Source organism: Passer domesticus, chromosome 32 (assembly GCF_036417665.1).
Source record: "Passer domesticus isolate bPasDom1 chromosome 32, bPasDom1.hap1, whole genome shotgun sequence".
NCBI classification, from domain to species: Eukaryota; Metazoa; Chordata; class Aves; order Passeriformes; family Passeridae; genus Passer; species Passer domesticus.
This window is the reverse complement of record NC_087505.1, coordinates 2,309,800-2,376,330: the sequence shown is the minus strand read 5'-3', so window position 1 is coordinate 2,376,330 and position 66,531 is coordinate 2,309,800. Positions and strand designations below refer to the sequence as shown.

Below are 66,531 nucleotides of genomic sequence, written 5' to 3'. Positions count from 1 at the left end.
GCCACCCCCCGTGTCCCTGTGCCACCCCCCGGGCTGGCATGGCCGTGCCAGGGCAGGCCCGGGGCTCTCGGGGGGTCTGGGAGGGGCTGTTCCCTGTGCCCCCACTTTGGGGAGGTCACGGGGCAGGGGTGGGCTCAGGGCTGGGCTGGGCAGCAGGGCTGGGGGGGTCACCCCAGGGACGGGAAATTGTCACCCAAAGGATGGGAAATTGTCACCCAAAGGATGAGAAATCGTCACTCAAATGATGGGAAATTGTCACCCAAAGGCTGGGGAATTGTCACCTCAGGGATGGGAAATTGTCACCCCAGGGATGGGAAATTGTCAGCTCAGGGATGGGAAATTGTCACCCCAGGGACGGGAAATCATCACCTGAGGAATGGGAAATCATCTCCGCAGGGATGGGAAATTGTCACCCCAGGAACGGGAAATTGTCACCCCAGGGATGGGGTGGATTCCAGGAGGAATCCTCACCCCAGGAATGGGGGAACGTTGCCCCAGGGGGAATTTGTGCCCCCCGGAAAGGAAACACCACCCTGGGGGGGAGAATCAGCTGGGAACAGGAAAGCACCCCAGAATTGGGGTGCATCACCCCGGGAATTGGGGTGCACTGTCCTGGGAATTAGGGTGCATCACTCCTGGGAGCTGCATCACCCGGAATCGGGGTGCACTGTCCCAGAGATTGGGGTGCACTGTCCCAGGGATGGGGGTGCACTGCCCCAGAATCAGGGTGCACTGTCCCAGGAACTGGGGTGCATCACTCCGGGGGTGCACTGTCCCAGAAACGGGGTGTACTGTCCAAGGGATTGGGGTGCATCACTCCTGGGAGCTGCATCACCCCGGGAATTGGGGTGCACTGTCCTGGGAATTGGGGTGCATGGTCCCAGGGATCAGGGTGCATCACTCCGAGGGTGCACTGTCCCAGAGATGGGGGTGCAGATCCCAGAACCGGGGTGCAGAACCGGGGTGCACTGTCCCAGAACCGGGGTGCACTGTCCCAGAACCGGGGTGCAGAACCGGGGTGCACTGTCCCAGAGATGGGGATGCACTGTCCCAGAACCGGGGTGCACTGTCCCAGAACCGGGGTGCACTGTCCCAGAGATGGGGGTGCACTGTCCCAGGGATGGGGGTGCACTGTCCCAGAACCGGGGTGCAGAACCGGGGTGCACTGTCCCAGAGATGGGGGTGCACTGTCCCAGAACCGGGGTGCACTGTCCCAGAGATGGGGGTGCACTGTCCCAGAACCGGGGTGCAGACCCCAGAACGGGGGTGCACTGTCCCAGAACCGGGGTGCAGACCCCAGAACGGGGGTGCACTGTCCCAGAACCGGGGTGCAGACCCCAGAACCGGGGTGCACTGTCCCAGAACCGGGGTGCAGACCCCAGAACGGGGGTGCACTGCCCCAGAACCGGGGTGCAGATCCCAGAACCGGGGTGCACTGTCCCAGAACCGGGGTGCAGACCCCAGAAGCGGGGTGCACTGTCCCAGAAGCGGGGTGCACTGTCCCAGAAGCGGGGTGCACTGTGCCAGAAGCGGGGTGCAGACCCCAGAACGGGGGTGCACTGCCCCAGAAGCGGGGTGCACTGCCCCAGAACCGGGGTGCAGACCCCAGAAGCGGGGTGCACTGCCCCAGAACCGGGGTGCACTGTGCCAGAAGCGGGGTGCAGACCCCAGAAGCGGGGTGCAGACCCCAGAAGCGGGGTGCCCGGAGCAGGTCCCCCTCCCTGCTGACGGACGGCCCCAGGCGCGCATTCCCCGCGGGGCTGCCCCGGGCTCGGCCCCCGCAGCTGCCGCCCGGCCGGGGCACGGCCGCTCCGCGGGGTCACGGCCCGGCAGCTGCGCGGCCCCGAGCCGGCCCGGGGCTGATTTTATCCCTCGGCAGCTATTCCCGGCTCTGACCCGGGTGAAGGGCGGGCCAGGGGGTGCCCGAGCCGCCTCCCTGCCCTCGGCGTGTCCCTGGAGGTGCCACATGAAGGGACGGTGATGCCACCCTGGGGGTCGCCCACAGCCCTGCTCTGCTGTCCCGTGGGCATTTTGGGGTCCCTGTTTTGGTCCCCACCGTGCACCCCCCTCGACAGCAGCCCCGGCCCTCTGCATCCCCAAGGGCTCGTTTTGGGGAGGGGGAGCAGGGGCTGCCCTCGCCCCTCCCGCTGTATTTTTAGTCCTTTCCTTATAAGGTTCCCACGAATTTTGGGAGCTGAGAGAGGAATGAAGTCATCGCTGAGGTCACCCCGCCTCTCCCCCCCTCCCTCACCCCACAGGGAGCTTTTTGTGCGGCCTCCATTGAAAATCCCCTGCCCGGGCTGGGAGGAAACAAAACCCTTCCCTGGCTGGCGGGGGGCCAGGCTGCGGGGGGCTCCCAAAGCTCCAGCCCAGCAACAATCGGCAGCTGTACCCCCAGGACCCGCCCTGCACACTCCCGTGGTCCCTGGTGTGAGCAGGGTTGGAGTGCAGGGAGCTTGAACTGCTCTTTCCAGCCCCCCCAAAATCAGCGTGGTCCCCAAAATCTGCCTGGGGGTGGCACAGCCCCTGGAACGCCCGGCTTGGCTCTGATGGAGTTTGGGGCTGGGGGAGCTGCAGCCCCAGCCAGGGTGGCCGTGGGGTGACCCAGGCACCTGTGTCCCCCCCAGGGTCATGTTTGGTCCCCCCCAGGTCACGATTTGTCCCCCCAGGGTCACGTTAGGTCCCCCCAGGGTCGTGTTTGGTCCCCCCCAGGTCACAATTTGTCCCCCCAGGGTCATGTTTGGTTCCCCCAGGTCACATTTGGTCCCCCCCAGGTCATGCTTGGTCCCCCCAGAATCACATTTAGTTCCCCCAGGGTCATGTTTGGTCCCCCCAGGGTCACGTTTGGTCCTGCTGTGGTCACACAGTGCTGAGGGACAGCCCAGGTCCCACTGGGAACACTCCTGATCCCACTGAGGACACACTTCATCCCCTGAGGGACATCCTTCATCCCACTGGGAACAGGCTGGGTGACACCAGGGACACACTCTGTCCTGTTGGGGACACACTCAGTCCCTTTGGAGACACACTCTGTCCTGCTGGGGACACACTTTGTCCTGTTGGGGACACACTCAGACCCTTTGGGAACACATTTGACCCCAACAGTGACACCCTTGCTCCTGCTGGGACACATTCAATCCCTTTGGGGACATTCTGTATCCCATCAATGACACCTTTGATCTTGTTGGGACACACTCAATCCCTTTGGGGACACACTCTGTCCTGCTGGGGACACACTCTGTTCTGTTGGGGACACATTTGGTCTCACCAATGACACCCCTGGTCCTGCTGGGACGCACTCAATCCCTTTGGGGACACATTCAGCCCCTTTGGGGCACTCTATCCCATCAGTGACACCTTTCATCTTGTTGGGACGCACTGAGTCCCTTTGGGGACATTCTTGGTCCTGTTGGGGACACCCTCTGTCCTGTTGGGGACACCCTCTGTCCTGTTGGGGACACTCTCAGTCCTTTTGGGGACACTCAGTCCTGTTGGGGACACCCTCTGTCCTGTTGGGGACACTCAATCCTTTTGGGGACAGCCTCTCCTGTTGGGGACACTCAGTCCTGTTGGGGACACTCTCTCCTGTTGGGGACACTCTCAGTCCTGTTGGGGACACTCTCTGTCCTTTTGGGGACACTCTGTCCTGTTGGGGACACTCTCAGTCCTGTTGGGGACACTCAGTCCTGTTGGGGACACTCTCAATCCTGTTGGGGACACTCTCGCTGCTGTTGGGGACACTCAGTCCTGTTGGGGACACTCTCTCCTGTTGGGGACACTCTCTCCTATTGGGGACACCTTCTCTCCTGTTGGGGACAGTCTCAGTCCTGTTGGGGACACTCTCTCCTGTTGGGGACACTCAGTCCTGTTGGGGACACTCGCTGCTGCTCCCACCCCTCACAGCCCCCGGGCCCTCCCCACACCCGCAGTTTCTCCCTCCTCTGCAGCCCCCGCGCATCCCAAAATCCCCGGCGATTTCCCCCATCCCCCTCGGCTGACTCCGAGCTTTGGGCCCTTCCTCCCCTCCTCCTCCTCCTCCTGCTGGCGGAGGAAGGGGCTCCCCCTCCCCCGCCATCTGTCCCCCCCATCGCGCTGTCAGCAGCGGCTGGAATGCGCATTCATTGCGGGAGGAATGTCGCTGTCACCCCCCGCACGGCCCGGCCTGGCCCGAGCCATCTCCTCCTGCTCCTCAGCATCCTCCACCCCCTCCCCGGGACCCCCCCAGCTTTGGGGACCCCTCGGGGGGCTCGGGGGGCTCCGGGCGCTGCTGCCGGGCTGACGCTGCCCAGGCAGCCGAGGTGTGATGGAACGCAGGCTCGGCGCCTGATTAAACCCATCAGAAGGGGATTTTTTATTTATTTTTTTTTTTTTTTTCTTACGGGTGTTTGGATCTGTCGGAGTTTCACCTTAAAAGGAATCTGTCGCCTTCGGGCCGGGGGTTTCGGGAGGAAGGCACCTCAGTGTCGGGCTCTTATCGGTTCTGGCCCGGAGCATCCCCGGGCACGGGAAGCACCGAGCTAAATCTGGCACGGGACGAGCCGGGCGGGCAGCGATGCCGAGCACACCCGTGGGGGCGAGGCTGGCGGGTGCCAGCCGTGCCAGGGCCACCCGAGCCAGCGTGTGCCCTGTCCCGCTGTGCCCAGCCCTTTGCCCGGCATAAAGGAGCCCGTTCTTCGGCTGCGCGCTGATTTATGCGGCTCTCCCCACGCCCGGCTGCACAACGCGGCGATTGAACCCCCCCCAGCCCCCCGGAGCCCACCGCCCTCCGGCTCAGGGGGTCCCCAGGGGGTCCCGGAGGTTCTCAGGGCTGGGATGTGCGGGTTGAACCGCGGGCAGCCTGCCCGCAGCGGGCAGGAGCGGCGGCTGGCACTGGGTGGCACGGGCTGGCATCCTGGCCGCTCCTGCTGGCAAACCGGGAGGGAGCTGGGGGAGATCCTGGGCAGCAGCGAGCCTTGAGGGGCGTCTGTGGAGCCCCGGGGATGGGGGAGCATCGCCTCGGGGGGTGACGGCGGTCTGGGGGTGGGGGAGCATCGCACGGGGATGGGGTGTGTAACCCCCGGGGGCTGCATCGACCTGGGGATGGGGGAGGATCCTCCTGGGGGCATCGCCCTGGGATGGGGGAACATCTCTGAGGGCATTGTCCTGGGGGGCTTCATCACTTTGGGAGGCCGCCACACCACCCTGGGAATGAAGGAACATCTCCTGGGGGCATTGCCCTGGGGGGCTTCATCACCCTGGGAATGGGAAAACATCTCCTTGGGGGCTTCATCATCCTGGGAATGGGAGAACCTCCTCTTTGGGGCATTGCCCTGGGGGCTGCATCAGCCTGGGAATGGGAGAACACCCTCCTGGGGGGCATTGCCCTGGGAATGGGGAAACATCTCCTGGGGGCTTCATCATCCTGGGAATGGGGGAACACCACCCCTAAGGGCATTGCTCTGGGGGCCACGCCACCCTGGGAATGGAGGAACATCTCCTGGGGGCATTGCCCTGGGGGCTGCATCAGCCTCAGGGGTGCATCATCCTGGGAGTGGAGTAACACCCTCCCGGGGGCATCACCCTGGGAATGGAGAAGCATCTCCTGGGGGTTTCATGACCCTGGGAATGGAGTACCCTCCTCCTGGGGGTATTGCCCTGGGGGGCTTCATCACCCTGGGAATGGGGGAACATCTCCTGGGGGCATTGCCCTGGGATGGGGGAACATCTCCTGGGGGCTTCATCATCCTGGGAATGGAGGAGCATCTCCTGGGGGCCACAACACCCTGGGAATGGAGAAGAATCTCCTGGGGGCATCACCCTGGGAATGGGGGAACATCTCCTGGGGGTTTCACGACCCTGGGAATGGAGTAACCTCCTCCTGGGGGCATTGCCCTGGGGGCCACACCACCCTGGGAATGGGGGAGCATCTCCTGGGGGCTGCCTGGCCCTGGGGGCTGTATCACCCCAGGAGTGTGGCAGCCCCACCCCAGGGATTGTGCCCAGGTAGCTGCAGGGCTGTGCACTCAGAGCAGGGGCAGCACCATCCCACCCATCCTGCCCCAGCCCCCGCTGCTGGCTGGCCACGAGGGCACCTTCCACAGCCAAAAGCAGCCTGGAAGTGCAACCCCCCCCCCCCAGCCAGTGCACTCCCCTGCCCCCAGAGTGAGGAGAGGCAGCCTGAGTGGGAGGATGAGGCTTTATTAAATTAATGAGGCAGTGGGTACATCCAGCGTGGCTCAGCCCCCAGTGTCAGCCTGGGGCTGATGTCCCCCAAAATGCTGAGTCCCAGGGTGCACTTTGGGGGGGTCCCTCCCCTCCAGCTGGACGTCCTGGGGCAAAAAACTGGGGGAGTTGGAGGGGGAAGATTGCAGGGAATGGGGAAACACGGAGTTTAAATTAAATACACCCACCCAAGAGGAAGCTCAGAATGGACGGGGGTCCCAGAGCAAGCACGAGAGTTTGGGTGGGCTGTGGGGGTGCAACGGAACTTGGTGGTTCTTCACTCTGAAAAGGGGTGCAAAAAATCCACACAAACATGTTAAAAACCACAGGGAGATGAGGAATCATTAGAGGGGGGTGGGACAAGGGGAGGTACAGGGTTTTGGCAGGAAGGGGCTGCCCCTGGCTGCTGTCACTCGTCCCCTGAGGACCAGGGCTGCTGCTCAGCCCTCAGCCCACACGCTGCTGCCTGCTGGGCTGTGGGGCACAGGACATCCTCCCCCAGAGCAGGGGCCACGGGGCTCAGCTGCTTGCCCCTCAGGGTGCCATCCCCCAGCTTGGTGGCCGTGCCATCTCCAGGGGTTGGCATCACCCCCGAGGGCTCTGTGGGCTCTGTGAGCAGCTCCTGTGCCAGGGCTGTGCTGCTGGTGCCGTTCAGCATCTCCTCGGTGAATTCAGGCAGCTCTTCCAGGCTGGCCTCCCGGTGCAGCCCGTTCTCAGCCCGGAGCACTCCCTCCACCTCCTCCATCTCCATCTCCGGTACCTCCTGCACCGTTGGCTCCTCCTCGCTGGATGAGGTGAGGGAGGAGTCTTCCCCTGCATGCCCGGAGGGCTCAGCCCTGCCAGGACCCTGCCCACCCTCTGCCAGCCTCCCCCCCAGCAGCTCCTGGCTGAACTCCAGGGCCTGCTCAACTATTTCCAAAATCCCCGAGTCCTTCATGACATCCACTGGCACCTGTGCAGGGAGAGCAGCAGCGTCAGGGACGGCTGGAATCACCTCTGGAGAAGCTCCCTGCCCCGGGGCAGAGCCCAGCTGAGGTTCATTCCCGGCTGGAGGAAGGCTCCCACTGCCCAGAGCTTCCTCCTCCTCCTCCTCTGTGGGTGGCTGCTCTTGCAGAGGCTGCTCTGCCTCACCAGGCACTGCCTGGGCCTGGAGCTCTGCTGTGCCCTTGGTTGTGTCATGGAGAGCTGTGCTGGGCTCATCCTCATCTTCCTCTTCCTCCTCCTGCTGCCCTGCCAGCCCCAGCGAGCAGCCTGGGAGGGGTCCTGCTCCACTGGCACCCCTCTGCAGCTCGGTTGTGTTGTGAAGCTCCTCATCTGCCTCAGCAGCCAGACCTTCTGGGTGCTCTGCTCCCTGCCACGCTGCAGCGCCCGTGGCACCCTGGGCTGGCTCTTCAGAACCTCCTGATGATGGTCCCACCACCCTGGGACAGCTGGGATCCTCTGGGCCTTCCTCATCAGAACCTCCTGATGATGGTCCCACCACCCCTGGGCAGCTGGGATCTTCTGGGCCTTCCTCATCAGAACCTCCTGATGATGGTCCCACCACCCTGGGACAGCTGGGATCATCTGGGCCTTCCTCATCAGAACCTCCTGATGATGGTCCCACCACCCCTGGGCAGCTGGGATCTTCTGGGCCTTCCTCATCAGAACCTCCTGATGATGGTCCCATTACTCTGGGACAGCTGGGATCTTCTGGGCCTTCCTCATCAGAACCTCCTGATGATGGTCCTGTCATCCCAAGACAGCTGGGATCTTCTCCTGGCCCTTCCTCCAGCTCAGCCGTGCTCTCCTCATCCTTTGGCACCCCAGGTTCTTCAGTGGGCACCTCCATATCCTCATCTGCTTCTGCAGCAAGCACCTCGAGGTGCTCTTTGCCCTCTGGCACTGGAGACGCTTCTCCAGGAGCCCCCAGATCATCTTGGCTGTCTTCAGTTGCTTCCACTTGAATTTCTTCAAAGTCCTCAGGGATCTCAGCTTCCTCTGAGCTGGACACCTCTTGGCTGGGAGCAGAGACCATGAAATAACCTTCCTCCTCCTCAGCCCCCTCTGCCCCTGCCTCCTCTCCAGGGCTCTCTGGCACGCTGGGGGTTGGTGGCTTGTCCCTCCTTTCACCCTCCTGGGCTGTGTCACACCCAGGGGCTGGCTCCGTGCTCTCCTCGCTCTCTGGAGGGTTTGGGGTCCCTCCTTGGTAGAGGTGCAGGGGTGTGCTGTCAGGCAGTGTGTCCTCCAGCTCCACCCTCCTGCCCGTGCCCACCGTGGGCTCTGCGTCTCTGGGGGTTTCCTCCAGTGCCCACTCGCTGCTGTCATCTGGCACCTGCCCCAGTGCCAGCTCTGAGCTCTCCAGCTCTCCCAGCTCTGGGTTTTTGGGGGTTTCCTCCAGTGCCCACTCGCTGCTGTCACCTGGCTCCTGCCTCAGTGCCACCAGCTCTGAGCTCTCCAGCTCGCCCAGCTCTGGGTTTTTTGGGGTTTCCTCCAGTGCCCACTCATCCCTGTCACCTGGCACCTGCCCCAGTGCCAGCTCTGAGCTCTCCAGCTCTGTGGGCTCTGCATCTCTGGGGGTCTCTTCCAATGTCCACTCGCTGCTGTCACCTGGCTCCTGCTCCAGTGCCAACTCTGAGCTCTCCAGCTCTCCCAACTCTGGGTTTTTCGGGGTTTCCTCCAGTGCCCACTCATCCCTGTCACCTGGCACCTGCCCCAGTGCCAGCTCTGAGCTCTCCAGCTCTGTGGGCTCTGCATCTCTGGGGGTCTCTTCCAATGTCCACTCGCTGCTGTCACCTGGCACCTGCCCCAGTGCCAGCTCTGAGCCCTCCAGCTCCCCCAGCTCTGGGCTGAGCCCCTCAGCAGTGTCCTCATCCTGCCCCTCCCGTGGCTCCTCTGGACCCTGCTCCAGCTCCTGCCCGTCCCCTTGCCCAGGGGCACCTGGAGGGGCTGCCTGAGGCTGTGCCACGCTGCCCAGCTGCTCCTGCCGTGCCCACTCAGCTGCTGGCTCAGCCTCTGGCAGCGCCTGCTGCTGGCTCATCTCCTGGCTCTTGGCATCTTCTTCATCATCTTCCTGGGCCTCCTCCAGCTCTGCTGGCCCTGTGCCACCTCTCTCCTCGCTTTCCAGCCTTGCTGCACTGCTCGGGGTGTCGTCTGCCCAGGCTGCCTCTTCTGGCCCCAACGCTCCCTCAGTGTCCCCTGCTGTCACCTCCCAGTCCTCTGGACAGGGCTCTTGGCCACTGCCACCACCCTCCTGTGCCCAGGGCTCCTCTCCTGGCTGCAGCTCCTCCTGTTCCTCCCCCTGGCTTTCCTGCAGCTCCTCTGGGGTTCTGCTGTCCCCCTGCGGGGTGTCACCCGCCACAGCCTCTCCTGGCCCAGGGACCTCTCCTGCCTGGGAGCCTTCTCCTGTCTCATGATCTTCTCCTTCCTCATGGTCTTCTCCTGCCTCAGAGCCTTCTCCTACCCCATGGTCTTTTTCTACCCCATGGACTTCTCCTGTCCCATGGACTTCTCCTGCCCCGTGGTCTTCTCCTGTCTCATGATCTTCTCCTTCCTCATGATCCTCTCCTGCCTCATGGTCTTCTCCTGCCCCGTGGTCTTCTCCTGCCCCATGATCTTCTCCTGGCCCAGGGTCCTCTCCTGCCCCATGGACTTCTGACTCAGAGCCTTTTCCTACCCCATGGTCTTCTCCTGTCCCATGGTCTTCTCCTGTCCCATGGTCTTCTCCTACCCTGTGATCTTCCCCTGTCTCATGATCTTCTCCTGCCCCATGATGATCTTCTGCCCCATGATCTCCTACACCATGGTCTTCTCCTGTCCCATGGACTTCTCCTGCCCCATGGTCTTCTCCTGCCTCACGGTCTTCTCCTGACTCAGAGTCCTCTCCTGCTGTGAGGTGCTCTCCTGCCATGTTGTCCTCTCCTCCCAGCACCTCCCTGCTGGCCTCTCCCCTTTCTCCCTCAGCACTTTCCCCTCTGCCTGTGTCCTCCTGTCCCACAGCGTCTTCTTCAGCTCCTGTGGAAGCCTGCTCTGCTGGGACGGCCTCATGGGCACTCGAGGGCTCCTGCTCTGGGCACAGCTCCTGCTCCCTTTCCTTCTCTGCAGCCGGATCCATCTCACACACGGGCATTTCCTGCAGCTCAGACCTTCCCTGCTCTGCATCAGCAAAGTCCTCTCCCAGGTGACCTTTTGTGGGCACCACCGGGTGGCTTTCCACAAGGACACCACCAGCAGCTTGCACTTCTCTGTGTGGGCACTCCTCTTGTTGCACACCCGTTCCTTCTTCCTGGAAATCGCCCTTCTCCTCCTCCTCATCCTCCGAGGGGTGCGATGGCTCTGTGCTTGGGCTCTCTGCCCTCTCCTCCTCTGCCTTTTCCCAGCTGCTCTCTGTCTGTCCAGGGAGATCCTTGTCCCCCTCCTGGGCCTGCATTTCTGGATGCCCTGGGCTCAGCACAGCAGGTACCTCCTCCTCTTCCTCCTCCTCCTCCTCCTCCTGCCATGCTCCCAGCTCTTCCCGGCTCCCCGAGGCTCTCAGGGGAGCGGCCGTGCCCTGTGGGGAGGGGGCTGTGCCCTGCAGGACGCTGCTGTCAGCAGCCAGCCCCTGGAGCATCCCCTCCCCAGCCCTCTGCTCCTCCTCGGGGCTCTCCCCATCCTCAGAGCCCTCCGAGGGCTCTGGCTCCTCCCCAGGCCGCTCTCCACAAACCTCGGGGGGGAAAACGGGGCTGGGGGCACGGATATCCCACTCGGAGCTGGCTGTGGGCTCCTCTCCGGGCTGAGCATCGCCTTCCATCGCCTTGAGGGCATCCTCCAGCGCCTCGCTGACCAGCTGGGCCGGGTACTGCAGCCTGTGGGCGGCTCCCAGGGGCTGCAGGCTGGCACTGCCGATGTCCCCCGAGGCTCTGGACAGGGCACACTCCATCTCCGGGCTCATGGCTGCCTCATCTCCTCCCGGCCAGGCGGGGCCGTCTCCCCCAGAGCTCTCCCTCTGCGGCGGGGAGGGGCTGGGGGGCTCCGGGGAGAGCGGAGGGTCGGCTCTGCCAACCTGGGGGGCTCTGGGTGTGGTGGCTCCCAGCCCCCCAGCCCTGCCATGCAGAGCTGAGGCGATTTTCTGGAGCTCCCTGGCGCTTTGGGCTGTCAGGGGGTCTCTCGGGGGTTTTTTTAGCTCTGCCCGGGGCTCTCGGGGCAGCAGCAGCCGCCTGCCCTCGGGGCTCGCTGCCAGCGCTTTGCTGCTGCTCACCTCCAGCTTGACATCTGCAAAGAGCGAGGGGGAGCCGTGAGCAGCCCTCCCCTGCCCCTTCTGCTATTTTTAATCATCTCCTTCTTGGAAAGTGGGGAAATTCCTCCCTCCTGAGCGCAGCGGATGCTGCTGGTCCCGGGGGATCCCGCATCAGGCCGGGACAATGCCGCGCCCAGCTGCAGCCGCAGCCGGCCCCTGCTGCTGGGGAAAGTGGGCAGGTGACAAGCTTTCCTTGGTTTTTTTTTTGTTTTGTTTTGAGGAAAAAGGAAATGCTCAGCTGGTTAGCACAGCCCTCCGTCCGCTCCTGCTCTTGCCATGAAAGGCAGGGAATTAAAAACGAGGCAAAGGAGCAGATAAGGCTCGCGAAGGAGCAGATAAGGCTTATCTGGGCTCTGAGCCCCGTGCCAAGAGCCCCCGGCCGCTGTTCACACCTTCCTATCGCTGCCGGGAAAATGAGGGGAAATGTGTCTAAGTTAACATTTAACCCTCCCCAGGAAAATGCAGGGAAATGTGTCTAAATCCGCATTTAACCCCCGCCAGGAAAATGCAGGGAAATGTGTCTAAATCCACATTTAAACCCATTTAACCCCCGCCAGGAAAATGCAGGGAAATGTGTCTAAATCCGCATTTAAACACACCTAACCCCCCCAGGAAAATGTGTCTAAATCCACTTTTAAACCCCAACAGGAAAATGCACAGAAACGTGTCTAAATCCACATTTAGACAGATTTAAACCCCCCGAGCCCTCCCGGGGTGCTGTTGGGCGTCCCTTACCTCGCACACCATTGGCCAGCCTGAATTCCCCTGCGGGCATCTGCAGGCGGGTGCTCTCTGCTTCCAGCAGCGTCCTGGAGGGAGGAGGAGGAGGAGGAGAGGAGCTCGGTGGGTGCTGCGGGGTGCTGGGTGCTCCCTGTGCACCCTAGGGTGGGTAAACTGAGGCACGGGTGGTTGTGCCGCTCTGGACACGGTGTCAGGGCAGGTAAACTGAGGCAGGGCTGCTCGTGCTGCTCTGGACATGGTCAGGGCAGGTAAACTGAGGCACGGATGGTTGTGCTGCTCTGGACACGGCGTCAGGGCAGGTAAACTGAGGCACGGGTGGTTGTGCCGCTCTGGACACGGCGTCAGGGCAGGTAAACTGAGGCACGGATGGTTGTGCCGCTCTGGACACGGTGTCAGGGCAGGTAAACTGAGGCACGGCCGCCCTGGCACGGCTCGGAGCACACCGAAGGAGCCCCCCTCTCTCCTGCGCCCCCTCCCATCCCCCCGTGGCCGGGATTAGTGTCCCCGCAGGGTGACATCATGCTCTGCCGGGGAGGCCCCTCGCCCGGGCTGGGACAGCCCCATTCTCATGCTAATTGTCCCCCCTGTCCCTTTGTGCGGGGCCGTCTGGAAGGGCCGCGCGAGGGGCACAGGGCTGCCCCTGGAGTGCCAACACCCCCGCGGTGCCAGGCCCGGCTCCGTGCCCGCCCAGAGCTCACCTGTAGGTCGCCACCTCCAGGCTCAGGGACATCTTGAGGTGCATGAGCTGCTGCCTGTCCTCCAGCACCCGGGCGATCTGCACCCGCAGGCTCTGCTGCTCCTGCTCCAGGGCCTCCAGCGCCAGCTGCGGGCACCACGGGGAGGGTCAGGGTCGCCCCCAGCCCCTCCTGAGCCCCCCGGTCCCGGCGGATCCGGGCCGGGCAGGTGGTTCTGCTCATCCCCGCAGGATGCTCAGGAATCTGGGGGCTCATTCTAGCCCGGGGGGCAGAGGATGGGGCAGGGGGAGCAGGGCTGAAAGGGGACGGGAAGAGGGAGGAAAGGCCGGGGTGATTCACAGCCGGCGTGGGAAAGAAACAACTTCCAGGGGAACAGGCGAGGCGGCGGCATCCTCTGCGCCGGGACAGCCAGCGCTGCTCCCCGGAGCTGGAACAAAGGCAGACCCTTCCCCGGGCACAGTCCGCGCCGCTCCCGGTGTTTCCAGCCCGCTCCGCCTCCACCTCGCTCGGCTGAATCGCTTTTGCAGCTGTCGGTGGTCGGTGGGAGTTTGTCCTGCCCGCACCGGGGGCGGCGGCGATCCCGGGATCCCCACCCCGGAGCCCGGCAGGGGCTGGGGGAGCACCCGGGGTCTGCCGCAGTTTGGTGGCCCCGGGTCTCTGTTGTGCCGGGGGCAGAGATGTCCCCAAGCCACTTTGCGCTTCCTCCCGCCCTCCCCAGCTCATCCAGGGCCATCTCCATCCCTTCCCTGGGGTTTGTTCCCCCTGTTTGCCTCCCCCCATCCACCTCCCCTTCGCTCGGGGACGTGCCGCCGAGTATCCCCTGGGTATCCCCCAAGCCACCCTGCTGTCCCCTCCCCGGGGATTTTCACTCGCCTGGAACTTTTCTGCCTCCCCGCGCTGCTCCTGCCACTGCCGGGCCAGGCTCTCCTCCAGCATCTCCTTGCGTGCCTTGAGCCCCGCCAGCTCCTTCTCCAGGTGCTGCAGCTGCAGCTGGCTCTGCTGGTTGTCCTCCACCGCCTTCCACAGGTTCTCCTTGGCCTGGCACAGGGAACCCTCCAGCTGCGCCACCTCTGCCTTGTAGGTCTCCACGGCCCCTTTCCAGATCTCCGAGAGCCTCTTGGAGTAATCCTGCACCTCCACCGGCTGGAAAGCCACCGGGGCGCAGCGGAAACTCTCCAGGCTGTGGGAGAAGCTGGCGATCTCCTGGTCCAGCCCCGCTTTCTCCTCCTCGTGCACCTCCAGCAAGGCTTCCACCTCCTTCTCCAGCTGCACGGCTCTCTCCTTCAGCCAGATCTGCGCTCTCCTCTCCTCCTCCAGCTCCTTCCTGCTCAAGGACAGCTGCTTCTTGGCTTCTTCTCGGGCCGCCTGCTCCTTCTGGCACCTGCTTCTCACCTGCTGGACCTCCTCGTAGAGGTTGTCCCTGGCCAGCTCGGCCGTGCACTTCTCCCTGAAGGCGAGGTCCAGCGCATCCCGCAGGGCTCGCAGCTCCTCCTCGTACTTCGCCCTCCACGAGTCCCCGGCCGGGCTGCTCTTGGTGCTCTGGATTTCGGCTCGCAGCACCTCGTTCTCCTCCTCCAGGAACTTCACGCGGGCCAGGTAGGCCTCCAGGCGCTTGTTGAGGTCCCACATCTGCAGCGATTCCTCTCCCAGGGCTCTCGCCCCCGCGAAACTCTCGGTGCTCAGCATGGGCGCTGCCGGGCCAGGAGGATGCGGGGAGAACGCTGAGACACAGCGGAAGGCGGGGAGGGAAGCGAGTGCCTGGGAGCAGAGGGGAGCGCAGCTATTCATACTCTGAGCCGCCGAGTGGGAGGCCCCCGAGACCCGGGCGAGCAGCCGGATTTAACCCTTGCACAGCCGAGCCGGCTCCAGCCCACGTGGGCTCGACGCTGAGCTCCGATTCCCCAGCCCTGAGGAAGAGCAAGGTGCTCCTTCGCGCTTCGGGAGGGTGACATGAGGGCTTGGATCCTGTCCCGGCGTGGCTCGGCTGGGAATGTCCTCCCTAAAGCCTGAGGGCCATGCCAGGGAGCTGGAGGGCTCGGCGTGGAGCTTGGGACGCGTCCAAGGGCGCTTGGCAGATGCCCATGCTGGCTGCAGCATCCCTCGGCGGTGGCTTGTGAGCCCCGTGCTGCCCCAAAATCTGCGGCAAGGAGCCCCAGAGGAGCCCGCCGGGGGTGGCACAGCCGTGGCGAGGTGATGGCTGCACAGAGGACACCTCTTGGCAGGTCCCTGGATCCATCCATGAGGAAATCCCTCTGCGGAGGGAGAGCAGCTCAGCCCGTGGTCCCCGGGGCGCTGCGTCCAGCTGTGTCCAGCTGTGTCCAGCTGCACTCTTCCCTCTTTCCAGATGTCCCTGGCGGGCTGTGCGGAGCCGGGAGCCCAACGGGAGCAGCTCCTCCGAAACTTGGCAAGCGGCGGCTCCAAGTTTGGTTTCCGTCAGAGCTTTCAAAGCAGTCACGGTCGGATATTTGGGGATTAGGATTTTTGATTTTCCTCGCTTTATTTACCCCGGATGACTTCTCTGGGGGAAGGGCAGCGCGCTGCCGAGGGGCGGAGATTCAAAATTTCAAACTCGGGAGGTTTCTGCGAACAAAAGGAGCAGGAAAACGCCGCTCGGGGAGAGACTTCCAGCGTTTTCTCCCGGGAGACGCTGATTTTTCCCACGGGAGGGTCCCCGCTATGTCCTCACCAGGGCAAGGAGGACAGGAATGTCTCCTCCCGAGCTGTCCCACGGGACAGGCTTCTGGAAAGACAAGCAACAGTCCCCTCTGCTGGCAAAGGCCACCCAGAGCCGAACCCGAGCTCCTTCCAGCCCCTGGGAGGGACGAGGCTTTCCCCTGGTGCCTGAGGGGGGGGTGGCCCGGCTCGGGGGTCCCCAAAGGCATCATCTTTCCGGCTCATCTCCGGCCAGACATCCTGTCTGGCTCCTTGGCCCGGCTCTGCTTTGCCTCTCACGGCCAAGACTGAAATGCCATTAAGGAGCACAGGGAGTGATGAGGTTGAATAATTGATCTGGGGTCTCCGGAGCCACGGGCACTGGGGTGATGCTGCGTGTCTTTATCTTCCTCCTCCTAATTTCCACCGCACAGCTGGCCTTCCTCACTGCCTGGCTGCTCTCATTTTCCTCCTTTCCACCTCCTCTTTCCACCTGGGATGTCCAGGTGGCCCCAAAACTGCTGCAAAAAGACCCCCAGTGCTCATGGCTGCACTGGGAGGTGCCCTGGGAGTGAGCAATTCCTTCCTCCCTGGCCTTGTCCTCCTCTTCCTCCTCCTGCCTTTTGGGGTTCCCCATTGTGCCTGGCCCCTCTCTCTCAGCCAGCAGCAGAGCTCAGCAGGGTGGCCCAAATCCTGCAGCCCAGGGAGGACTCAGGATGCTCCAGGATGGGGATGTCAGTGTCCCTGGGGGATGTTTGAGCTCAGGATGCTGCAGGATGGGGATGTCAGTGTCTCTGGGGGGTGTTTGGGCTCAGGATGCTCCAGGATGGGGATGTCAGTGTCCCTGGGGATGTTTGAGCTCAGGATGCTCCAGGATGGGGATGTCAGTGTCTCTGGGGGGTGTTTGGGCTCAGGATGCTCCAGGATGGGGATGTCAGTGTCCCTGGGGATGTTTGACCTCAGGATGCTCCAGGATGGGGATGTCAGTGTCCCTGGGGATGTTTGACCTCAGGATGCTCCAGGATGGGGATGTCAGTGTCTCTGGGGGATGTTTGAGCTCAGGATGGCCCAGGATGGGGATGTCAGTGTCCCTGGGGATGTTTGGGTGCAGGATGCTCCAGGATGGGGATGTCAGTGTCTCTGGGGGGTGTTTGGGCTCAGGATGCCCCAGGATGGGGATGTCAGTGTCCCTGGGGATGTTTGAGCTCAGGATGCTCCAGGATGGGGATGTCAGTGTTCCTGGGGGATGTTTGAGCTCAGGATCCCTAGGAGAGGAATGTCTGGACCTCTGGGGAATGTCTGGGGTCAGAACCCCTTGGGAATGGCATGTCTGTGCCCCTGGGGAGTTTTTGGGGTCAGAACCCCCTGGGAATGGCATGTCTGTGCCCCTGGGGAGTTTTTGGGGTCAGAACCCCCTGGGAACGGGATGTCTGTGCCCCTGGGGAGTTTTTGGGGTCAGAACCCCCTGGGAATGGCATGTCTGTGCCCCTGGGGAGTTTTTGGGGTCAGGACCCCCTGGGAACGGGATGTCTGTGCCCCTGGGGAGTTTTTGGGGTCAGAACCCCCTGGGAACGGGATGTCTGTGCCCCTGGGGAGTTTTTGGGGTCAGAACCCCCTGGGAAGGGATGTCTGTGCCCCTGGGGAGTTTTTGGGTCAGAACCCCCTGGGAACGGGATGTCTGTGCCCCTGGGGAGTTTTTGGGGTCAGAACCCCCTGGGAAGGGATGTCTGTGCCCCTGGGGAGTTTTTGGGTCAGAACCCCCTGGGAACGGGATGTCTGTGCCCCTGGGGAGTTTTTGGGGTCAGAACCCCCTGGGAAGGGGATGTCTGTGCCCCTGGGGAGTTTTTGGGGTCAGGACCTCCTGGGAACGGGATGTCTGTGCCCCTGAGAGGTTCTTGGGCTCAGGACTCCCTGGCATGGCACCACCGGGGGGTTCTCAGGGTCAGGACTCCCTGGGAACAGGGGGTTTGTCCCCGTGGGGGGCTCAGGCGGCCGTTCAGTGTGACAGACCTTTGTGGGGGTGGCAGTTTGTGGCAGATCTTTGTGGGGGTGACAGTTTGTGGCAGACCTTTGTGGGGGTGGCAGTCTGAGGGTGCCCCGCAGTCCCAGGGTGGGAGCTGGCACGTGCTGGGCACGGGGTGCCTGGCACGGGGCGCGTGGCACGGGCTGGTACGTGACTTTGAGCAGGGCTGGAGGAGGGGGAGGAGGAGGAGGAGGAAGCACAGCTGGGCACTGGGGCCCTTCCAGCCTGAGCACAGCTGGGGCTGGGAGTGGTTGGGGGTCCCTGTGGGGGTCCCCCATGCCCTTGGCTGCTGGGGAGGGCTGAGCCAGAATATTCCAGAGCTGCAGGGAGGGATGGCATCCTCTGGGCACCCCACGGGGGCTGTGCCCTGCTCCCTCCTGCTCCTCTCCTGCCCTTGCAGGAGCTGCATGTCCCAAGGACGGTCACACACCTTTCCCTGAGAAAAGGATGAGGAACAATTCCTGCTTTTTTTGCTGCAGCTGGTGGCGTGAGCACCTGGAATGCGCCAGGGAGATTTGGATGGGGTGGATTTTACCAAAGGCTGCTTTCTTAATTAGCCAGCGGTGATGGGGTTTGGGTTGGAGGGGCAATTAGGTTCACCTGTATTGTAAATATTGTATTGCATTGTAAATAATACACATGTATTGTTTATAAAAGGAATGGGTTTCTTAATAATAATATATAATAAAGAGAAATTATAATATAGAATAAAGATTAATAATAATATATAATAAAGAGTAATTATAATATATAATAATAATATATAATAAAGAGTAATTATAATATAGAATAAAGAGTAATAATAATATTATAGAAAAAATAGTAATAATATACAATAAAGACTAGCAATATAAAATAAAGATTAGTAAGAATATATAATAATTACAATATTATAGAAAAATAATAATATATAATAAATTTAATAATATATGATACTATTATTATTAATAATATAGCCTAAATATTAATATTAATATTAAATATTAATAATATATAGTATATATAGTAAATATATATATTTAGTAAATAATAGATAGTAAAGAGTAATAATAATATAGAAGAAATATTAATAATATATAATAAATACTAACAACATATAATAAAGATTAATAAAATATATAATAATTATAATATCATAGAATAATTTTAATAATATATAATAAATTTATTATTGTATTATAAATATTATTATTAATACTATAGACAAAATATTAATGATAATAATATATAGTAAAGAGTAATAATAATATAGAAGAAATATTAATAATATATAATAAAGACTAACAATACATAATAAAGATTAATAAGAACATATAATAATCACAATATTATAGAATAAATTTAACAATATATAATAAATTTAATAATGTATAATAAATATTATTATTAATACCATGTAATAAATATTAATAACATATAATAAATACAAACAAGATATAATACTAATAGGAATATAGAATAATTATAATGATATAGAATAAATGTAATAATAAATTTATTAATGTATAATAAATATTACTATTAAGATAGACTAAATATTAATCATAATAATACATAGTAAAGAGTAATAATAATATGTAATAAAGATAGAGATTGATCAGCCTTCTGTGAATCATGGAGTCAATGCCCATTATCACCCAGCTGGGGTCCCTTGTGATGACAAAGACTGCACCCCGTGGGTGCCAAGGGCCGGGAGGGAGCAGGAGCTGCCCTGGGAAGGAACTGGCACAGCAGCAGCTCTGGAAATTCCCTCTGAGCCACAAGGAAACCCCAGCGTGGCATTCACGTTCTCTGCAAAAATCCCTTCGCTCAGGATTTCTCTCCTGGGAGGCTGAGCAGCCTCAGAGAAAAGGAAAACAATTCTCATCTCATTTGCTTCTCCTGTGCTGTGCTCATGTGTGGGATGTGTTTGGGGATTGTTTACCCACAGGTGATTGTTCCGTTGGGCTCTGCTGTGAGATGTTTTCACTCTTTGGCCAATTAGAACCAGCCTGTGTCGGGACTCTGGAGAGAGTCACAAATTTCATTATTATCTTTTTAGCATTCGGTAAGTGTCCTTTCTGTATTCTTTAGCATGGTATAGTTTAGTATTCTTTAATATAATATAATAAACCAATAAATCAGCCTTCTGAGAGCATGGAGTCAGATTCATCATTCCTCCCTGCCACGAGGGTCCCTGCACACACCAAACCCCAGGCTCAGGGGACATTGGTTCCCAGCCAGGGTGGGGGAGGCTCCTCAGCCCCAGCCTGTCCGTCAAAGTGCATTTCTGGGGGTGGATTTCCCATTGGGGCAGGATGGGAGCTCATGAGCTGGAATTGAGGAACCCTGTCCCTCAAAGTGCATTTCTGGGGTGGGTTTCCCATTGGGGCAGGATGGGAGCTCACAGGCTGGGACTGGGGATCTCAGCTCCTCAAAGTGCATTTCTGGGGTGGGTTTCCTATCTGGGGGCAGAATGGGACCTCGTGAGCTGGGACTGGGGAGCCCTAAACCACAAAATGCATTTCTGGGGGTGGATTTCCCATCTGGGGCAGCATGGGAGCTCACAGGCTGGAATTGAGGAACCCTGTCCCTCAAAGTGCATTTCTGGGGGTGGGATTCCCATTTGGGGCAGGATGGGAGCTCACAGGCTGGGACTGGGGATCTCTGCTCCTCAAAGTGCATTTCTGGGGTGGGTTTCCCGTTTGGGGCAGGATGGGGGCTCACAAGCTGGGATTGGGGAGCCCTGTCCCACAAAGTGCATTTCTGGGGGTGGGATTCCCATTTGGGGCAGCATGGGAGCTCATGGGCTGGGACTGGGGAGCCCTGTCCCATAAAGTGTATTTCTGGGGGTGTAGTTCCCATCAGGGCAGGATGGGAGCTCACAGGCTGGGATTGGGGAGGGGAGGCTGGGGCAGCTCTGGGGGTTCACCCCTGAACATCCTGGTGCCTGTCCTGGCACGGCAGAGAGCAGTGTGAGTGTGAGTGTCTGAGCACTGTGAGAGTGAGTGTGAGTGTCCAGCACTGTGAGTGTGACAGTGAGTGTGTCTGAGCACTGTGGTGTGAGTGTGAGTGTCCAGCAGTGTGAGAGTGAGTGTCCCTGCCCTCTGGTGTGAGTGTGAGTGTCCAGCCTGTGGTGTGAGTGTCCAGCCCTGGGTGTGAATGTCCAGCCCCACAGAGTGTTCAGCCCCGTGGTGTGAGTGTGAGTGTCCAGCCTGTGGTGTGAGTGTCCAGCCCTGGGTGTGAATGTCCAGCCCCACAGAGTGTTCAGCCCCGTGGTGTGAGTGTGAGTGTCCAGCACTGGGTGTGAGTGTGAGTGTCCAGCCTCATGGTGTGTCCAGCTCTGTGGTGTGAGTGTCCAGCCCCGTGGTGTGAGTGTGAATGTCCAGCCCTGGGTGTGAGTGTCCAGCCCCACGGTGTGTCCATCCCCGTGGTGTGAGTGTCCAGCCCCACGGTGTGTCCATCCCCGTGCTGTGAGTGTCCGAGCATCCCCCACTGGTCACTCCCCCCGATCTGCTGCACTGCCGAGGCCGCCTCTGCCGCCTGCAATTATTTCCCAGGGCGACAAATGATTAATTCTGCTCAGGAGCTGTGGCTTTCTGCAAACTCACCCGAGCAATTCCCTGGCAGGCTCCGCGCCGCCCCCCCGGGCAGGGAATGCTCCGTGCCAGGGAAAGTTTCAGCGAGATCTGCTTAAAAAAATCCCTGATGCCAGCTGCTGGGTGCTGCCCTTCTGCCAAGGGGCTTGAGTCTGCAAACGGGGTGTGCCAGCTGCCCACTGGTGCCCAGGTCCCCAACATCCCTGCAGGAAGGAGGATTTTAGGCGCTGCAGCCTAAAGATGCATAAATTATCCCGGCCCTGACGCAGATGCAGGTGGGTAAACTGAGGCACGGACGGGACTTGGCTGTGAGTGCGGTGCTGGGAGTTTGGCTCTGGCTGCTCCCACCACCCTTGCGGGGCTGGCAAAGCCTCTGGGCTCCTCACCCACCTCGGCCCCGCAGCGAAAGGGCTTTTACATGACAAAACCCCGGCTGGCTAGCGGGACCCCCGCCCCCGTCCAGCTGAAGCTGCCAAACCCCAGGAATGACAACTCCAAGGGCATTCCCGTGCCATGGCGGGTCTGGGGGCGGGGGGGGGGGGACACCCCCATCCTCTGCTCCCCCACTTCTGCTGCATTGGGTTAACACCGTGCCCGGGCTGAGCATCCTCCTCTCGTGCGGGCTTTGCCAGCTGCCAGGAGGGAGGGACGGGGAGGGACGAGGAGCCTGCCAACACCACGGTAGTATCTTTTTTTTTTTTTTCCTTCTTAATTAGGGGAAGGAATAAATATAAAAGGAGGAGGGAAAGGGGAAGGGAGAAGGAAAAAAAAAAAAAAAGCAGAGTGGAGGACACGGACACACACACAGAAGGCTCTTTTCTCGGCGCCTGCACTTATGCCTGGTGCAGCTCCTTCCCAGCCCTGCTGCCAACCTGCTGCCCGCGCTGCCCCGGAGGAGCCGCAGCCCAGCCCCACGCCGGTGCCCCGGGCCGGGGCAGCCCCCGCCGGTGCTGCGGCCACGCACGGAGCCAGGTGAGCTGCGGGAGCGCCGCTGCCCCGCTCCCGGGGGTCCCCGGGATCTGCGGTGTCCCCAGGATCTGCGCTTTTCATCCCGGTCTCGCTTTCACCCCCGCACAAAGCGAAACGAGACCTGAGCTGGCGGTGCCCGGAGGTTTTTTGGGGTTTTTGCCCGCAGGGCACCGTGCTGCCCTGCAGCTGGGGATGCTCGGGGAGCTTTGTCCTTGTCACCGACCCCTCCCCGAGGGCAGCACCGCGCTGCGAGCTTTGCTAAAGGCACAGCGGGGGCTGGGGGGGGCTCCTGCGAAGTTGGAAGGAGAAAGGACTTTGGGGCTGCCCGGCTGCTGCAGCTTGGAGCCCAGCCCGGAGCTCAGCCCGGAGCCCAGCCCGGAGCCCAGCCCGGCCCGCGGCCCCTCCAGCAGCGGGGCTCCGAGGTTTTGGGCAGAAAGGGCATTTTCCGGGCACTTTCAGCAGCTGCTCCCTCATTTTGGGAAAGGGGCCAGGATCCCGGATGGGGCTGGCGTGTTCTGTTTGCCCTGCAGAGCCTCTGCTCCTTGTCCCAAGGAGGCTGCAGTCAGGGCAGCAGTGCGAAGGGAAACTGAGGCACGGAGCCGCGCAGGGATCCGGCTCCCCCCGCTCCTTCCCGGCCGTGCCGCTGCCCCCCGTGGGGGTGGGCTGGGCTCAGGGGCAAAGCTGCGCGGTGCCGGAGGGCGCTGGGAGCGAGCCCAAAATTTGGGATGGTTCTCCCTGTCCTCCCCAGCTCTCTCTGCTGGTGTCCCAGCGGGGGAGGCAGGAGGGGCTGGGAGAAAACGTTTCAGGATTTTTACGGCTTTTTCCAACCGATCAGCCCCACTGCGAAGCCCAGACCCGCCGGGGGTGTCCCGGGGAGAGGGAATTGTCCTGCCCCCCTCTTCCCCTCCCGCAGCCGGAGCATTTCGTCGCAGGACGAAGGGGCTGCCCTTGAGCATCCCCGCCAGGGACCTCTGCTCCTGGCACGCCGACTTCTCCTCTCTCAGCCCAACCCAGAACCTGTTGCTCTTCCTTTTGGCCGCCCGGGGGGTGGGAGAAACCTCTCTGTGCCCAGCTTGGAGCCTTTTGCAGCTTCTGGGCTCAGGCATGGCAGGGAGAGGCTGAGCAGAGGATTTTAGGGCTGCTTTTCAGGGGATGGCTTCAGACTGGGGAAACTGGGAGACGGGGTGAGGTTGTGCTGGGAGGGGGGAGATGCGAGTCTGGCTCCCAGCTGAGCTGCACTGCTGAAATCAGGCACCCCCCCCTCGTGCCTCAGTTTCCCACCAGAGCCCGGGGAGGCGGGGGCGGGTGTGCAAACCTTTCACGTGTGCGTGTGACACACTTACCCGGGGCTACACGTGCCGGCGCATCCCTGGCGGCTCCCGCGGGCTCTGCTCGCCCCCCGCCCCTCCGTGCGGGGCTGAATCCCCCCAGGGACCCTCCCCGCCCTCTCCCCCTGCAACAAGGAGCCCCTTTCTCCCCGTTCGGGGGGCTCGGGGTCCTGGCAGCTGCAGGAACCCCCCTCCTTCCCCCCACCTGCTTCCGGCCTTTGAGCCGCGCCAGCTCCGCTGCCAGGAGCGCTCCCCGCGCATCCCGGGGCTGGCATGTGCCTGGCACGGCCCCGCTCGCACCGGGGACCCCCGGCTGGCCGCGGGGGTGGGGACGGGCCCTGGAGGCAGCGCTGGTTTGTGGCACAGGGGGGGCGGACACGGCGCAGCCACGAGCGAACGGCGGCCGGAGCTGCGGGTCCGCCCCGGTCCCGTTCCCGTTCCCGGTCCCATTCCCGGTCCTGTTCCCGTTCCCGGGCGGCAGCGGCGGGTCCGGAGCCCTTTGCTGGAGCGGGGCCAGGCTGTGCCGGAGGCTGCTGACTCATTCTGCAGCTGAGCATCCCTGGAAAGCCACGGCTCCGCTCCCTCCTCCTCCGGCTCGCTGCGGGCTGCCAGGGCACCTTGGGAGCGGCGTGAGCCACCATCACGTGGAGGGGACAGAAGAAAAACCCCTCCGGAGATGAAAAGGGACATCCACTCGCACAGCTCCTGTGCCGAGCCCTGGAGCAGGTGCTGCAGCCCCAGATCCTGCAGGTGCCGCGCTCAAGGAGCCGGCTCGGAAAGCAGGGCCGAGCTCAGGGGAGAAAGGAAGAGCAGCGCTGTCCCAAAATAGATTTCAGCTCCATTTTCCACCTGGTTTCCCACAGAAATGGAGGTTAGCTGGCCCTGCCACGTGCGTGCCTGTGTGTCTGGCTGATCCCGGCAGCTCCTCAGCTCTGAGGTCTCTGGGACAGTTGAGCCTCACGAGTTGCTGCCATTATAATTATTTAACATTTTTGGCTGCTCTTCCCTTGTCCTGCTCTCAGCTTTTCCCTCAGAACTTGTGGGTTGAAAGATTTTCCATTTGTGGCAAACAGGAAAAATACCCAGTGCAAAAATCCAACCCCAAACCTGCAGAAATCCAACCCCAAACCCCAAACCTGACGTCTGAGAGTCTGTGGTCACCATGGGACTCCAGGCGCTGGGGCCATCACCCACGGGCAGGGCGAAACTGCCTTTAACCCTTTCCACACCCCATTCCCAGCGCCAGGAATGGAATGGGCACAGGAGGAGAGCAGACACTCCAGCTTGCCCAATTCCTGTGGAATTTTATCTCTTGGATTTCCTCCCCGGCACTTCAGGGCTGCTGTCCGCGCCACCACGGCGCCTTGGGGACGGGAAGAAAAGGTGCCAGTGACAAAAGCCTTCCTCGCTTGGCTGCCCAGGGGGTGGCACCAGCCCCCGTGCTGGAGCCTGGCCACGGCTGCCACGCAGGAGGGTTTTGTCCCTCGCTCCAGAACCATGGGGCTGCATTCAAAATATCTGTCTGGAGCACAGAAAGCTCCTGGCTTGGCCCTGGCACCACTGGGCAGCTCCTGGGCAATGCAGCTCTGGCTGCTCCTGCTGGGAAGGGGACGTCTGTGGTCTGCACTGGATGGTCAGTGCCCATGGGGTGTGGTGCCAGGGGCTTTGCGTTGGTGTTAGGAGCTGTGCGTGCATAGTGCCCTGTGCTGTGGGCTGTACACCCTGGTGTGTGGTGCCAGGGATGTACATGGTGCCAGGGGTGTACATCCATGGTTACAGGGACTGTGTACCCCTGGTGTGTGCTGCCAGGGATGTACATGGTGCCAGGGATGTACATCCATGGTTACAGGGACTGTGTGCCCCTGGTGTTTGGTGCCAGGGATGTACATCCATGGTTACAGGGACTGTGTACCCCTGGTGTGTGGTGCCAGCGATGTACATGGTGCCAGGGATGTACATCCATGGATCCAGAGGCTGTGTGTCCATCGTGTGTGGTGCCAGGGATGTACATCCATGGTTACAGGGACTGTGTACCCCTGGTGTGTGCTGCCAGGGATGTACATGGTGCCAGGGATGTACATCCATGGCTCCAGGGGCTGTGTGTCCATCGTGTGTGTGCTGCCAGGGATGTACATGGTGCCAGGGATGTACATCCATGGTTACAGGGACTGTGTACCCCTGGTGTGTGCTGCCAGGGATGTACATCCATGGCTCCAGAGGCTGTGTGTCCACAGTCTGTGTGCTGCCAGGGATGTACATGGTGCCAGGGCTGTACATCCATGGATCCAGAGGCTGCAAATCCATGGTGTGTGCTGCCAGAGATCTACATCCATGGTTCCAGGGACTGTGTACCCCTGGTGTGTGGTGCCAGGTATGTATATGGTGCCAGGGATGTACATCCATGGCTCCAGAGGCTGTGTACCTCTGGTATGTGGTGCCAGGGATGTACATCCATGGCTCCAGGGGCTGTGTGTCCATCGTGTGTTTGGTGCCAGGGATGTACATCCATGGCTCCAGGGGCTGTGTGTCCACAGTGTGTGGTGCCAGGGTTCCAGGGACTGTGCACCCATGGTGTGACCTGCCAGGGGCTGTGTGTCTATGGCTCCACGTGCTACCCATCCATGGTGTGTGGTGCCAGGGCTGTATGACCATGGTTTCAGGGGCTGCACATCCCTGGTGTGAATGCCAGGGGCTGTACATCCATGGCTCCAGGGGCTGTATATTCATGGTGCATGGTGCCAGGGCTGTATGACCATGGCTCCAGGGGCTGTACATCCCTGGTGTGTGCTGCCAGGGTTGTACATCTGTGGTGCCGGGGGCTGCCCATCCATGGTAACTGCTGCTGGGGTGTGCATGCACAGTGTGTGGTGCCCAGGGCTGGATTCACACCCTCTCCCCAGTGCAGTGGTGCCCTGGGCACACTCTGGGAACACAGCTTGAGGAGGGACACAGGTGACCAGGGCAGCAGGCCCTGAGATTCCTGCCAGGCTGTGCCTGCAGCCAGCGCCTGGACATGGCCTAAGCTGCTCCTGTGGCTGCTGAAATCAATACAGTGCAAAGAGCTCATAAATTACAGATCTGCTCCGAGTCCCAGCCGCTCTGTTCCCAGGCAATGGCACGGTGCATCCCTGGCACGGGAGGCTGAGCAGCCCCAAGGAGCCTCTGCAGAGGGGTCAGGGGACACTGGAGCAGTGCACCTGGCAGGGACATGTCCCCACATTCCCAACATCAGCCTCCTCTCTGGATGGCTGCAGAGGCAGCAAGACTGCAAGGACACCCAGAGCCCCCCATGACGTGCCTGTCACCCCCTGTGCTGTTCCCCAGAGAGGGCTGGGTGATGGCAGTGCTGGCCACAGGGCTCTCTTTCACCACAGACACCCAGAGCCCCCCACGATGTGCCTGTCACCCCCTGTGCTGCTCCCCAGAGAGGGCAGGGTGATGGCAGTGCTGGCCACAGGGCTCTCTTTCAGCACAGGTCCCCAGCCCAGCGGTGAGAGCCCTTTGTGCCAGGCAGCCTGGGAGAGGCATGGGACATAATGGCTGCTTTGGGCAGCCTGGCTTTTCCCAGCCCGCGCACGGGGAGCCTCCGGCGTGAGCTGCATGGCAAAGAAGCCGTCCTGCTCCTTCCCTCCCCCTCTGCCCTGGGCTTTGTGTGCTCTGGGCTGTCCCCCCCTGCTCGCTGACCTCAGCTCCCTCCAGGAGCCACCCCTGGCAGGGCACACGTGCACGAGCGCACGCACACGCATGTGCACGCCTGCAGCGTGCAGCAGCATGAGCACACGCGTGTGCCCTGCCTGCTCCCTGACCTCCCTCAGCACCTCCTTCCTGACCAAACACCCGCTGGGGTTTCTCACGGTGGCACCACGGGCACACGGCCCTGGCATCGCCTCCCTGCCCAGCGCTCGGGCTGGGACCATCTGTGCTGTCCAGGCCAGGCTGGACTCTGCTGTCCCCAGGGGACCCAGCTCCTGGGGAAGGTCAGAGGGGCTGGATGGCACCCAGTGGCTCCCAGCCAGTGCTCCTGGTTGCTCATGCTGTCTTCTTCCTCTTGTGAGCCGGGGCACCTTCCCTTCCCTTCCCTTCCCTTCCCTTCCCTTCCCTTCCCTTCCCTTCCCTTCCCTTCCCTTCCCTTCCCTTCCCTTCCCTTCCCTTCCCTTCCCTTCCCTTCCCTTCCCTTCCCTTCCCTTCCCTTCCCTTCCCTTCCCTTCCCTTCCCTTCCCTTCCCTTCCCTTCCCTTCCCTTCCCTTCCCTTCCCTTCCCTTCCCTTCCCTTCCCTTCCCTTCCCTTCCCTTCCCTTCCCTTCCCTTCCCTTCCCTTCCCTTCCCTTCCCTTCCCTTCCCTTCCCTTCCCTTCCCTTCCCACCACATCCATCACCTGGGGGATTTCCCTGGTCACATCCCCTCCTGCAGGGATGGGAGGTTTTTGGGGTTTTTATGGATTCTGAGCAGAGCTGGTGGTTTTTCCTTCCCCCTTGCAGGGCAGAGCATGGCCCCAGCCCTCCCGCTGCTGCTGCTGCTCTGGCTCTTTGTCCCCACGGTGCTCCCGGAGGTGTTTGGCCCTGGAGATGGCACAGGTAACTTGGCACCACGTGTGCCTGCAGCGCGTTCTGGAGGTGCCCCTCACGCCAACCCTGCTCACATCTCCTCTCTCCTCCCACCCAGAGGACCCCAAGGCTCTGCAGGTGTCCATCCCGCGGCACCCAGCCCTCGAGGCCGTGCTGGCAGGCGACATCACCATCCCCTGCCTCATCACCTACCTTGGCCCCCAGCCCACCGCCGGCACTGGTGGCCGCCGCGCCGTCCTGGGGACACCCCGCGTCAAGTGGACCTTCATCTCTGAGGGCAGGGAGGTGGAGATCCTGGTAGCTCGGGGGGACAGGGTGAAGGTGAGCGAGGACTATCGGCTGCGCGCCTCGCTGCCCATCTTCCACCAGCGCTACACCAACGCCTCGCTGCTGCTCACCGAGCTGCGCCCCAACGACTCGGGCATCTACCGCTGCGACGTGCAGCACGGCATCGAGGACGGCCACGACATCCTGCACGTCAAAGTCAAAGGTAGCTGGGGTGGGGACAGGGGACTTGGGGCAGCCTGGGGCACTTGGGGCAGCCTGGGGGACTTGGGGCAGCCTGGGGGACTTGGGGCAGCCTGGGGGACTTGGGGCAGCTTGGGGCACTTGGGGCAGCCTGGGGGACTTGGGGCAGCCTGGGGGACTTGGGGCAGCCTGGGGCAGCTTGGGGGACTTGGGGGACTTGGGGGACTTGGGGCAGCTTGGGGCACTTGGGGCAGCTTGGGGCACTTGGGGCAGCCTGGGGGACTTGGGGCAGCTTGGGGCACTTGGGGCAGCCTGGGGGACTTGGGGCAGCCTGGGGGACTTGGGGCAGCTTGGGGCACTTGGGGCAGCCTGGGGGACTTGGGGCAGCCTGGGGGACTTGGGGCAGCTTGGGGACTTGGGGCAGCTTGGGGCACTTGGGGCAGCTGGGGGGACTTGGGGCAGCCTGGGGCACTTGGGGCAGCCTGGGGCACTTGGGGCAGCTTGGGGCACTTGGGGCAGCTGGGGGGACTTGGGGCAGCCTGGGGCACTTGGGGCAGCCTGGGGCCTCTCCTGGCTCAGCACGGTGACCTGGGTGCTGTGGCAGGACGAACCGCAGCAGGGGAGCAACGTGCAGTGACTCGAGTGATTTCAGAAGGCTGAATAATTGTTTTATTAAGCAATTGTTTATTAACTAATTGCTTTATGAGCTATTAGTTTATTTAAGCAATTGTTTATTAAATAATTGCTTTATAAACTATTAGTTTATTAGTTTATTAGTTTATTAAATAATTGCTTTAGAAGCTATTAGCTTATTAGTTTATTAAATTGCCCTATAAGCTATTACTTTATTAAATAATTGCTTTATAAGCAATTAGTTTATTAATTCATTAAATAATTCCTTTAGAAGCTATTAGTTTATTAAATAATTGCTTTATTAAGCAGTTGTTTATTAAATAATTGCTTTATAAGTTATTAGTGTATTAGTTTATTAAATAATTGCTTTATTAAGCAATTGTTTATTAAATAATTCCTTTATAAACTATTAGTTTATTAGTTCATTAAATAATTGCCTTATAATAAAATTTTATTAGTTTATTAATTAATTGTTTTATTAAACAATTAGTTTATTAAATAATTGCTTTATAAACTATTCATTTATTAGTCTATTAAATAATTGCTTTATAAGCAATTAGTTTACTAAATAATTGCTTTATAAGCATTTTTATTAGTTTATTAAATAATTTCTTTATTAAGCAGTTGTTTATTAAATAATGGCTTTATTAAGCATGAGTTTATTAAATAATTGCTTTATAAACTATTAGCTTATTAGTTTATTAAATTGCTTTATAAGCTATTAGTTTATTAAACAATTGCTTTATTAAGCAGTTGTTTATTAAATAATTGCTTTATAAGCTATTAGTGTATTAGTTTATTAAATTATTCCTTTATTAAGCAGTTGTTTATTAAATAATTGCTTTATAAGCTATTAGTGTATTAGTTTATTAAATTATTGCTTTATTAAGCAATTGTTTATTTAAAAATTGCTTTATAAACTATTAGTTTATTAGTTTATTAAATAATTGCCTTATAAGTAATTTTTATTAGTTTATTAATTAATTGTTTTATTAAGCAATTCTTTATTAAATAATTGCTTTATTAGCTATTTGTTTATTAGTTTATTAAATAATTACTTTATAAGCATTTTTATTAGTTTATTAAATAATTGCTTTATTAAGCAGTTGTTTATTAAATAATTGCTTTATTACCCATTACTTTATTAACTAATTGCTTTATAAGCTATTATAACTATATTGCACTATACTGAACTAACACTAAATAAAAACCCGTGACCTTTTTCTGACAGTCACGACACAGCTCCGACCTAATTGGCCGATCAATCCCAACAACCACCACCAGAGCCCAATTAACAAATCCCTTCTGGTAAACAACCCCCAGAACACATCCCGCACGTGCCAAACAGCAGGAGCAGCCAACAGAAACAAGACTTTTTCTCTTTCTTTGAGCTTTCGCACTGCCTTCCCCAGGAGAAACCCCGGGAAGGTTGTGCCTGCTGCTCGCCGTGCAGAGAGCCGCAGCCGCACCCTGGGGGAATTTTGGGGGGCTGCTGTGGAGCCCCTTGTCTGCCGGGGTCGGCTGTCACTTGTCTGTGCCCCAGCACAGGAAAAGGTGGTTCTGGGCAGGCCGTGCTTTTGGAGAAGGAGTCTGGACTCTTGCTTTTGGTCTTCAGTGGCATTTATTGTTCCTTATCTACAAAGTTTTTCTGTCTGTCCAGCCGAGGTCTGATCAGCAAGACAGCCAAGGGCAATCTCTCCCACCCACAGGGTCTCTTTTATAGTAAAAACTACATATAAGATATTTACCTTCAATTTCCAATACTTTTTGCCCTTGTTGGCAAGTGCACTTTCACCATGAACCAATCCACACGTGCCAACATCATCCTGAACATGGATGCCAAGGAGAAGAAAGAAGGAGGACAGGGCACGCCCAAATCCCTCCATTTTGGGACTCCTGACCCCCATGTACAGGATTCCAAACCCCCCTGTACAACACACAAAACCCCCCTGTACAGTGCTCCAAAATTTTTCCCTTCACCCTGTGATTCCTACTTAAACTTTTGTGGCCTCATATAAGGTTGGCAATTTGCTCCATGAATTAAGATGGAATTTCCAGGTGTCTTTGGCTTCCTGCCAGGGTCTCCGAGCCCGTGCCAGGGCTTTGAGGCATCCAGGGAGATGCTCTGGGTGCCGACACTTGCCCACGGCCGTGTCTGCCCGCAGGGGTGGTGTTCCACTACCGGGAGGGCTCCATGCGCTACGCCTACACCTTCGCCGAGGCGCAGGAAGCCTGTGCCAGGATCGGTGCCAGCATTGCCACCCCCGAGCAGCTCTACGCCGCCTACCTGGGCGGCTACGAGCAGTGCGACGCCGGCTGGATCGCCGACCAGACCGTCAGGTGGGCGCCAAATCTGCCCGGGCGTTGTGCCCGGGGCCTCGCCCGCTCCTTCCCCAGCCAGTCACCAGCTCCCCTGTGCTTCCCTGCCCCAGGTACCCCATCCAGACGCCCCGTGAGGCCTGTTACGGAGACATGAACGGCTTCCCCGGGGTGAGGAACTACGGAGTGGTGGACCCGGAGGACATGTATGATGTGTACTGCTACGCTGAGGACCTCCCAGGTGCCCGTGGTGCCACCTCTCGCCCTCCTCTGCTTTTACTCCCACACTAACTTGCCCCCTAACCCGTTGTAAACCCAAGTGAAAAATCTGCAGGTGCTGTCTCTCGGGTGTGGGGACCTGCTGTGCTGCTTCCTAAAGCATTCCTGTTCCCTTTGGTGGGGTGTGGGGCTCAGTCCCTGGCAGCAGGCAGTGCCCAGGCTGGGCTGTGCCCACAGTGATGTGCCCCAGACCAGCAGCACGCTGTGTTGGGTGCTTTGGGGTTTGGCTGTGCGTGTGCCATGTTTTGCATGAGATCCTGCCTGGCTGTGTGTCCCTGGGGGTGTCAGGTCCCTCCTTTGGGGCTCCCCAGGGTGGTGGCAGCTGCTCTGGGGTGGGTTGGTGGTGCCAGGCGGGTGGCAGGGGTGAGGGAGGTGCAGCTGACGGGGTTGGTACGTGCTGTGCCCTGGGGCAGCGGTCCCCAGCCCTCCTGAGCGCGAAGCCTCACCCACCCCTCGCTGGGCTTGCAGGTCCCCTCAGAAATGTGCCACGCGTGGATTGCTCAGGGCAGGGCCTGGACCTGCTCCTCTGCAGCCCCGTTCAGAGGCGATTCAAAATCTCAGCTCTGTTGGCAAGGGCAGGGATCATTCCCATGCGGCGTGAGAGCTCCAGCCGTGCCTGCACTGTGGCTTTCTGTGCGTGGGCAGGGAGGCAGGGACGCAGGAAGGCAGGGAGGCAGGGATGCAGGGAGGCAGGGAGGCAGGGAGGCAGGGAGGCAGGGATGCAGGGAGGCAGGGAGGCAGGGATGCAGGGAGGCAGGGATGCAGGGAGGCAGGGAGGCAGGGAGGCAGGGATGCAGGAAGGCAGGGATGCAGGGAGGCAGGGATGCAGGGAGGCAGGGAGGCAGGGAGGCAGGGAGGCAGGGAGGCAGGGAGGCAGGGATGCAGGGAGGCAGGGAGGCAGGGAGGCAGGGAGGCAGGGAGGCAGGGATGCAGGAAGGCAGGGATGCAGGGAGGCAGGGATGCAGGGAGGCAGGGAGGCAGGGAGGCAGGGATGCAGGAAGGCAGGGAGGCAGGGATGCAGGGAGGCAGGGAGGCAGGGATGCAGGGAGGCAGGGATGCAGGGAGGCAGGGATGCAGGGAGGCAAGGATGCAGGGAGGCAGGGATGCAGGGAGGCAGGGAGGCAGGGAGGCAGGGATGCAGGAAGGCAAGGATGCAGGGAGGCAGGGATGCAGGGAGGCAGGGATGCAGGGAGGCAGGGATGCAGGGAGGCAAGGATGCAGGGAGGCAGGGATGCAGGGAGGCAGGGATGCAGGGAGGCAGGGAGGCAGGGATGCAGGAAGGCAGGGAGGCAGGGACGCAGGAAGACAGGGATGCAGGGAGGCAGGGATGCAGGGAGGCAGGGATGCAGGAAGGCAGGCAGGGAAGCACTCAGGAAGGCAGGGAAGTAGGCAGGGATGCAGGGAAGAAGGCAGGCACTCAGGAAGGCAGGGATGCAGGCAGGGAGGGAAGCAGGGATGCAGGCAGGGATACAGGCAGGGAAGCACTCAAGGAAGCACTCAGGTAGGCAGGAAGCACTCAGGGAAGCAGACAGGGATGCAGGGAAGCACTCAAGGAAGCACTCAGGAGGGCAGGGATGCAGGCAGGAAAGCACTCAGGAAGGCAGGGAAGCACTCAGGAAGGCAGGGAAGCACTCAGGAGGGCAGGGATGCAGGCAGGGAAGCAGACAGGGATGCAGGCAGGGAAGCAGGAATGCAGGCAGGGAAGCAGACAGGGGTGCAGGGAAGCAGGCAGGGAAGCACTCAGGAATGCAGGGATGCAGGCAGGGAAGCACTCAGGAATGCAGGGATGCAGGCAGGAAAGCACTCAGGAAGGCAGGGAAGCAGGCAGGGAAGCAGACAGGGATGCAGGAATGCAGGCAGGGAAGCAGACAGGGGTGCAGGGATGCAGGCAGGGAAGCACTCAGGAAGGCAGGGATGCAGGCAGGGAAGCAGACAGGGATGCAGGAATGCAGGCAGGGAAGCAGACAGGGGTGCAGGGATGCAGGCAGGGAAGCAGACAGGGGTGCAGGGATGCAGGCAGGGAAGCACTCAGGAAGGCAGGGAAGCACTCAGGAAGGCAGGGAAGCACTCAGGAAGGCAGGGATGCAGGCAGGGAAGCACTCAGGAAGGCAGGGATGCAGGCAGGGAAGCAGACAGGGATGCAGGAATGCAGGCAGGGAAGCAGACAGGGGTGCAGGGATGCAGGCAGGGAAGCAGACAGGGATGCAGGAATGCGGGCAGGGAAGCACTCAGGAAGGCAGGGAAGCACTCAGGAAGGCAGTGATACAGGCAGGGAAGCACTCAGGAAGGCAGTGATACAGGCAGGGAAGCACTCAGGAAGGCAGGGATGCAGGCAGGGAAGCACTCAGGAAGGCAGGGAAGCACTCAGGAAAGCAGGGAAGCACTCAGGAAAGCAGGGAAGCAGGCAGGGAAGCAGACAGGGGTGCAGGGATGCAGGCAGGGAAGCAGACAGGGGTGCAGGGATGCAGGCAGGGAAGCACTCAGGAAGGCAGGGAAGCACTCAGGAAGGCAGGGAAGCACTCAGGAAAGCAGGGAAGCAGGCAGGGAAGCAGACAGGGATGCAGGAATGCGGGCAGGGAAGCACTCAGGAAGGCAGCCCTCCAGCCCCCGGTGTGCCTGCACACACCGCAGTCTCCATCTCCACACCCGCTCCTGGGCTCACGCAGAGAGTGGAGCAGCTGAGGGGGCTCCCTCCGCCCTTGCCCCCCTCCCCATCTCTGACTCCCCTTCCTCTCTCCCCAGGGGAGATCTTTCTGGAGACGGCCCCGGACAGGTTCACGCTGGAGGAGGCGGCGCAGCGCTGCCGGGCGCTGGGCGCGGAGCTGGCGAGCCCGGGGCAGCTGTACGCAGCCTGGAACGCGGGGCTGGACGCCTGCAGCCCCGGCTGGCTGGCCGACGGCAGCGTCCGCTACCCCATCGTCACCCCCCGGGAGCGCTGCGGAGGGGCTCTGCCCGGCGTCAAAACCATCTTCCTCTTCCGAAACCAGACGGGATTCCCCGACGCCCAGAGCAGATACGATGCCTACTGCTTCCGAGGTAAAGAGGGGCACCCCCCGCCCGCCGATGCTGCCGAGCAGGGACCGGTGGGAGGCCTCGGGAAGCCCCCGGGGTGGGCTGGGGTCCCTGGGTGCTCTCGGTGCCGGTGCTGCGCTGTCGGGGCAGGGCAGGGGTGTTTGGTGCAGCCTGCTGGGCTGGGACAGGGATGCCTTGCATGCCGATAGGCCTGAGAGGGGAGGCATAACCTGCATGGTGCTGACGCTGCGCGCTGACACCTCGATGCTCTGCATGATCCTGACACTGCATGCTGACAGCTCTCAGTGCAGCAGGGAGGCTCTGAGGGTCCCAGCAGTGCCTGCTGACTCAACATTCCCAGCTGTGCATGGTCTCAATGCTGCAGGGATGCTCTGCAGGGTCCCAGCAGTGCATGCTGACAGCTCTCAGTACAGCAGGGATGTTCTGCATGGCTCCAGCAGTGCATGCTGACAGCTCTCAGTGCTGCAGGGATGCTCTGCAGGGTTCCAGCAGTGCATGCTGATACCTCTCAGTACAGCAGGGATGCTCTGCAGGGTTCCAGCAGTGCATGCTGATACCTCTCAGCACAGCAGGAATGCTCTGCAGGGTCCCAGCAGTGCATGCTGACAGCTCTCAATACTGTAGGGATGCTCTGCATGGCTCCAGCAGTGCATGCTGACAGCTCTCAATACTGTAGGGATGCTCTGCATGGCTCCAGCAGTGCATGCTGACAGCTCTCAATACTGTAGGGATGCTCTGCATGGCTCCAGCAGTGCATGCTGACAGCTCTCAGTGCTGCAGGGATGCTCTGCAGGGTCCCAGCAGTGCATGCTGACAGCTCTCAGTGCTGCAGGGATGCTCTGCATGGCTCCAGCAGTGCATGCTGACACGCTGTGGCAGAGCAGGGTGGCCCTGCATGTCCTCAGCCCCTGGTGCCAGTTTCCTGTGGCAGAGCAGGGCTGTCCTGCACGGGCTCCGTGGGCACGGCTCCAGGAGGGTTCATCCCCAGGGCTGCAGGCCTGGGGACACTCCTGGGTCCCGGGGCTGTGGGGCACAGCCTGCCAGGCTGTTTGGGGTGGTGGTGGGCAGGAAGGAGAGCTGTGGGGAGCAGCAAGGCGCTGTCTGTGAGCGGTGAGGCAGGACAGAGACTGGCAGGGATAACGGGCACAGGAGAAAGCAGAGCTGTCCCTCCACCACTCCTGCCTGACCCCACATCTCTGTGTGTCTGCTCAGGGCCACGGGGCTCACAGCACGGGGATGCTGAGCATCTCTGGGCCTCAGTTTCCCCATCTCTCAGCAGGGCAAGCCTGGGTTAGGCAGGATGGACCCGTGCCGTGATTCCACAACCCCTGTAACCCACTAACCCCCCATGCATGCCTGCCCTCCCCGGGGTGGGGATGGGGTGCAGAGGAGGATCCCCACAGGGAGGGGAGTGCAGGGTTTAGGATCTGGCCCCACCACGCGCTGCTGAGCCCCACAGCTCCTGCTGGGGCTGTTGGCTCTGCCTGGCAGGGCCTGATCCTCCCCATGCTGACCCCATCTAGAAGGGGAAGGGGAGCCTGGGTCCCTAGCGGGGTGCCAAGGCTCCAGGCCTGCTGTGGGGTGAGCTCATCTCTGAGTGCTGCGGAGCCAGGACAGGGCAGTAATATCCCACTTTCTTTCTGCCCACAGAAGTGACAAACTCTTTCCCTGAGGCTGCAGGAAAATACCAAGGCCAAGAGCCCGAGGAGAATCTCCTCCAGGAGATTGTCACAGTGGCAGAAAAGCTGGAGGAGCTGCAGCTGCCCCGAGCGCACGAGGAGCTCGAGTCGCGAGGGGCGATTTACGCCGTCCCTTTCTTTGAGGACCCTGACCTGGGCAAGCCGAGCCAGTCCCCTGAAGACACCCTGGGGCCAGGGGCCCGGCACCCCCCCCTAGCTCCCTCCGTGTCCTCAGGTCACCCCACCCCGCCTCCCCTTCCCCCAGAGCCCTGGCCAGCCCCGAGGCAGGTGTCCCGTTGAAGCTGGGGAGCCCATCCCTTGCGGAGGAGGATGGGGGACAGCGAGGGACTGTCCCTCTCTGGAAGGTCCAGCAGCTGCTGTGCTGCTGCCAGGGCTGGGGCGCAGAGAGCAGCCACAGAAGGGAGGCACGAGGAGAGGGCGGAGGCACCTGAGGGTGCCTGGGCCACCCCAGCTGCCCCCGTCCTTCCCCCATGGATGGGGCGCCGTGTCTTGGTGTAGGGCTGTGCAGGGCCAAAGGGACATCGGCGTGTCCCAGCGTGCAGGGCCTGCTCTGGAGCAGCTGCAGCAGCGCCAGGGGCTGCAGAAGGGAGCTGGCAGCTGCAGGGACACGAGCTGCAGTGGCGAGGGGCTGAGCTCAGTCAGTGGTGCCGGCGCGGAGGGGACAGTGGCACACGGGCTCGGGGCAGTGGCACACGGGCTCGGGACAGTGGCACACGGGCTCGGGGCCGCTCCCATCTCCCCGCACACCTCGGTGCGAGCAGGATGGGCACTGCTGGCGGCTGCCCTGCGGTCGGGCCGGCTCCCGGCGCTCACTGCCTTTCTGCCTTGCCCTTTGCAGAGGAGGAGCAGGGAGCAGCGCCGGGCGGGGGCCCCGGCAGCGCATCGGCCGAGAGCCCGGGCGGAGCGCGACACCCCGGGCAGCCCACGGAGCCAGAGGGACCCACCGGTGCCCCAGCAGGTGACACGGAGCCTCCCGAGGGCTTTCCTCGTCCGCCCAGCCCCGCCGCCCCCGCAGAGCGCCCAGCCCGTCCGCGGGACGCCTTGGGGCGGCCGGCCCACCCTGCCAGCCCTGGGCCACCTGGGCACCGAATGACACCGCCAACCGCTGCCCCTTCTGCCACCTCGACAGAGAGCCGGGAAGCCGCTGGGAGCCCCCGCCGAGGGCACAAGTCCGGCGGGGCGAGCACCCCGTTTTCTGCCGCGGAGGACGCCGAGCTCTCCGGGGACGTGGTGGAAAGCCCTGCGGCATCCCCGCTGCCTGCCGCGCCCTCGCAGCCGCAGGACGAGGGAGACGAGCAGTCGGGAGCCGCGTGGATCCCCTCGCCCGCCGCCCCCGGGCAGCGGAGCACTGTCCCCGCGGTGACACCGTGGCTCGCAGAGCTGCCCGGCAGCAGCAGCAGCAGCGCACCGGCCCTGCCAGGAGGGGAGGATGCACCGCCGGGCACGGACAGAGGGATGCCGGCTGCGGCTTCCGAGGAAGAGGAGGAGGAGGAGGAGGAAGAGCCGCCTGCTCCCTCCGTTGCCACCGTGGAGGGTTTCCTGGCAGCCGTTCCGGGAGAAGCAGGTGGGACCCGCAGGGATGGCCTCAGCTCTGCCCGGCCTGGCACCCCCGGGGTGGTGCTGCCCGGGACCCCGCGGGGGGAGCCAGCCCCCAGCACGGCCGTGCCCCTGCCCGCGCTGCCCACCGAGCGGGCCAGCGTCGGGGCGGGCGCCTGCTCGGCCCGGGGTCCCTGCCGTGCCACCCTTGCCCTCGGGGCAGCCGTCCTGGCCGCTCTGTGGCACTAGAGATAGCCAACACCTTTCCTTCACGCTGTGCTTCCCTCTGTCTGTCTGTCTGTCCGTGTCTCCTCTCTCTCTCTCTCTCCTCCTCAGCTGGGTAAGGGAAGGTTACAGGTCTGGAGAAGCACATATTTGTCAAACAAATTGGTCTGATCTCTGCATGCACTTAAATCTCTTCTACTTCTGTGAAGTGTTTTAATGACTGTTTCCATGAAAAAGCCCGATAAGCAAGAGGCGGCCCCAGTCCCTGCTCCGACTAACCGTGGTACTAATAAAGGGAATTAAAAGCTTTGTAGAACAAGCATCTCGGCGAGCTCTTCCCTTCGTCCTTGCGCCTGCTCCCCTGCGCCTCTCCCACTGACGAACTAATCCCCGCCCCCGGCCCTGCCACCCCCGGGAATGGGGTGGGAGGGACCCCTGGGGGGGCTGCGAGGGCTGGGGCTGCTTTGCACCCTCCGTGTGGCCCCCCAGGACTGACCCTGCGCTGCCCTGGGAGGAGGGCTGAGGGCTGGACGCTGCATGGCACGAGCAGGGGGACACCTGGGGGACACTGGTGGGTCGCGGGGTGCAGAACCCCACCAAGGCCACCCCGCCCTGTGCAGCTCTCAGCAGACACCCTAAAATCACTGCAGAACGCCCGGAGCACACCCCCCACCCCACCCACGGGGGCTGAGAGGGGTGAGCAGAGGGGACACGAGCTGCTGTGGGTGGGTGTCACCCCCCAGCCCCACTCTGCCCCTCCGGGGTGATCCCAGCTCTGGTGCCCATCCTGCTGCCAATCCCCTGCCACCTCTGCCCCATCCCGCTCCCTGCAAGGGGATCTGCAGCAGAGGGCACGTGTGGGGTCCCTGCCCCCCCAGCCCCATGGCACGAAGGGGGCTCTGTGGAGGGCGGCCAGACCCCGTGGGGTGGCTGCCTTTGCCTTGGCAAGGAGAGGTGCCCAGGAAGAGGCAGCCATGTGACATTAGGGCCCTGGATCCCCCATCCTGTCCCCTGCCTCGCTCTGCTGGGCGTGAGCTGCACACCCCGAGGGAGCCACCAGCACCTCGCGGGGAGGTGACGCTGCCTGGACAGGGGCGAGGGTGGCAGCATCACTCTTGTCACATCTCCACGAGCTGAGCACCATAAAATGGGGCACGATTAAGCTGGAGTGGGTCAAGGACTTTGAGTTTGCTGGCAGCAGTCCTTCATCACGCTCTGAGGCGGGCTGGGAGCACACGCTGTGCTCCGGGGGCATTAATGACCGTAACGGGCTCGTGGGCAAGAGCTGGCTGAGTTATCAGCCTTGGCCAGGCTGGAGGTGACACCAGAGGGACAGGCCTGTAGTCACCTCGCTGCCAGGCCAAGGACACGCGGCTGGGATGTGCCAACAGCTTCATGGTCTGCGTGCTTCCCTCCCAAAAACTGCAGGGAAAAGCAGGAGCTGGCCTGGGCAGAGGGAGCGGGCCAGAGGCTGGCGTGGCAATGAGCCCGGTGAAGGGGAGATAAGAGCATCCAGCTCTCATGTCCCTGCTCCAGGGGAGGCCAAATCCCCAGGTCTGGCCAGCTCTGGGCCAGGGCTGCTGAGCTGGTCACAGCCAGGGGTGGAAGGGTGGTGTGGGATTGCTCCAGGCACGTCCTGGTGCACCTGAGACCTTCCCCTGCCCCAGAGCTGGTGGCCCTGCTGTGGGACACTGCAGGGATGAGGCTGTTGAGGGATGGAAGGAAAGATTCCAGTCTCCAGGTGCATCAGAAGGCTCTGTTTGATGAAAGTAGCGGGTCTTTTTTAATGTGACTCGCTAAGGTGATTGGTCTCAAATTAGAAACATCTCACATTATTGGTGAGCTCAGAATTAGAAACACCTAACTGAAACCAGAAACATCTCACGCTGTTGGTGACTATGAATAGCACACTGAGGAGAGCCATAACTACAAACAATGCTTACAGAAAGGGAGATAATAACTGTTGGAGTTCTTTCCTCTAAGATTCCCAGGCTCAGCCTGGGAGAAATCCTCTCTGTCCTTTCTTGGACTGAGCTGAGAATCCCCACGAGGCTGTGGCGCTGCTGGGCACTGAGGAGCTGCTGTGCCTTGCAGGTGGCTGTGTCCCCAACCCCTGCCTGAACGGAGGGACCTGCGTGGAGGACGGAGCCCAGCTCACCTGCCTGTGCCTGCCCGGCTACGGAGGCAGCAGCTGTGAGAGACGTGAGTGCCCTGGGGCCAGCCTGGCCCCGCTCTGCTCCGAGACACAACCCAGGGGCAATCGGAGCTGGGGGCGAGCTGGGCTCCGTGCTGACCCTCTCCTCTGTCCCCTGCTGGGCTCAGCCCTGCGGAGCTGCAGCCCCGGCTGGGACAGCTTCCAGGGCGCCTGCTACAGGCACTTCTCCACCCGGAGGAGCTGGGAGGATGCAGAGAGCCAGTGCAGGCACTACGGGGGGCACCTGGCCACCATCCTGACCCCCGAGGAGCAGGACTTCATCAATGGTATGTGACGGTGCTGCACCCCTCCCTCCGTCCGTCCCTCCCTCCGTCCGTCCCTCCCTCCGTCCCTCCGTCCCTCCCTCCGTCCCTCCCCCGTGCTCTTCAGGGACCTGCGGTGCTGTGGGTCTGACACAAGGCAGAGCTCAGCCCTGCAGGGCTGAACGGACACACGGACACGTGAGAACACGGATGGACCATGCAGAGTCATGGGAACAGAGAGGTTCAGCCCTTGAGGGGCTGGAGAGTGTCCTGAGAAGGGGACAGAGCTGGGGAAGGGACTCTGGAGAACCTGAGAGAGCTCAGGGGGGCTCAGCCTGGAGAAAAAGAGGCTCAGGGGGGACCTTCTCACTTTTTAGAGTTCCCTAAAAGGAGGGTGGAGTCACTTGGGGGTCAGGCTCTGGACAGTGTCCAGAGAAGGGAACAGAGTGGGGAAGGGACGCCAGGAGGAGCTGAGGGAGCTCAGGAGGCTCAGCCTGGAGAAAAAGAGGCTCAGGGGGGACATTCTCACTTTTTAGAATTCCCTAAAAGGAGGGTGGAGTCACTTGGGGGTCGGGATCTGCTCACACCTTTCTACAGCTCTGGAGAGTGTCCAGAGAAGGGAACAGAGGTGGGGAAGGGACACCACGAGAACCTGAGAGAGCTCAGGGGGGCTCAGCCTGGAGGAAAGGAAGCTCAGGAGGGACTTTCTCAATTTTACAGCTCCCTGAAAGGAGGGTGGAGTCACTTGGGGGTCGGGCTCTGCTCCCAGGGAAAAAGGAACAGGACCAGAAGAAGCTGCACCAGGGGAGGGTTAGGTTGGATATTGGGAAAATTGGATATTGGGAATATTTCTCCAAGGAGAGGGAGGAGGGACTGCACAGGGGAGTCCCCCTGGCTGAAGGGATTTAAGGGAGCTGTGGATGTGGCACTTGGGGACAGTGTCCCTGGCTCTGGGGGAGGTTGGACTCGATGGCCTTGCAGGTCTTTTCCAACAAAATCCCACAATCCAGTGACGGGTGGACAGACCAGCAGAGGAGGGGTGGGTGTGTGCACATAAATCTGAAGGCAAAGCCACAACCTGCCTGAAATCAGCCTGGGAGGGGTGGGGAAGGCAGAGGGAGGCAGAGCAGGGGACAAGAGCCATGGGAAGGGGACAGAGGGCAAGGAGGCCTGAAGGAACAGGAGGGTGGAGGAGGAAGGGGCAGGAGAAACCTTCCAGAAAGCTGCGGGGACACGAAGGGACAGGCAGGGACTGGTTGGACCAGAAAAGGGACTGGTAGAGCCAGGTGGGGACTGATGCAGACAGATGGGGACATGTAGGGACAGGTGGGGACTTGTAGGGACAGGTGGGGACTGGCAGGGCCAGGTAAGGACCAGCAGAACAAGGTGGGGACAAGTGGGGACAGATGAGGGCCAGCGGGGAGACACTGGGACCTGCAGGGACGGGTGAGAACCGGCAAGGCCAGGCAGGGACTGGCAGGGCAAGGTGGGGACCTGCAGGGCGAGGTGGGGACCAGGAGGGACAGGCATGGACCTGCAGGGCCAGTTGAGGACTGGCAGGGTCAGGTATGGACCTGCAGGGACAGGCGGGGACCTGCAGGGACAGGCGGGGACCGGCAGAGCCAGGTGGGAACAGGCAGGGACAGGCGGGGACCGGCAGAGCCAGGTGGGAACAGGCAGGGACAGGCGGGGACAGGAGAGGACAGGCGGGGACAGGTCGGGACAGGCGGGGACAGGAGAGGACAGGCGGGGACAGGTCGGGACAGGCGGGGACAGGCAGGGACAGGAGGGGACAGGCGGGTCCCGAGGCTCTGCCGCCCTCTCCCGGCTGGCCCTGTCTCGCCTCCCCGGGGGTGAAGGGGTTCCCCGATGTCCCTTTCGGGTGTCCCCAAACCTCCCAGCACCATCCCGCTGCAGTGCGAGGGACACCCCCACCTCCCACTCCCAAATCTCCCTGAATTCAGCCTCCAGCAGCCACTCAGCCCCCCCGGCAGGTGACACCTGGCTGTGTCCCTGTCCCCAACCCACCCCGTGTCCCCCAGACCAGTACAGGGAGTACCAGTGGATCGGCCTGAACGACCGCACCATCGAGGGCGATTTCCAGTGGTCCGACGGCAGCCCCTTGGTAAGTGGGGTGCCAACCCCTGTGTGCCCTCAGAGGGGGGCACCAGCCCGCCTGGCACCTCATCATCCTGGGGGTTCAGCCCCGGGGCCGGGCTTTGAGGCTCCCAAAGCGGAACTGACCCCTTCGCTTGGCTGAGCACCCCCAGGGCAGCCACACCCGGTTTTGGGGTCCCTCCAAGGGACCACCTGGTTCCTGGCGGGGTGTGCTGGATGCCCCGTGCCGCCTGTGCCCGCAGCTCTACGAGAACTGGCACCCCGGGCAGCCCGACAGCTACTTCCTCTCGGGGGAGAACTGCGTGGTCATCGTGTGGCACGACGGGGGCCAGTGGAGCGACGTGCCCTGCAACTACCACCTGTCCTACACCTGCAAGATGGGGCTGGGTAAGCCGTGCCACCCCCAGCCCAAAGAGGGGCAGCGAGTCCTGGGCACGGCACCCTCGGCCTTTTGGGGTTTATGCAATGATGTGACCCCTCCCTGCAGTGCAGTGCGGGCCCCCCCCGGCCCTCAGCAACGCCCTGGCCTTCGGCAAAGCCAGGCAGCGCTACGAGATCGGCTCCACCGCCCGCTACCGCTGCCGGCCCGGCCTCGCCCCGCGCCGCTCGCCCGTCATCCGCTGCCGGGAGGATGGCACATGGGAGCCGCCCCAGCTGGCCTGCCGTCCTGGTGAGTGGTGGCACCCCTCCCCAGGACCCCCCTGTGGAGCTTTGCCTTCACCCGGCGCTTCTTGTGTCCCCCCAGGTGTGGCTCAGCCCCCCGAGGAGTGAGGGAGTGGCGGGGTGGGGGGCAGCACGGCCCCAAGCCCCGGGCTGGTGTGGATGGGGCCGGCGCTGGGAGCTCGGTGTGCGGAGTGAAGCCTCGCTGCTGGGTGTCTGCCCCATTGTGTGTTTGATATCTGTACAAAGAAACGCTAAAAAATTAAAGAGTCCCATGAAAGGAGCCCCAAGATGCAGCACAACGGGAGTTTTGTCCCCAGAGCCACAGCAGAGCTGAAATCCAGGGGGGCACCACGGGCAGGGGGTGGCACTGAGGTGCCAGCATCACCCCCAGGCACCTTGTCCCTCCCGGGGACATCCGGGCTCTGCTGCAGCTCAGCACCCACGCAGGGGTGTGGGGGGGATCCTGCACTTCCCTGGGAAGCAGAAGCTGCTGCTGCAGGCTTGGAGTGGGCACGTGCTGCCCAAAAACCCTCTCTGTGCTTTGTGGGTATTAAAACCAGGAAACGGATGGCACAGAGTGGTGACCTGGTTATTTGGGGGGGGGGGGGGCTGGCACGGGGGTGGCACTGGCACAGCCCCAGAGGGTGGAGGGTGGCAGCAGTGGAGAGCCTGGGCACAGGGACACCCCAGGAGCACAGAGACGGGGGGAAACACCCGAAAGTGTTCCCACATCCCAGAGACAGCCCAGGAGCCACAGAAAAAGGGAGAAACCACCCAAAAGTGCTCCCACACCCCACAGACAGCCTCAGGAGCCACAGAAACACAGAAAAACCATCCAAAGTGCCCCCACATCCCAGCAGAGCTGGGCACAGAGACACCCCAGGAGCCACAGAGACAGTTCCCACATCCCAGAGACACCCCAGGAACCTCAGAAACAGGGATAAACCACCCCAGAGTGCCCCCACATCCCACAGACACCTCCAGGAGCCACAGAAATAGGGACACACAACCCCAGAGTGTTCCCCACATCCCAGCAGAGCTGGGTCCCACTCAGGGCTTGGGACGGGATACTGCTCCCAGGAAATAGGTGGCACTGGGAGGGCACATCCCTGGTGCCAGGGCACTCCCCGCGCTGTTTTGGTCCTGCACTGTGGTGATCCACAGATTTTTATCGCTCTCCTGGGCTGGGCTGAGCAGCAACGCCCTGAAACCCTGGAGTGGAGTGGCCAGAGCACAGATAACCCTGGAGAGGGCGCTGGGGGTGGAAAATCCCTGCCAAATTCCCCTCCCGGAGAGTGCCAGGGAAGGAGCCAGGCAAGCCCCCCGTGGGCCTTTGCCAGAGAGTTTTGCTGTTGCTTTATTAATTGAGAAGGCAACACGCAATTAGTGCCACTCGTTAGTGCCCAGCCCGTGCCCAGCAGCAGGCAGAGCCCCCCGGCAGAGCCCCCCAGGCAGGGACCCCCGGGCAGAGCCCCCATGGGTGTGGGAGCGAGGATGGAGCCAGGGATTCACCAGGGTGGGCAATGGGCAGCCTGGGCTGGCTGTGGGGGGGCTGCATTGGACCCCCCCATCCTGGTCCAGCAGCGGGTCTGGTCCTCCAGTACATCCCAAACACCCCACAAGGTGTCCCAAACATCCCCCAAAATGTCCCAAACACCCCACAAGGTGTCCCAACCACCCCACGTGTTCTAAACACCCCATGAGATGTCCCAAACACCCCACAAGGTGTCCCAAACACCCCACAGAATGTCCCAAACACCCCACAAAGTGTTCCAAACACACCACAATGTGTCCCAAACACCCCACAAAGTGTTCCAAACACACCACAATGTGTCCCAAACACCCCACAAAGTGTTGCAAACACCCCATGAGATGTCCTAAACACCCCACAAGATGCCCCAAACACCCACTGGGAGTCCCAAACTCCCCACAAACCTCATAGGGTGGGACACGGGCACCCTTTCCACCAGGGGAACCCACACCCAGCTTTACCAGAGGATGCACAAACCACCCAAACCCACTGGGAGACCACCCACCCCTCCTCCAGCTCTCTGCCCAGGTGATGAGGACCGGCGTCCCCCCGCTGTCCCCTCTCCTAGCCCCCTGTCCTCACTTCCCCACAAAGCCCCCACAGGGAGTCCCAAACACCCCACAATGTGTCCTAAACACCCCATGGGAAATCCCAAATACCCCACCACATGTCCCAAACACCCTGTGTGCTCCAAACACCCCATGAGGAGTACCAAGCACCCCACAAAGTGTTCCAAACACCCCATGAGGAGTCCCAACCACCCCACAAGCCTCACGGGGTGGGACACGGGCACCCTTTCCACCAGGGGAACCCACACCCAGCTCTACCAGAGGATGCACAAAACCACTGGGAGACCACCCACCCCTCCTGCCCTGCCTCCAGCTCTCTGCCCAGGTGATAAGGACTGATGTCCTGCTGCTGTCCCCTCTGCCCAGCCCCCTGTCCTCACTTCCACAAAGCCCCCACAGGGAGTTCTAAACACCCCACAATGTGTCCTAAACACCCTATGGGGAGTCCCAAACACCCTGTGTGTTCCAAACACCCCATGCCGAGTCCCAAACACACCATGAGTCCCAAACACCCCACAAGGAGTCCCAAACACCCCACAAACCTCATGGGGTGGGACACGGGCACCCTCTCCATCAAGGGATGTACCAAGAACCCACACCCAGCTCTACCAGAGGATGCACAAACCCACTGGGAGACCACCCACCCCTCCTCCAGCTCTCTGCCCAGATGATGACTGGCGTCCCCCCGCTGTCCCCTCTGGCAGCCCCGTGCCCTCCCTCACTTGCCCACGAAGCAGTAGGTGCCGTAGGTCCTCATCTCCTTGCTGGGGAAGCCGAAGCTGCGCACGCCGGGCTCGGGCAGGCCGCCGCAGCGCTGCCGGGGCGTGGTGATGGGGTAGCGCACGCTGCCGTCCGCCAGCCAGCCCCCGTCGCAGCGGTCCAGCTGCGAGAACTTCCAGGCCGAGTAGAGCTGGCCCACCTTGGCCAGGGCAGCCCCGTGGCTGCGGCACGCCTGGGCCGCCTCCTTGAAGTTCAGGTGGCCCCGGATGAAGTAGACCTGGCCTGGGGGATGGGAGGGATGCAGGTGAGCATCCTTCCTGCAGGCTGTCACCATCGTATTTCCTGAAAAATCTCTTTGCCCAGGATTTTTCTCCTGGGAAGATGAGGAGCCTCAGAGAAAAATGGGAACAATATTATCTGATTTGCTTCTCCTGTGTTTTGCTGCTTGGGAATGTGATTCGGACATTGTTTACCAACAGGTGCATGTTTCATTAGTTTCATGTGAATTGTTTTTACTTAATGACCAATCACAGCCAAGCTGTGTAGGGGCTCTGGAGAGAGTCAGGAGTTTTTCATTATTGTCTTTTAGCCTTCTGTCTGTATCCTTTCTGTATTCTTTAGTATCGTTTAGTATCGTTTTAGTATAGCATTCTTTAATATAATATAGATGCATATAATAATATAATATATATTTATAATATACATAATATTTATATTATGTATTATATATTATATATTTATAATATATAATATATATCTATATAGAATAGAATAGAATAGAATATATAAATAATATATTATTAATATATAATAGATTATAATATAATCTATAATATATTATAAAATAATATATACTACATTATAATATAATATAGTATATATATTATACATATTCATATAATATATAAAATATATTATATATATTTATAATATATTATATATCATAATAGATATCTATATATAATATAATATAATATAATATAATATAATATAATATAATATAATATAATATAATAATATAATATAATATAATATAATATAGTATAATATAATATAATATAATATAATATAATATAATATAATATAATATAATATAATACAATACAATATAATATAATATAATATGATATATTATATTATGTTATATTATATTATATTATATTATATTATATTATATTATATTATATTATATTATATTATATATATATTATATAATATATATTATATATTATATATTATATATTATATATTATATATTATATATTATATATTGTAATATAATACTATATAATATTATATAATATATTCTAATATATATTATTGTATTATATTATAATATATTATAATATAATATATACTGTAATATAATATAGTATATATTATACATATTTATATAATATATAAAATATTTATTTATATTTTATATAGATGTATATAAAATATAAAATAATAAATTAGCCTTCTAAGAACATGGAGTCAGTCAGATTCATCATTCCTTCCTTCATCTGGGAACCCCACAAACACAAGAACCACCCTGCTGCAGCTCCCCGCAGGGGCTCGGGGGCACCGTGAGAAGCGCGGCGGAGCTCAGCGCTACCTTGAAGGGCAGAGGTGAAGCAGAAGGCATCGAATCTGTCCCTCTGCTTGTCCCTGGCGCCGTAGGTGCGCACGCCGGGCAGGAGCAGGCGGCCGCCGCACGGCTCCCGCGAGTTGATGATGGGGTAGTGCACGGTCCCGTCCAGGATCCAGCCCGCGTTGCACCAGTCCAGCCCCTCCGTCCAGGCTGTGGGGCGAGAGGCAGCTCAGCCCTGGCGTCACCGTGAGATTTTTGTGACAAAGCCTTTGCCAGGATTTGCTCCTGAGAAGCTGAGAGCCTCAGAAAAGAAATGTAAACAATAACTGTGTGATGGCTGTGGAACGCGGGCTGGAGGTTGTCTCCAACTGGTGCATCTTTCATTGGTCTCATGTGAGATGTTTTTACTTGTTAACCAACCATGGTCCAGCTGTGTCAGACTCCCTGTCTGTTACGACTTTTTATTATTCATCCTTTCCTTTCCTTTCCTTTCCTTTCCTTTCCTTTCCTTTCCTTTCCTTTCCTTTCCTTTCCTTTCCTTTCCTTTCCTTTCCTTTCCTTTCCTTTCCTTTCCTTTCCTTTCCTTTCCTTTCCTTTCCTTTCCTTTCCTTTCCTTTCCTTTCCTTTCCTTTCCTTTCCTTTCCTTTCCTTTCCTTTCCTTTCCTTTCCTTTCCTTTCCTTTCCTTTCCTTTCCTTTCCTTTCCTTTCCTTCCCTTCCCTTCCCTTCCCTTCCCTTCCCTTCCCTTCCCTTCCCTTCCCTTCCCTTCCCTTCCCTTCCCTTCCCTTCCCTTCCCTTCCCTTCCCTTCCCTTCCCTTCCCTTCCCTTCCCTTCCCTTCCCTTCCCTTCCCTTCCCTTCCCTTCCCTTCCCTTCCCTTCCCTTCCCTTCCCTTCCCTTCCCTTCCCTTCCCTTCCCTTCCCTTCCCTTCCCTTCCCTTCCCTTCCCTTCCCTTCCCTTCCCTTCCCTTCCCTTCCCTTCCCTTCCCTTCCCTTCCCTTCCCTTCCCTTCCCTTCCCTTCCCTTCCCTTCCCTTCCCTTCCCTTCCCTTCCCTTCCCTTCCCTTCCCTTCCCTTCCCTTCCCTTCCCTTCCCTTCCCTTCCCTTCCCTTCCCTTCCCTTCCCTTCCCTTCCCTTCCCTTCCCTTCCCTCTTCTGATGAAATCCTTTCTCTATTCTATTTAGTATAGCTTTACTATAGCACTTTAAAATAATAATATAATAATAATTTTAATAATATAATATAATAAATCAGCCTTCTAAGAAATATGGAGTCAAATTCATCTCTTCCCTCATCCTGGGACCCGCGAACACAACGACCCCCTGGCGCTTCCCTCCTCCCCATCCCCAGGCAGGCGTGGTTTTGGGCTGAAGAGGAGTTTTTCTTGCTTCACCTTTGTACAGCTGCTGGTAGGTGGCGAGGCGGGAGTCCTGCTGCTCGCAGGCTCGCTTGGCTTCGTGGTAGTTGAATTTGTAGCGCCCGTTGCTGGGCTGGTAAGGGAAGACGACGCCTGGAGGGACAGGGACGGGGTGAGGGCACTGCTCCCCCCAAGGAGGCTTTGACCCAACAGCCCTGGGGGCTCTGTGCTGAATTTAAGGCTGGGGGATGGTGATGCAGTGGGGGTGGAGGCACACACAGCCACACGCTCCATTCCAGCTGTGTTCCCCTCCTGCCACATCCCCCAGGGATGTTCTGTAGCGGCCACAGGGCCTGCAAGGCCTCCCTGGTGGTCAGTGACCCAGGATAAGAAATGCCCAGTCATGGTGAGTGGACCAAGAGACCCCTCTGCCACCTCAGACCCTCATTGTCTCTCTGTAAGACCATAGGTCATGTCCACCTCAATCCTTATTGTTGGACTATTTCCCAAAACCCCCATACCCTATATAAACACCACTTCTGCCCCGTTCAGCAGAAGAGCTGCCACTGTGACCCTTCGCAGAAGCTGCCAATAAAGTCACCTCTGTGGAACCTCACACATCCCTCACACTTCTCCTCTCTCATCCCTGAGTCTGCTGAGGCACTTAGCAAGCAAAGAGCTGGATCCACCAAAGAGCTGGATCCACCAAAGAGCTGGATCCACCCAAGAGCTGATCTCACTTAAGAGCTGAGCTGCTTGCTAAGATTGCCTGCGGCTGGGAGCCTGCCTGAGGGACCCAGACAGGTTGTGCTTAGCTGGATTTCACTATCCAGACACCTACAGCAGACAGGATCAGAGACCCCGAAACCCCAGACTGTTATAATGCACCCCAAGCTCACCCAAATGGTGCAGTGTGAGAGAGATGCTCTCATCCTCCAGCCTGCTGACCAGCTGGCAGCGTTAGCACCCCTCGTCCCCAGGGATGATCCCAAGCTCACCCTCGAGGTGCAGCGTGAGCGAGATGCTCTCATCCTCCAGCCCGTTGACCAGCTGGCAGCGGTAGCGCCCCTCGTCCTCCAGCGCCACGTCGGTGATGGTGAGCGAGGCGTCGTAGCGGTGGCTGTGCCGCAGGCGCACCCGCGGGCTCAGCGGCCCGTAGTTCTTGTGGAACAGCCCGTTGGTGATGATGATGACGTTCTCCCCGTAGTTGGCCGGCTCCACCTTGCTCCACTTGACGCGGTAGTTGCGAGGCAGGGCACGCAGCACGCAGGGCAGGGTGGCCGTGGCACCGCGCTGCGTGTGCACCGTGGGGTGCAGGGGCTCCAGCAGGTACTGCAGGTGCAGGGGGGCTGCAGCCCCCCAGGCAGCCTCAGCACCATCGCTCTGACACCCCTCGAGCAGCCCCAACCCTCACCAGCATCTGATGGTTTCTATCATCCATCCTGGCTCCTCTTCATCTCTCCTGCACCTTCAGGAGGCACAGCTCAGCTCCTGCCCTGGCTGGACCCGCCCAGCATCACCTCCCCTCTCCAGCACTGGCTCCAAACAGCAGTGCCCCATCCTCCCTGCAGGCCCTGCTCCTTATGGGGGCTCCATCCTGCCCCCCAGACCCTGCTCCCTACAGGGGCTCCATCCTGCCCCCCAGACCCTGCTCCCTATGGGGGGTCTATCCTGCCCCCCAGACCCTGCTCCCTATGGGGGGTCTATCCTGCCCCCCAGACCCTGCTCCCTACAAGGGCTCCACATCCTGTCCCCCAGTCCCTGCTCCCTACAAGGGCTCCATCCTGCCCCCCAGGCCCTGCTCCCTACAAGGGCTCCATCCTGCCCCCCAGTCCCTGCTCCCTACAAGGGCTCCATCCTGCCCCCCAGACCCTGCTCCCTACAAGGGCTCCATCCTGCCCCCCAGACCCTGCTCTCTATGGGGGCTCCATCCTGACCCCCAGACCCTGCTCCCTACAGGGATTCCATCCTGCCCCCCAGACCCTGCTCCCCACAGAGGGTCCACATCCTGCCCCCCAAACCCTGCTCCCTATGGGGGCTCCATCCTGCCCCCCTGTCCCTGCTTCATATGGAGGCTCCACATCTTCCCCTCCAGACCCTGCTCCCTATGGGGCTCCATCCTGTCCCCCAGAACCTGCTCCCTACAGGAACTCCACATCCTGCCCCCCAGGCCCTGCTTCTTACAGGGTCTCCATCCTGTCCCCAAGGCTCTGCTCCCTAGGGGAGCTCCATCTTGCTCCCCAGAACCTGCTCCCTACAGGAGCTCCACATCTTCCCCTCCAGGCCCTGCTCCTTACAGGGTCTCCATCCCAACCCCCAGGCCCAGCTCCCTACAGGGGGTCCACATCCTGCCCCCAGACCCTGCTCCCTATGGGGGCTCCACATCTTCCCCTCCAGACCCTGCTCCCTAGAGTGACTCCATCCTGCCCCCAGACCCTGCTCCCTATGGGGCTCCATCCTGCCCCCCTGTCCCTGCTCCCTACCTGGGGTCCCCGTTGGCCGCTGGAAGATGCTGGACACCGGGGGTGCTGCCAGGAGCCAGAGGCAGCTGAGCAGGAGCAGCCTGTGCATCCTCAGAGCCGGGGGCAGGACGGAGCCTGGGGGAGCACAGGGGTCAGGGACACGCAGGGGGACACACCCCGGCTTTGGGGGGCCTGGAGGGTGTGGCCCTGCCCTGGGGGGGCTCTCTGACATTTGCTGTGCAGAGTGACACGGCTTGCAGGACACCGACCCCACAGCCTGTGCCAACCCCCCTTGCTGGCATCCCCCCGGTCTCTTACCATCCCCAGACACGTCCCTCGGGGAGCCGCCGTGCCCACCCAACGCCCCCTGCCCACCTGCAGCTCCTGCTGCTGCCCTCCTCCGTCATGAACACCCCATGGTGGGGCCAAGGCTCCCGCGGAGGCCGGACCTGCGCCACGAGGAAGAGGTGACACGGGGACACGGGGACACGGGGACACGGCGAGCAGGTGCTGCCAGCCAGCCCTGCCCTGTCACCGCGCTGGGGCGGGCGCTGCCCTGGCAGCCCCGTGGCCCCACGGGCCCTTGGTGCCCGCTCCCATGGTGCCGGCCGTGCCCTCGCTCCCTGCCCTGTCACCGGCTCTTCCTGCTTTCTTCTCTCTTTTTTTTTTTTTTTTTCCCCCCTCCAACACCTCCCCGAGGAGCGCACAGGCAGGAGGAAGCACAATTTCCCATTGTGAGCGCCTTTCTCTTCATTGTTCGGCTCGGCAAAACACAGTGTGCCCGGGTAACAAACATCCCTTTATCTGCAGGCCACAGCTTTGGGAATTCAGGGAAAACGACAGTTCTGCATCGGGCTCCAGCAGCCTCTTGGGCTGGCAAAGCCCCCCCTGCGCTGGGACGGGGCTCTCTGAGCCCACAGACAGCAGGGCAATGGTTGATTTTATTTCCCTCTCCCTGTCCCTGATGGAGGGATGATGTTCCCACCCCTTGGAGCTCTGGAGGGTTGTGCAAGGGGGCTGCCCCACTGCTGGAGTCCCTCTGGATTTACCCTGCCCTCCAAAAAGGCAGCAGAGAGGCTTCCCCATCATCCCCTCGGGCCAGGAGCACAGCACAGACACACACAATGGTGCTGTGTTCTGGGCTGCCACAACTTCTGCCTCCCCCAGGGTGCATCTCCAAGGGTGGAGGAAGCTCTTCTCAAAGGAAGCACGAGACAAGCAGTGACTGTCCCCAGCACCGCCCTGGCCTCGCCATGGCACGCAGAGCACAGCAAACATCCCCCCCTGGCAGAAAGGCATCTGGGTGCCCTCGTCCCTCACCTGCTCCCTGTGGAAATCCAGAGCACTGGGAAGATTTCTCAGTCTGCCCTGGGGTGCCCTGACCCCCACGGGAGCACTGACTTTCACCCTCATCCATGGACAAAGTTTCCTTGACTTCAAGATAGACCAGAATCCACAAAAGTGTGAAATGGATTATAGAGAGTGGTGTAGGTGGATCACTTGGTGAGAAATTCAGGGTTTGGGATTTTTAGTGTGTTGTGGATGGGAGCAAGATGGAGAGCACAGGGTGTTGGCCTGGGCTTCTTCTTCCTTCTTCTTCCTCCTTCTTCATGGGTTTGGGTGGCATTTTGTAACTGGGCAGAGAAAAGTCTCCATTGGGGCTCTGTGGGATCAGTTATTGAGTTAAAAGGGGAAATAATCTAGGTGTCATTTCTTAATTGGACAGTTTAGTCTTAAAAGACCTTGGAGCAAGAGATTGTGAGTCATTTTGTGCCTTCTAATGAAAAGCTGCCAAACTCACAGTAGTGAGACTGTTTTATTGATAAGAAATAATAAACACTCGAGTCCCAACAGGAATTACTGACAAAAGTGCCCAATCCAGACCCAGAGAAACCCACAACTGGCACCCCCACATCTCCCCACTGCTCTCTTTTCAAGGAGGGACATCAATTTTCAGGGCAGCAGGCTGCACTGGAAGCCTTCTTCCAGCTCTCAGTGCTCAGGACTTTGGCTCATTGCAGTGAGCAGAAGGTGCCTGTAGCTTTGGGTCACTGTGATATTTTATGAAAATCCTTTCACTAGGATTTTCTCCTGAGAAGCCTCAGAAAAGAAATTTAAACAATAACTGTCTGATGGCTGTGGAGATGGTTTACCAACTGGTGCATCTTTGATTGATCCATGTGAGTTGTTTTTACTTGATGACCAGTCATGGTCCAGCTGTGTCGAGGCTCTGAGCAGTCAGTTTTTATTATTAATTCCTTTCCTAGCTTTCTGATGTATTCCTTTCTCTCTATAGTTTCGTATCGTTTTAGTATAGCTATAATATAATATAGTAATATAATATAATATAATATAATACAATATAATATAATACAATATATAATATGATATGATATGATATGATATGATATGATATGATATAATATAATATAATATAATATAATATAATATAATATAATATAATATATAATATAATATAATATAATATAATATAATATAATATAATATAATATAATATAATATAATATAGTATAATATAATATAATGTAGTATAATATAGTATAGTATGATATGATATGATATGATATGATATGATATGATATGATATAATATAATATAGTATAGTATAATATAATATAATATAATGTAGTATAATATACTATAATATAGTATAATATGGTATATTATAATATAATATAATATGATATAATTAATATAATATAATATAATATGATATAATATAATATATTATGATATATTATAATATAATATAATGTAATTAATATATCAGCCTCCTAAGAAATACGGAGTCAGATTCATCTCTTCCCTCATCCTGGGACCCACGAACACATCAGCAGCTTTGCTCTCCCCGGGCTGAGGGAGGCTAAAGTGGAGCAGCAGCACTGCAGGCTCCTCCCTGCAGCTCCCCACATTTATCAGGAGGGTCCGAGGCTCCTCGGGGATCCTGTCATCTCCCTCCCTCACACTTCCTGTGCCCACGGCTGCAGAAGCACATCCTGTTCTCCCCCAGCAGCAGCTCGGGGCTTCTTGGCTGCAGGATGCTGATTCCCAGCTCTGTGCTATCACAAACGAGCTGTTTCTCACATTTTTCCCAAGTGAAGGCACCAGCTACACTCAGAAAACCACAGCCCGAAGCAGAACACTTGCAAGGGCTCCCAAAAGTGACTCACCCCCTTCCCCGTGCTGTTAGCAGCAGGGCATGACCCCAGCCCACCACTGCTTCTCTGAGGTCAGAGCTTGGCCCAGCGCTGTGGGAAAGAGCCTGGGTGACTCTTTCACTTCCCAAACACACACTGCGTTACTTCTCTGCTCCCTGTCTCTTCTTCTCCCTTTTTGGGATCTGCACCCACTCCGCAAACACCTCTGCAGAAGCAGAGGCACCCCAGAAAAGCCAAGAACCCCTTGTGCTCAGCTCCTGGCGTGGGCTCCGTCAGCACCCTCTGACTCTGCTCCCTGCTCCTGTTCTTCAGAGCGCAGATTCTCCTTCTCCCCTCTCGACCCCACAGGAAACCTCACCCCCAGAGCCCCCTGAGCACTCGTTTTTTCCTTCTGAGCAGGGAATTTGAGCCTAGCTTTGCTGAGCCAGCACCTCCACACCTCAGCCCCCCAGCCCTGAGCATCACCCCCCTGACCCAGTCCCCAAAACCACCGCGTTTCTGCGATGCAGAGGCAGAAACCTCGTTCATCCCCTCCCCCGCATTTCCTGCCCACCCCAAATCCGGCCCCTCACGCCAGCACAGAGGGACACTGACCCCACACCCTTCCCAGCCCGGCCCCTGCATGTGGCAAGGCCGGCTGAGCGGAGGTGTGCCAGGGCATCCCCGCCCGAGTTTCCGTGTCGGCAGCGCTGTCCCGCTCCCGGCACTCCCTTCGAGGTGAGGAGACACCTGGCAGCCACCCTGGCAGGCGGAGTTTGCAGCCCCGGCGTGGCTCTGCCCATGCACCCCCTTTGCCGGGGCTCACCTGCCCCCCGGCATGGCTGAGCACGCCTCCAGGCTCCGGCTCTCGGCGCTGTGCTTCCTCCTGCAAGTCCTCATCATCCTCCTCTTCGCCGTGCTGGTGCGGTACAGCCCCGAGGGCAGCCCCGGGTGCCCCCCGCAGCTGAACTGCAGCCGCAGGAGCCAGGACCCGGCTGTGCAGCAGCCCCGTGAGTACCCCCGTGGCCGTGGGTGCACGGAGCCCTTCTGCCGAGGGGATGGCACCGGGTGGCACCGTCCGGACCTGTCACCGGCTCCGGAGTTAGCGGAGTTAACTCCAGAGTTAACATCGAGCGGCAGGGTTGGGGTGCTGGTGATGCCCAGAGCGGGTAAAGCAGGCATGCTGCAAGGATTTCTGAAATGCTTGGGCAGAGCCAGCCCCAAAAGAGGGAAATTTGGGTCTGGGATGTGTGTTAGAGCAGGGGAGCTCAGGAGGGATCACTGAGTGCAGTGAAAAACTGGGAATCATCATCCCATGGCTGGTAGGGAGCACAGCAGCTGCTCCTGGCACTTCAGGCTCTGCAGAGCTTCCCACTGACCAGCTGGGGTTACAGGGCTGGGGGATTCACTGAGCCCCTTCAAGGAGGATTGGAGATCAGGAGGGATCACTGAGCGCAGTGAAAAACTGAGGATCATCATCCCACAGCTGGCAGAGAGCACAGCAGCTGCTCCTGGCACTTCGGGGTCTGCAGAGCTTCCCATTTCAGGGCTGGGGGATTCACACCGAGCCCCTTCCACGGAGAATTTGGCTCCCTGTGTGCTACCACAGGGTCCAGCGGGGTCTGCAGCATCCTGCTGCGTGCTGGGCATCACTGCAGAGCTCCTGCCGGGGTAAGGGGCTGCCCCTCGCTTTTCTGAGCCGCAGACAGCCTGGTCGGTGCGACGGGAGCTTCAGAGGGAAGAGAGGGGGGAGCGAGCGGAGCCGCTGGGCAGGGAGCTGGCAGCCGGCAGCCGGCAGGTTTGCCCGGTTTCTCCTGCCCACGTAACCCCACCCAGGCAGTGAGTCACGGAGGAGGCCGGCCCGCAGCTGTCAGCCGGAGGGGTGCAAAGGGCACCCAGTCCAAACAAGAATCAAGCCCCCCCATCCTCTGGTTTGCGGCCAAACGGCACCAGACCGATCCCAAATTCTCTGCTCATCCTTCCTCTCTCGTCCTGTGAATTGGAATGCCTTGGGATGATTGGAATGATGCCTTCAGGGGCAGCACCAGGTCCCAGGGGTGCTGACATCTCAGGGGTCTGGTGGGTGCAGACAGCTCTCGGGCACGCCAGGAGCTTTCCGTGCTGTGGGGTGAATGTCCTGAGATCTCTGCACAGGAGCTGCTGCACAGGGTCCCAGCAGGCAGGGGTGGCTGCAGCTGTCCCACTGCAGATCTCCAAGGAAGATCTTCCACCCAGACTCACATGTGTGGAGCCAGCCTTCAGCTCCCCAAATCCCGTTAGAGCAGGGCTGTCCCAGCCCTGGCTGAGGCCCCTCAGGGACCAGCAGGAGGGTGGCTGCCTACCCCCAGCACCTCCACGCCCATCCTTGTGCCTCTCCTCCAGCAGGTTTTCAGGATGTCCACGTCCAGGTGCTCCTCAGCTTTGGGCTCCTGGTGGTGCTCCTCAGCCGCTATGGGCTGGGCAGTGCTGCCATCATCATCCTCATCACAGCCTTCGCCATCCAGTGGGCTGTTCTGATGCAGGGCATGCTTTTCTTCTTCCTCAACGGCAAAATTTACGTGGGAGCTCAGAGGTAAGGCAGGAGGGAGCCGCTGCAGCCCAGCCCTGGCACACTGGCTCCCTCCTCTGTAAAACTCACGGCTCTGCTTTGGAGGAGGATTTTGAAGGCAAGTGGGACGGGGTTGTTTGAGTACCACCCTGGCAAGGGCTGTGTGAGCACTGCCAAGGCATTTAGGGGGGCCACTCTGGCCCCCAGCTGCCTCCAGCCCAGCCATCCCCTTGTCACCAGCATCACAAACTCTGCCTGTTCACTTGCAGGAGCAGTGGGCTGCAGGCTCAGCCCCTGATCCCTCCCAGCCCCCGTGCTCATCCCTGGCAGTGCCAGCTCTAGTCCCACACTTTTCCTCCCCATTTTTCTCCTCCCCAGCATGGTCAGCGCTGATTTCTGCACCGCAGCTGTTCTGATCTCCGCCGGAGCTGTTCTAGGCAGGGTAAACCCTGTGCAGATGCTGCTGCTGGCCCTGCTGGAAGTCACCGTGTGCACTCTCAATGAATACATCCTGCTCGGTCTCATGGGGGTGAGTCACCCACTGGGGAGCCACCAGAGAGGGAGTGGCCCTGCCTTTGGGCTCCTCATGTCAAGTTCTGCCTCATCTGGAGAGACAAATCCCCCACCCTGTTGTAGTATTTGCACTAGATGTGAGGGTGCCAGTTGTGGGTTTCTCTGGGTCTGGATTGGGCACTTGTGACAGTAATTCATGTTGGGACTCAAGTGTTTATTATTTCTTATCAGTGAAACAGTCTCACTACTGAGGGTTCGGCAGCTTTTCATTAGAAGGCACAAAATTACTCACAATCTCTTGCTCCAAGGTTTTTTAAGACTAAACTATCCAATTAAGAAATGACACCTAGATTATTCCCCCTTTTAACCCAATAACTGATCCCACAGAGCCCCAATGCAGACTTTTCTCTGCCCAATTACAAAATGCCACCCAAACCCAGGAAGAAGAAGGAAGAAGAAGCATGAAGAAGGCCAGGCCAACACCCTGTGCCCTCCAACTTGCTCCCATCCACAACACACTAAAAATCCCAAACCCTGAATTTCTCACCAAGTGATCCACCTACACCACTCTCTAAAATCTATTTCACACTTTTGTGGATTCTGGTCTATCTTGAAGTCAAGGAAACTTTGTCCATGGATGAGGGTGAAAGTGAGTGCTCCCGTGGGGGTCAGGGCACCCCAGGGCAGACTGAGAAATCTTCCCAGTGCTCTGGATTTCCACATCACCCCAGTCCCTGCACAAACTTTCTGTATTTTCCACACTCCCCAGGTGAGCGACAGTGGACGCTCCTTGACCGTGCACACCTTTGGTGCTTATTTCGGCCTGATGGTTTCACGGGCCTTGTACCAGCCCCACCAGGACAGGAGGAAGAGGGAAGAGCAGCAGGATAAGGGGCACCAGACAGATGTCTTTGCTGTGGTTGGTATGGAGCTCGAATCTACAGCACCTACAGCTGCTGCTGGTGGCAGGGTCATCACCAATCTGAGGATAAAGAGGCTTTGATCAGGAGATTGCTGCAAACATCAAGGCCAGATGTCCTCCACCTCCCCAGGGACCTGTCTGGGGTTGCACCACCCTCTTCTAGAAAAATCTTTTCATTGTGCTCTGCCTGAACCTCCCTTGTGGCCTCGTGCATCTGTTGGCACTCACAAGAAGTTTCTGTCCCATGAGGGATCAGCTCCAGCACCAAGACCTCTTCTGTTCCCTGCAGGAACCATCTACCTGTGGATCTTCTGGCCCAGCTTCACCTCCACCACCACCACTGTCCCCCACAGCGCCGAGAACTGGGCAGTGCTCAACACCTACTTCTCACTGGTGGCAAGCACCGTGTCCACCTTCATCCTCTGTCCTGTCCTCTACGAGGAGAGCACCCCAAGGATGGTAAATCAAACCCAAGCTTCACTCCCTTCACACATCCTGCCCCGTAGGAATAAACCTGAACACACCCAGGGCAAAAGGAGAGGCCTGTTAGGCTTCCTTAGGTTCATTAAGAACCAATTTGAGGAAGACAACCCCCCCCTCCCAGTCCCATGCTGATGCTCTCCATGGAGCCAGCTCCTCTGACCGTGTCCTCCCCACCAGGTTCAGATCCAGGATGCCACCCTGGCTGGCATGGCCGTGATGGGCATGGCTGGGGAGATGCTGGTCACCCCCTTTGGAGCCCTCATCGCGGGGTTTCTGGTTGGCCTGATCTCCCCACTTGGCTTCAGATTCTTCACGGTGAGTCACCCGGGGACAGCCAAGGGCGCCGATGCCAGGCCAGGGCATCTGCAGCACAGCCTCCCTGGAGGCCCCAGCCCAACAGCAGCTCTTCCCCCTGCTCTCCCCAGCCCGTTCTACACTCCAGGCTGAAAATCCAGGACACCTGTGGGGTTCACAACACCCACGGCCTGCCTGGGGTGCTGGGGGCCTTGCTGGGGACGCTGCTGACGCTGCTGGCCACCGCAGACACCCATGGCCACAGGTGAGAGGAGCCAGAATCGGGGATGCCAGTGCCTTGGTGAAGCAAGCTGGGGCCACCACAACCCCTGAGGTCAGGGCTGCTCCACTCATCGTGTTACAGCAGCCCTTCAGAAGGCATTGCCAGAGCCAAACAAAGCTCCCAAAAAAAGCAAACTCCCAAAACAAAGCTCCCAAAAAAAGCAAACTCCCAAAACAAAGCTCCCAAAAGCCTGTCCCCTCTCTGGCACGCAGGCTGGAGCTTGTCTTCCCACTGGTGGCCCAGGGCAGCCGGACAATCACTGACCAAGCCCTCGTCCAGCTCGGTGCCCTGCCCCTCACCCTGCTGCTTGCAACGCTCGGGGGCTTCCTCACGGGTGAGTTTTGCCTCCAGTGCAGCGGGATGGAGGGCATGAGGGGCAGGGGGATTGATGGATTTGGGGAGAAAAGGGCAAGAGCAGCCCCAAAAGCAAAGCATCCCCATCAGGCAGGCCGGGCAGGCCCAGCAAAGGGTCTGTGCAAACCCAGCAGAGGTCGGGGCTACCCCCGGGGCCAGGGCTCCCCTTGGGGCCGGGGTTATCCATGGGGCTTTACTCTCCCCTTGGCTGAGGATCCCCCCGAGTCCGTGCTCCCCCCAGTCTGTGCTGTATCTGGGATTCCCCTCGGGGTTGAAGTTTTTCCCAGGTCCGTGCTCCCCCGGGGTCTGGGCTCCCCCCAGGTCCTGGCTCCCCCAGGTCTGTGCTCCCCACCGTGTCCGGGGCTCCCCTCGGGGTTGAGGCTTTCCCCAGGTTCGTGCTCCTCCCGGGATCCCGGCTCTCCCGGCTCCCCCCAGTCCCGGCTCCCCCCGGTCCAGACTCCCCACGGCTCCCCCCGGTTCCCCCGGTCCCGGATTCCTCCTGTTTCCCCCGGCTCCCCCCGGTCCCGGCTCCCCCCGGTTCCCCCGGTCCCGTCTCCCCCCGGTTCCTCCAGGCTCCCCCCGGCTCCCCCCGGTTCTCCCGGTCTCGGCTCCCCCCGGTCCTGGGTCCCCCCGGTTTCCCCCGGCTCCCCCCGCTCCCGGCTCACCCCGGGTCCCCCCAGTTTCTCCCGGCTCCCCCCGGTCCTGGTTCCCCCGGTCCCGGCTCCGCCGCCCGCCCGGCGCTGCCGCTAGATGTCAGGGGAAGCCCGGGCAGCGGCCGCCCCGCTCTCAGACGCCCTCGCCCGGCTTTCGGTGTCCCCAGGAAGGATCCTGAAAATCAAGGGGCTGAGGTGCTCCCCGGAGGCGCAGTACAAGGAGAACTCCGTCTCGCGGGAGGTAAAGCTGGGGAATTGCTGGTGAAAAGGGTTTCTGGCTCTCAGGGAGCAGCAGGGGTTGGATATTTCCCCCCAGCTCCCTCCCCTTGCAGCAGCATTTAGGGCAGGAGAGCTGTAAATGCCCCTGGCCATGGACTTGGAGAACCCCTGACTCATTTTAGGTTGGAAAAACCCTCTAAAAGCACCAGGTCCAACCGTTCCACTGCTGCCAAGGCCGCCACTAAACCATGTCCCCAAGGGCCACATCCACAGGCCTGTTAAATCCCTCCAGGGATGGAGACTCTGCCGCTCCCCTGGGCAGCCTGTGCCAGCGCTGGACAATTCCAGTGAAGGAATTTCCCCCAATATTCCATCTAAACCTTCCTGGTGCAACTCGAGCCCCCACCCAGCCCTGTGTGCCCTGAGCAGGGCCCATTTCTGCCCCACTCTTTTCTCTGGTGCAGGTGGCTGAGGAAGAACGTGACCCCAGTGGAAAGGAGGAGCTGGGCACCAGCACCTTGGTGTAACGAACCCCCAGTGATGTCCTGCACCACCAGTGGTCTGCCATGGCCAGTGCCAGCTCCTGGAGGAGCCAGCTGCTGGTCCCAAACGTTTTGGGGGCAGCTGGGTGTCCACAGGATTTGCAGGGTGAAGAGGTGCTGCGGTATCCCTGTGCTTTTTGTGGGAGCAACACGGATCTTGCTGCCAGGGTCACCTCAGGGTGTCCAGGCTTGGCTCAGCCACTTCCCCTCCCTGCTCCTTGCCTCAGTTTCCCCACAGCTGCTCTCAGGAGGAGGGCAGTGGGGAGAGGAGGGATGACTGTGTTGGGGAACAGGCCCAGGAGGCTGAACAGAAAGACTTTGTACAGACATTTCTGCACACTGCAATTAAAGTATATGGATTATTTTTTTGCAGCTTCAGGATTCGCCCCTGAATTCTCATGGCACCTGCCCAGCTCTGCTGGCTGGTTCCTTCAGGTGTCATCCAGGGAGGGAAGCCCCCCAGTTTCCCCTGCACCCCAAACACTGATGCCCATTTGGTCTCATGGGTTGTGCCACCCACCTGAGGATGGTGCAGAGTGTGGGACAGCACCCTGGGGCAGGAGCAGGGTGACACCGGGGTCCCCAGCACTGGGGTGACCCCTGCCTCCCCCTGACCACTCCTCACCTTGCACCAGGCACATAAATGCCCCCAGCACCCAGCCCTGCTGTGACAGAGATGCTCCTGTGGCCACTGCAGCCCCAGGATGCCCAAAATCCAGAACTCTGACCCCACATCCCCCTGGGAGCAGATTGGAACAGCCTGGAACGTTCCAGGGAACCCACAGAGAGTCCTGCAGCGACTGGAGCAGGGGCACAGCCCCAGAGGACCCCTCGAGGGGCGATGGTGGATGTGCTGGGGTCCCCGATGGGGGGGACACCTTGGGGTCCCATCTCTCCTGAGCCTGGGGTGGCTGCCAGGCATTTTCACACTTCCTGTGCCAGACTGGCACTCACCATGTGGGATTCCTGCAGGCACAGGTGCCCCCAGCTGCCAGCACCATCCCTGAGGAGGGGACAGGGACCACAGCCTCCCCAGGCATGGGGACAAGGGAGGCAGGGCCAGCACAGCAAAGTTTGGGGTAAATTATTTGCTACCCAACCAGAGCAGCCACAGTGGGACCTTGTTCTGATCTCTGCTGCTGCTGAAGCACATGGGTTTCCTTTAAGTGACTGGACAAAAATGCAATTAATAAAATTATTAATGAAAAGCATTTGTTTGCAGAGGATCATGAAACGTCACTTAAAACACAGCAAGAAGTCAAAACTTCTTGCTTTTATGTCAGTCAAACTATCCCTTTAAACTTTCCCAGCTTTCGTTGTCCGTTACAGAAAACTGGTGAATTCAGCACATTAAATGCTTTGGTGTCACTGAAATTCCATGACGAAACACGGGGAAGTGGGTCACGCGTTTCTGCTGCCACTGCAGGCCCTGAGGAAGGTCTCTGCAGGGACTGCAGCCCCACTCCCGGCTCAGGCGGCGAGGGAGGACACGTCCCTGTCCCCATGTCCGTGTGACATGCTGGAGGGAGACGGGGGATGCAAGAGGGAGCAGGGGCACGAGGGCCGGTGCCCGGCAAAGGGGTGCTGGGCTCCAGGATCGCCCCTCGCCCCTCCTCAGCCCTCTCCTCCCCTTTCCCAGGCAGCCCCCTTCTCCTTTTTGATCCCAAAAGCGACCCACTGCGCCGGCCAGCAAATCCCCTCCAGTGAGATCATTGCGAGACCCTCAGACGTCGGGGTCGGGTGTGAAATGGACCTCCCTCCTCCTCCTCCTCCTCTGAAAGGCTGTTATGTTTTGTAATCGGATTAGGGGAGCCCTGCGCCCTCCCCGCGGCCGCTCCCGGCCCGCGGCCGCCGCTCTCCCCGCGCTTGTTTAAGCGAGCGCGGAGCTCTCCGTGCGCCGGGGCCGCCGAGAGCCTGAAAGGTTTAGTCAGCGAACAAATTGCTTCTCTGTAGGGGCCGTTTTCTTCCCAAGTTGAACATAATGATGGCAGTTTGAGGAACAGATGGCGCGGCTAAGCAGATAATCCCGGCGGCCCCGGGCTCGGCGAGAGCGGCGCCGGCTCTGCCCGCAGCGCCCGCGGCCGTCCCGGGACCCCAGGGTCGCGCCGGTGTCGGGGTGACGATCGCACCCCCACCGAGCCCGAGGAGCTTGGGAGAGCGGCCCGCCTTCACACCTCTTCTGCCCCCGGGGGTGGTTTGGGTGCCAGACTCCGCTCGTGCCTCAGTTTCCCCTCTGCTGCGGCGCTTCGCAAGGCGGGGCTCACCTCCGGATCGCAGCCTGACCTGGGGAGATGTAATGTGAGACGGAACAGCTTTCCCTGCACTGCAGCGAAGGACAGAGAATTTACAGCTCATTTTCCTCTCATTTCCCTATTTTGCCCCTCTCTCCGCCAGTATTCGAGACGTGGAGAGAGCTGAAGAAATTCCAGCAGCTCGCAGGGGCTGGGTGTGCAGTGTGCCCGTGTCAGGCTCGGGGATGCCGCGATCTGCGTGCTGAATGAGTCTTTATTTCAAACACAGCAGCGGGAAGAGCCCGAGGCCCCACGGACACGCTGCAGGCAGGGCGAGGCACGGACACATCTGCGTGGAGCAAACCCTGCCCGCCTGCCCACGCCAGGCTGGCACCAGAGACCCTTCCCCACGCCAGGCTGGCACCAGAGACCCTTCCCCACGCCTCGGGGCTCTGGCAGCCTGCAGGACACGCTCCAGGCACGCTGCACCGCATGCCTGTGTCCGGCGGGTTTGTTTAATTCATGTCCCCCCCCTCCAGCCCCGTCCCCCGAGACCCCCGGCTCTGACAGCTCCCCTGCCCTCTCCGCGGCAGCCCAGCTGCCGAGAGACCTGCCTAATTCACCTCTTGCTAATGCAGCAGCTCAGTCAGCTGCTCGGAGGGTGTTTTACAAGTCAAAGCAATAACAACATCCCTCTGCTACAGCTGGGGAAACTAAGGCACACAAAGAGGTGCCCGGGAGTCCATTGGAATTAGGAGCAGGACAAAGCCTGGGCTCCCCCGGCTCCTGGTGTACATGTCCTTACACATCCACAGCCCCCAGCGCCTCCCCCCACCCCCGAGCAGCTGATGCCGTGTGCTGGGTGATGGAAAGGCAGCTAATCATCTTTCCCACCTTCCTCGGAGTGTGAATCGTTATCCCAGCGACACCTGTAAAGCTCCTTGTCAGACAGGGCTGGTGCACGCATCCCATAATGGGCACCATATGGGAGAGGGAGGGCTGGGGAGGGGAGCAGGGGCCCGGCCACCCCCACACGGAACAAAGAGCAGCTCCCAGTACGGACCAGTATCAGCAGCACTGGTTTGAGAGGTCAGCAGCAAGGAGAGCCCAGGCAGAGGCGGCAGAGGAGGAAGGGGCACCACTCGTGGCACTGGACACCTCAATAACTCCCCAGCAGCCCTGCCCTTCAGAAAAGGACCTGCAAAAGTGGCAGGTGAAGGTTGAAGGCAGGAAAGCCATGGAGCCCTGGCACCCAAACCCTCCAGAGCATACCCAAACCCTCCAAAACACACCCACCATGCCCTGGAGCCTCTGCTCATGCCAGCCCTGCAGGGCACCGCAGGTGTAAGAAACCCTCCCACAGGTTGGGTGGTGACAGGGGGGACACGATGGGAATTCCAGACAGGTCCCTGTGCTTGGGCTGGTCCAGAGCCCCCCCAGGCTTCCTCCCTGACCCGAAACTCTGGGGGCAGAGCTCAGTCCTCACTGCCACTGCAATTACAGAGCCACGTTTTCAGGCCCCCATTCATTGCCAGAGGCATAATGAGCCCCCAGGCCCCATCAGGAGGGCAAAGCAATTAAAATTGCTGCTGCGTGGGTGGCTCTGGTGTGGGCTGCTGCCAGTGCCCGTTTTGGGGCGAGTGGGCACTGCCAGGCCGGGCAGGGCCTCAGATTGCTGCATGTCCCTGGGGGTGAACAATCGACCCGTTCTTCCCCGGGTTCAAAGAATAATAAAATAAAAATAAAGAGGGAATAAAGGCCCCAGTAAAGCTGGGAGTCAAGTTTATTTACAAACTGAGTATGAAGTGAAGGGCTTGGAACAAAGGTGTTATGTAAGGGACAGTCACTAAGGGGCTCTTTACCCACGCTAATTGCCACTTGCTCCATGATATCCATTTACCTCGCAGCTGAAATGGCCTCCTCAGGCTCGTGGGTTCAAGCAGTGCTTGTTTGCAGCACTGCCCAGTGCAATTAGTGCACCAGCACGGGGGCTGCTGCAGTCCCACCACCCAAACCCACCGGGCAGCCTCACACCGCCCCAAAATTGGGAGCATGCCCAGGGTGGGTGGAGGTGGCTTGGCAGGGAGAGGTGCTGCCTTGTGTGGGACTTTGGGGTTGTGTAACAGGGAGGGACAACGGGGTTTAGTTCTGCAGGAGGGACCCCGAGGTCATCCCAACCCAGGGGCAGGAAATCATCGTGGGATTCTTGTGGAGAATGATGGCCCTGAAAGGAGAACGAGGTCTGGAGAGGATGAGCAGAACCTGCTCTTTGTGGTGGTGTTTCCCAGGGGTCCAGCTGGAAACTGCCCTCAGGTGCAAAAAGGCAGAAAGCAGAACAAAAACCACCACGGGGAGAAGAAAAGTCACACCATGGGCTGCTGTGAGTGCTGCAGGGCCCTCCTGCAGCGTGTGACCTTCCTGCTCCCATCCCTGCCCTCACCCCTGGCATGGCCAGGGGCACAGGGACCGCAGAGAGACCCTTAGCTCTGCTCCAGCCAAACTCAGCAAAAGGGGAAAGATGAGGTGGCAGCACCCCCAGGAGCCAAGAGGTCAATTTTATTGACAAACTGCCTCTTGAATGGAGCAGGGGGAACAATGCTGGCCTCAGCCCGGGTCACTCGGGGCTGTGTAAAGCAAGGGGCCGGCTCCAGTGGCCCCGGGAGAGCCCTCCAGGCGAGTGGCCTTTACC

The 66,531-nt window shown here is 59.2% G+C and overlaps 4 protein-coding genes across 9 annotated transcripts; 2 read left to right on the top strand and 2 right to left on the bottom strand.

Moving 5' to 3' along the window:
* Positions 1–6,157: 6,157 nt before the first annotated feature.
* NES (nestin) lies at positions 6,158–14,801 on the bottom strand. 2 transcript variants are annotated; one of them, XM_064401616.1, is made up of 5 exons: positions 13,765–14,801; positions 12,895–13,019; positions 12,191–12,264; positions 8,791–11,430; positions 6,158–8,697 (listed from the first exon to the last, which is right to left on the bottom strand). In XM_064401616.1, exons 1-5 carry the CDS (start codon positions 14,677–14,679, stop codon positions 6,611–6,613), a joined length of 5,841 nt encoding a protein of 1,946 aa, XP_064257686.1. In that variant the 5' UTR covers positions 14,680–14,801; the 3' UTR covers positions 6,158–6,610. The 2 variants fall into 2 exon arrangements, with proteins under 2 accessions (XP_064257686.1, XP_064257684.1); XM_064401614.1 differs by having other exon boundaries at positions 6,158–11,430.
* A 7,113-nt stretch (positions 14,802–21,914) lies between these two features.
* On the top strand, positions 21,915–44,004 carry BCAN (brevican). 3 transcript variants are annotated; one of them, XM_064401610.1, is made up of 15 exons: positions 21,915–22,116; positions 27,919–28,014; positions 28,103–28,495; positions 31,272–31,446; positions 31,539–31,666; positions 34,447–34,740; positions 36,388–36,573; positions 37,276–37,395; positions 37,567–38,001; positions 40,293–40,400; positions 40,521–40,679; positions 42,698–42,780; positions 43,016–43,160; positions 43,261–43,443; positions 43,519–44,004. In XM_064401610.1, exons 2-15 carry the CDS (start codon positions 27,927–27,929, stop codon positions 43,542–43,544), a joined length of 2,523 nt encoding a protein of 840 aa, XP_064257680.1. In that variant the 5' UTR covers positions 21,915–22,116; positions 27,919–27,926; the 3' UTR covers positions 43,545–44,004. The 3 variants fall into 3 exon arrangements, with proteins under 3 accessions (XP_064257680.1, XP_064257679.1, XP_064257681.1); XM_064401609.1 differs by having other exon boundaries at positions 36,388–36,651; XM_064401611.1 differs by lacking the exon at positions 36,388–36,573.
* A 743-nt stretch (positions 44,005–44,747) lies between these two features.
* On the bottom strand, positions 44,748–52,287 carry HAPLN2 (hyaluronan and proteoglycan link protein 2). 2 transcript variants are annotated; one of them, XR_010351497.1, is made up of 7 exons: positions 52,018–52,287; positions 51,664–51,777; positions 50,179–50,529; positions 49,217–49,333; positions 47,854–48,039; positions 46,079–46,538; positions 44,749–45,371 (listed from the first exon to the last, which is right to left on the bottom strand). XR_010351497.1 is itself a non-coding variant. In XM_064401674.1 (6 exons), exons 2-6 carry the CDS (start codon positions 51,749–51,751, stop codon positions 46,255–46,257), a joined length of 1,026 nt encoding a protein of 341 aa, XP_064257744.1. In that variant the 5' UTR covers positions 51,752–51,777; positions 52,018–52,287; the 3' UTR covers positions 44,748–46,254. The 2 variants fall into 2 exon arrangements, 1 of the variants encoding a protein (XP_064257744.1); XM_064401674.1 differs by having other exon boundaries at positions 44,748–46,538.
* Positions 52,288–55,497: 3,210 nt separating this feature from the next.
* Positions 55,498–61,989, top strand: RHBG (Rh family B glycoprotein). Of its 2 annotated transcripts, none has more exons than XM_064401600.1 (10): positions 55,498–55,810; positions 57,186–57,372; positions 57,727–57,877; positions 58,631–58,784; positions 59,073–59,242; positions 59,444–59,581; positions 59,692–59,825; positions 60,056–60,177; positions 61,018–61,091; positions 61,534–61,989. In XM_064401600.1, exons 1-10 carry the CDS (start codon positions 55,639–55,641, stop codon positions 61,594–61,596), a joined length of 1,365 nt encoding a protein of 454 aa, XP_064257670.1. In that variant the 5' UTR covers positions 55,498–55,638; the 3' UTR covers positions 61,597–61,989. The 2 variants fall into 2 exon arrangements, with proteins under 2 accessions (XP_064257670.1, XP_064257669.1); XM_064401599.1 differs by having other exon boundaries at positions 57,183–57,372.
* Positions 61,990–66,531: the final 4,542 nt, after the last annotated feature.

What these genes read in the sequence shown, in the direction of transcription:
- NES (XM_064401614.1), bottom strand. Translation starts at nt 14,679, where the DNA reads ATGAATAGCTGCGCTCCCCTCTGCTCCCAGGCACTCGCTTCCCTCCCC. An exon ending in CTGGAGGTGGCGACCTACAG is followed by an intron (nt 12,265 to 12,894) that starts GTGAGCTCTGGG and finishes TCCTCCCTCCAG; the next exon opens with GACGCTGCTGGAAGCAGAGA. An exon ending in GCTGGCCAATGGTGTGCGAG is followed by an intron (nt 11,431 to 12,190) that starts GTAAGGGACGCC and finishes CGCTCTTTGCAG; the next exon opens with ATGTCAAGCTGGAGGTGAGC.
- BCAN (XM_064401609.1), top strand. Translation starts at nt 27,927, where the DNA reads ATGGCCCCAGCCCTCCCGCTGCTGCTGCTGCTCTGGCTCTTTGTCCCC. An exon ending in CTACGCTGAGGACCTCCCAG is followed by an intron (nt 31,667 to 34,446) that starts GTGCCCGTGGTG and finishes CTCTCTCCCCAG; the next exon opens with GGGAGATCTTTCTGGAGACG. An exon ending in ACCCACCGGTGCCCCAGCAG is followed by an intron (nt 37,396 to 37,566) that starts GTGACACGGAGC and finishes CCACCTCGACAG; the next exon opens with AGAGCCGGGAAGCCGCTGGG.
- HAPLN2 (XM_064401674.1), bottom strand. Translation starts at nt 51,751, where the DNA reads ATGCACAGGCTGCTCCTGCTCAGCTGCCTCTGGCTCCTGGCAGCACCC. An exon ending in GCGGCCAACGGGGACCCCAG is followed by an intron (nt 50,530 to 51,663) that starts GTAGGGAGCAGG and finishes GGGGGGCTGCAG; the next exon opens with CCCCCCTGCACCTGCAGTAC. An exon ending in CTACCAGCAGCTGTACAAAG is followed by an intron (nt 48,040 to 49,216) that starts GTGAAGCAAGAA and finishes CTCGCCCCACAG; the next exon opens with CCTGGACGGAGGGGCTGGAC.
- RHBG (XM_064401599.1), top strand. Translation starts at nt 55,639, where the DNA reads ATGGCTGAGCACGCCTCCAGGCTCCGGCTCTCGGCGCTGTGCTTCCTC. An exon ending in AGATGTCTTTGCTGTGGTTG is followed by an intron (nt 58,785 to 59,072) that starts GTATGGAGCTCG and finishes TGTTCCCTGCAG; the next exon opens with GAACCATCTACCTGTGGATC. An exon ending in GCAGACACCCATGGCCACAG is followed by an intron (nt 59,826 to 60,055) that starts GTGAGAGGAGCC and finishes TCTGGCACGCAG; the next exon opens with GCTGGAGCTTGTCTTCCCAC.